The sequence below is a fragment of the Anomaloglossus baeobatrachus genome, chromosome 4 (assembly GCF_048569485.1).
Source record: "Anomaloglossus baeobatrachus isolate aAnoBae1 chromosome 4, aAnoBae1.hap1, whole genome shotgun sequence".
Lineage (NCBI taxonomy): Eukaryota > Metazoa > Chordata > Amphibia > Anura > Aromobatidae > Anomaloglossus > Anomaloglossus baeobatrachus.
The window spans coordinates 10,937,276-11,009,364 of record NC_134356.1 but is presented as its reverse complement, the minus strand read 5'-3'; the positions used below and the strand labels follow the sequence as shown (position 1 = coordinate 11,009,364).

The 72,089-nt window shown below is 42.9% G+C and overlaps 2 protein-coding genes and 1 long non-coding RNA gene across 4 annotated transcripts; 1 reads left to right on the top strand and 2 right to left on the bottom strand.

Moving 5' to 3' along the window:
* The first annotated feature begins 13,736 nt into the window (after positions 1 to 13,736).
* LOC142302537 (sodium- and chloride-dependent betaine transporter-like) lies at positions 13,737 to 45,494 on the top strand. 2 transcript variants are annotated; one of them, XM_075343633.1, is made up of 15 exons: positions 13,737 to 13,805; positions 24,514 to 24,705; positions 24,979 to 25,113; positions 26,961 to 27,101; positions 28,867 to 28,948; positions 30,082 to 30,196; positions 30,558 to 30,692; positions 32,467 to 32,570; positions 32,741 to 32,865; positions 33,270 to 33,382; positions 35,887 to 36,024; positions 40,701 to 40,803; positions 41,834 to 41,934; positions 42,390 to 42,560; positions 43,736 to 45,494. In XM_075343633.1, the coding sequence occupies exons 1-15, from the start codon at positions 13,766 to 13,768 to the stop codon at positions 43,883 to 43,885; spliced, it is 1,845 nt and encodes a 614-aa protein (XP_075199748.1). In that variant the 5' UTR covers positions 13,737 to 13,765; the 3' UTR covers positions 43,886 to 45,494. The 2 variants fall into 2 exon arrangements, with proteins under 2 accessions (XP_075199748.1, XP_075199747.1); XM_075343632.1 differs by having other exon boundaries at positions 30,082 to 30,214.
* Positions 45,495 to 58,099: 12,605 nt separating this feature from the next.
* LOC142302536 (uncharacterized) lies at positions 58,100 to 60,603 on the bottom strand. The gene is made up of 2 exons (XR_012752958.1): positions 60,314 to 60,603; positions 58,100 to 58,413 (listed from the first exon to the last, which is right to left on the bottom strand). It is a non-coding gene; the product is annotated as an uncharacterized LOC142302536 (long non-coding RNA).
* Positions 60,604 to 66,184: 5,581 nt separating this feature from the next.
* LOC142302535 (E3 ubiquitin/ISG15 ligase TRIM25-like) lies at positions 66,185 to 68,821 on the bottom strand. Its single transcript, XM_075343631.1, has one exon. The coding sequence runs from the start codon at positions 68,783 to 68,785 to the stop codon at positions 66,983 to 66,985; it is 1,803 nt and encodes a 600-aa protein (XP_075199746.1). The 5' UTR covers positions 68,786 to 68,821; the 3' UTR covers positions 66,185 to 66,982.
* Positions 68,822 to 72,089: the final 3,268 nt, after the last annotated feature.

Below are 72,089 nucleotides of genomic sequence, written 5' to 3'. Positions count from 1 at the left end.
CACAGAGCCTAAATCAGTACAGAACGAAGACCACACTGCTACATAATCACAAAGCCTAAATCAGTACAGCACCCATACCAGACTGCTACATAAATACAGACCCAAAATCAGTACAGAACCTAGACCAGGCTGCCAGATAAATACAAACCCAAAATCAGTACCCTTATGCATATATATAACACCAACCCAACCCCTAAATGAATGCAGATTGCAGAAGAACCCCCCCAAATAAATAGAGACCCAAGACGAGGCTTTTGAAAAAAAATAGAATTACTATCGCCCAAAATTATTGCAGACCCCAGAGTTCCATCGGGGGGATAATAAATCAATCTCCTTTGTGATACTGGAGGTCATTAAGCCTGGTCCTAGGGGGGGTGATTTGGATAAAAAGATCCTGCAAAGGGAATCTCGCTGGATCTATTATCTTAAAACACAAGCCCCGTTGGGGCTAAATGACAGGTTGACATTTTCTCCCTTCCTCTAAAGGTTCCTTTCTGTGTCTACATTTACAATTTGGTCTAGTTAATTTCAAATTTGATGCTGTTTATTTGTCAAGGAGAATAAATTATAATTGACATGATCCCCTTGGAAACCTTTCCGTCATTGCCCTGTAAAAGGGGGTACACGGCTTATAAATACCTGTATCATCAGGTTATAAATTCTTTGGTAATTATAGTCTGTTTCTTAAATCAATCTTGAAATTGATCCTTTGTGATGAGGAATATGTTTATTCTTTCTGGTCAGCATAGGGTTAAGTTTCTAAATAGGAGTGATGAGTGCTCAGTGGTTGCCCCCCCCCCTTTCATATAGATCGCTGGCTTTTGTCTAATGATGGGTTTGACCAGTGAGTGGGTACAATGGGAGCCTTATGGAAACCTTTAATTCATTCCAACTAGTGTGTGTATATATAGATAAACAGATGGTGTGTATACCTATGGAGGGATGCTTCCCTCCGGTATCGGCCCCCTTAATACAATATAATATAGTAGATTGTGACCTCTACCAGGATCCTTATGATGATGGGGGCAATTGATATGGATGGTAGCTATCTGGCATTGTTTCTGGTTTCCCTTCGTATGATCGCTCCTATGGTGAGCGCGCTGCTGTTATTGTGTAACAGAGCGCGCATGCGTGGTGGAGCTCCTGAGTTCCGGTGTCTGGTTTGTGCCCCCGGGGATGGCGCAGTAATCATTGGACGGCGTCTCCATGGTGGTTCATGTGGGCGGAGTGGGAAATTAGTCGGCTACCGCCCCTTGACTTACAGCCTGCATAGTTACTAAGCTTGAACGAGCGCACGCAGGCGCAATGACTAATTAAGGACCTCTTGTGACCGGAACAGGAGTGACATGCGCAGTGTGATTTTTGGAGACAGAGTAGCCAAAGAATCTGATTGGTTGCCGGGTCCATGTGACTTTGATTGGCGCCGGTTTTTAAACCCCGGACATCCTGTGATCTGGGCGCACAGCCATGGATCACCTTTCCATCTACATCTGATATTCATGATTCTTAGCCTCCTGATGATCCTTGTATCCTGGAAGGGGAAACGCGTCGAGGCGATATGAGAGCATGCAATTAAAGGGAAGTAACTATTTTTTCTCCCTTGGGTGTATCTTGTTCACCTTTATATGCTTGGCATATCAAATGCCTATTTGATTTTCTTTGGACACTGCACTGTTTGTATATACTTTGCCTTGATTGGGGTTGTGTAGTGTCTACTGAGAGAATATATTCATGTTTTTGATGAGTGTTTCCATGCATTATGGCCACAGTACATCAGGACAGGGGAGGGAGTAAAATCACAAACTGATGGTATGGTGCACATTGTGTTCAGTCGTGATTCCCCTCTTTCTGGTCCTGTATAGTTGTTTTCAATGACCTGGAAGCAATTTGTAGTCTGACATATATAGGAAATTATCATTTACTTTTTTAGAAGCATTTTACAGTCTGAGATATATTGAAAATTACTAATATCTTGTATGCATGACTACCATTGTGTGGCCACTAAGAGTGTATTTATATTTAATTCACTAATCAGTTAGGGTTTAGTGAGGGACAGCCAACGTGGAACGGGGGCGCCCAAAACAGTTACGGTGTCAAACCCTCCGTTGGCAGGTAGGAGCAAGGTCCCCCTAGGGAGTTGTAGGGACCCCATATATTTTAGCTCCTCCTCTCATGTGACCCTACGTGTGCAATATCACGGGGTGTTTTTTTCATTTTTAATATATATCAATAAAGATAATCATTTTTAATTGGAATTTGAGGTTATTCCGTTTATATATGCAGACCCCAGACCAAATAAAGCAATAAATACCACAAACTAGACTCTCCCCTGAATAGAGACCCCAAATATTTAAATACAGACTTCTCAGATGATAGAGACCCCTTACATAAACACAGAGCAAACACTAGACCACCTAAAACAATACAGACACTAAATGAGTCTAAATAATTACAAACGCCAGAAAAGACCCACAAACTAAATACAGGCATCAGACTAGACCCCAAAATAAGTTCAGACCCCAGACTAGAGCTCCTAAACATATACAAACCCCAGACCAGACCCCCTAAATAAGTATAAACCCCACACCAGACCCTTAAATAGAAAGACTCGAGACCAGACCCCTTAACTAAAGACCACAGACCAGAGCCCCCAAGTAGTTATAGGCCCCAGACCAGACCCCCTATATAGTTATACACCCCAGACCAGACTCCCCAAAAAGTTATTATGCCCAGACCAAGCTCCCTAAATATTTATAGACCCCAGACCAGAACTCTAAAATAGTTATAGACCCCAGACCAGACTCCCAAAATAGTTATAAACCCCAGACCAGACCCCCCAAATAGTTATAGACCCCAGATCAGACCCCCTAAATAGTTATAGACCTCAGACCACAGCCTCTAAATAGTTATAGACCCCAGACCAGACCACCCAAAAAGTTATAGAGCCCAGATAAGACCTTGTAAATAATTATTGACCTCAGACCACACCCTCTAAATAGTTATAGACCCCAGACCAGACCACCCAAAAAAGTTAGAGCGCAGATAAGACCTGCTAAATAGTTATAGACCCCAGACCAGGCCCTTAAATAAAAAAATAAATAGAGAACCAAAACCAGACCCCTTAACTACAGACCACAGAGTAGAGCCCCCAAGTACTTATAGACCCCCAGACGAGACCCCCAAGTAGTTATAGACCCCAGACCAGAGCCCCCAAGTAGCTATAGACCCCAGACAAGACGCCCAAGTGGTTATACACACCAGACCCCCCAAACGTTAGTGCCAAGACCAAACCCCCTAAATAGTTATAGACCCAAGACCAGACCCTCTAAATAGTTATACATCCCAGACCCCCCCAAAAGGTATTGTGCCCAGACCAAACCCCATAAATAGTTATAGACCCCAGACCAGACCCCTAAAATAGGTATAGACCGCAGACCAGACCCCCTAAATAGTTATAGACCCCAGACCAGACCCCCTAAAATAGTTATAGACCCCAAACCAGACCCCCTAAATAGTTATAGACCTCAGACCAGACCCGTAAATAGAGACCTGAGACCAGAGCCCTTAACTATAGACCACAGACCAGAGCCCCCAAGTAGTTATAGGCCCCATGCCAGACCCCCTAAATATGTATAGACCCCAGCCCAATCCTTTCAATCTACAATCCTACACCCCAGACCACACTGTGCAGGTCCTCCCCTCCGATCACCTCTGCAGACCACATCTTTACACTGGCCGCCATGTCAGAGCATTTTCTGAGGTGACACTAGAAAGTTGGGCGGCCTACAGGGGCGGTGAGAGGTATTTAGTAAGGAAAATGTGCCTGGCTGGAAGACATGACAGCTTCTTCTGGAAACCTTGGAACCTCTGAGATATTTTGGATTTGTACAATTTCCACAGCAGATAATTGAAAAATATAAGTCTGTTGCCCATAGCAACCAATCATGGTTCATATATGTGAAAGTGAAAGCAACAATCTGGCCGGTTGCTATGGGAGACATGGCCCCTTTTTCTCTGTTTCCCCCTGAACACTGGGCAGCCAATCAGGTCTATTCTGTTATATTTTCAGTACTGCAAAGTAAATGAAAGCTGACCTCACATTGGCCGCTCTGAGGCCTCATGATTTCGGACCATGGGGTTGATGTTACGGGTTTATTTATATTCAACATTTATTTTCTCATCATTTTAATACTGTTCATATAAAAACAATCTAATCAATATCCTCGTTTAATATTAAGCAGTAATTACTGACGGTTTCTGGGTGACTCGGGAAAGCAAACACTATAAAGGAATGATCTGTCATGAGGCCGACGACAACTGACACAAAATAAAGGCGTAAGAGTAATCACTAGGAAATATAAAATGGCCGCCGTTACAGCTCCCACATGGATTTCATAAAACATCTCAATAATCCTATATCAGAGGCAAATTTAGGTTTTCCTGCACCCGGAGCAAAAATTTAGTTTGGCGTCCTCTCCTATACAAAGCTTAAGCGGTTTGAGTAGTCGTCGTGCGGCCATTCTTGTGCCGACAATTCGCTCTTCATCATTCTCTCAATGTTCAGTAAAATACTAAAGCTATTGCTTCATTAACAAAAGCAGGAAGAGAAGATAGTCTGAACATGATCACAAGTATAAAAATCCCATAGGAGTGATCATCTGGTGACCACTGGAACCAGATCCGAATCCTGACAGTGAGTATAATACACGCTGTTAGGATTCAGCTCTAGCGCTGAATTTTATAATTAATGTTCCTAACATAAATACAGGTGGTATCACATTATCTGACAAGTGATTACACATGTGTACAGGATCAGAACCAATAATAGTACAGGAACACATCACCAGAACCACCATCAGTACAGAAACACATCACCAGAACCACATTGAGTACAAGAATACATTTATTTATTATGTATTGCTTATATTGTGCCATCATATTCCTTAGCGCTTTACAGACATTATCATTATTGTCCTCATTAGGGCTCACAATCTAAATGCCTTATTGGGATGTCTTTGGAGTGTGGGAGGAAACCAGAATACTCCAAGGAAACGCGGACAAACAGATGCGGTCCTTGGTGGGATTTGAACCCAGCACCCAAGTGGTGGAAAGTAACAGTACTAAACACTTTCCACACTGCTTTCTAATCAATCACCACAACCACCAACAATACAGAAATAGAGCTTCATAACTATCATCATTAGAAATACATACATCACTAGAAATACATCACTAGCGGCACCATCAGTGCAGGAACACATCACCAGAACCACCATTAGTACATGAATACAGCACCAGAATTACCATCAGTACAGGAATATATCACCAGAACCACCAACAAAGCAAAAATAATTAATCAAAACCATCATCACTAGAAGCACCATATGTGCATCACTGCAGCACCAGAGCCATCATTACTACATGAATACAGCACTAGAACCATCATCAGAGCAAGAATACAGCACCACAACTACCATCAGAACAGGAATACATCACCAGAACAACTAGTAAAACAGAAATAATTAATCAGAATCAATGAGAACCATTATCAGTATAGAAATACATCACTAGAAGCAACATCTGTGCATGAGCACAGCACCAGAGCCATCATTACTACATGAATACAGCACCAGAACCACCATTAGAAGAGGAATACATCACCAGAACAACCAGTAAAACAGAAATAATTAATCAGAACCATTATCAGTACAGAAATGCATCACTAGAAGTAACATCTGTGCATGAAACAGCGCCAGATCCATCATTACTACATGAATACTGCACTAGAACAATCATCAGGACATGAATACAGCACCAGAACCACCATCAGAACAGTAATATATCACTAGTTTTACCAACAGTGCATCAATAGATCACCAGAGCCATCATTGGTACATGCATACATCACCTAAACAATATTTTTTTTCTAAGAATCTGAAAATTTTTAAGCCACTAAAATATTTTTAAAAAAAAAACTCTACAAGCTTGATATCACCGTAATTGTGCTGACCCAGAGAATCATGTTACCAAGTAATTTTTACCGCAGAATTTATGTCTGAAAAACAATGGTGGAATTATGTTTTTGTTCCGCAATTTCAAAAAGCAAATCCTCGTTCAACCAAAAAGAATTAAATAATTTTGGCTTTTGGTAGAAGAAAAGAATAAAATGAAAAATGAAAAAAACAAAACAAAAAAAAAGGAAATTGTCTGCGATCTTAAGGGGTTCATTTTTATAGGAAATCAGTGTTTTTAAGCTTTTTTTTTCATATTTTCTGTTTTACAAGACACTATCTTGAAGAGGCGATCCTCTGATTTCCACTGATGGGCAGCCTGTCAGACACTGCTCCTGGAAGGGTCTAATAGGCTTTCATACTTGAGAGACCATTTTTCAGCCTTGGCACCCTGTGATCACACTGTGGGGGTTTAAAGTCCTTCTGTTCCCCTTGGATGCCATTAGAGCAGGAGGCTGGCAGGGATGACGGGTGCGGTCTTGTAATACCTCGCAGTGCCCAGGTACTAATATGACAGCAGCAGACGACCGCACCCCGAGCCTTTCTCATCTCTCAGACCTCATGCTTTTATCCCCTAAACAAACTGTCTATTCAGGTGCGCTCAATTCATGTGGGATCGTCGTCCACCCCGCCTGGTTGAGGGTGTGTGGAGCCTGGCACTGCCATCTGCTTGGCATCAAATAATCATCAAGATGTAAACTAAAAACAGGGCGAGTGGAGCCGCACATTGGTGACAAAACCTCCTGTCCCTTCACTAATGACTACAAGATGTCTTATATCCATCAATCCTAAAGTTTAAAGCCAAAGTCTCTGCCTTTTCGGCTGCTATGCTCACCTTTAACTACTTGCAATTTTACTTTTCACCTCTTTGTTTTTCTAAGAAGTTCCATTGTAACAGCTCCCCCTAGTAGTAATATAATTGTGGACAACCTCTTTAAATGATGTATACTGTAGAAAATGATTGTAGATTATAGACTTTTCTTCCCCATCCGGCCCAGACCTCTATGACAACTTCTGTAGAAAATGATTGTAGATTGTAGACTTTTCTTCTCCATCCAGCCCAGACCTCTAGAACAACTTCTGTAGAAAATGATTGTAGATTGTAGATTTTTCTTCTCCATCCGGCCCAGACCTCTATGACAACTACTGTAGAAAATGATTGTAGATTGTTGACTTTTGATCTCCATCCAGCCCAGACCTCTATGACAACTACTGTAGAAAATAATTGTAGATTGTAAACTTTTCTTCTCCATACAACCCAGACGTTTATGACAACTACTGTAGAAAATGATTGTAGATTGTAGACTTTTCTTCTCCATACAACCCAGACCTCTATGACAACTTCTGTAGAAAATGATTGTAGATTGTAGACTCTTCTTCTCCATCCGGCCCAGACCTTTATGACAACTACTGTAGAAAATGATTGTAGATTGTAGACTTTTCTTCTCCATCCGGCCAAGACCTCTATGACAACTACTGTAGAAAATGATTGTAGATTGTAGACTTTTCTTCTCCATCCGGCCCAGACCTCTATGACAACTACTGTAGAAAATGATTGTATATTGTAGACTTTTCTTCTCCATCTGACCCAGACCTCTATGACAACTTCTGACAACTGCAGAGTCCTGCTGAGAAGTCTTCAATCATTTATTTCTGCAACCAGGCCCTATGGAAATACAAAGATAGACCGCAAAATTAATTTAGATACCCAACTAGGCCTTTAAAAACCCCAAACAACCCTTGTTCATCTAATCTAATTTTTGGATTAGAGGAAATGTTTTCCCTTCCTCAGTTCCTCTTGGGGCAGATATTTTACAAGGACCTGAGTATTTCTGCAAATTGTGTATATTTTGCAGCTTACCCCCCACTCCCCTGTCCTTGGTACTACAGAGACATCTAGTGGCAGCAGTGAATATTGCATATTCACATATAGAAAAAGACAGAATATATTCACAAGAATACACAGATACAGCACCACAGATCAGAGGACACACATAATTCCATATTTGCTAAACTTGCAAAGAATGTTTCCAAATAGCTCAATGACAAAAAAGAACGGTATCCAAACCGCGTGGCAAGAACTATTCAGGTAACAGTCTGTGTTGGGGCATTAATAATAGTGTTGTTGGTACTCATTGCTATAAGCTTCTGCCACCATTGCTTGAACTTATCTGCTTCTTGGAGGATCACACATGGATCCAATTGTCTTTGAAATGCTCCAGTAGATCCTCCACAATACAGGGCAGACTGAGACGCCGTGGAGATACTTTTATGTTTTGTAACCACCATGTTTAAAGTACCACTACGCAGTGCTGTGTTGTAATCCTCGCCAGGCACAGAGATCGCAGGGTTATAATGGGAACGTTTGTGGTCGGGATATTTCAACATCACTAATTGCGACTTCTCCTGAGATGTAATAAAACGTGTTAATTATTAAATTTTATCGCCTGAAAACAAAATTAAAAAGTGCTTTAAAAAATTATAATAGTAATGACAAAGGCTAAATAAATAGGAAATTTTCTTGCTGTTTTTATACTGATTTCATTTGCATCAAGAGCTGCATTTATAATTCTGCCATTTGCTTTAGGAAACAGACCGGAGGTGAACTCCACCTTGCGACAGCCGAGGTCTAATTCTTACTTGCCAATTCTTCTGAATCTCTGAATCAGTCAGACCCCATCGATTCTGTCCAAAAACTTGTAGAGGGGGGAGGGACGAGGTGTAAAATCCAGATATCATGGCTCTCCTCCAGGACCCATGAGCACCTTTGTACCCCTTAGATTATTATACATACTGTTGCATTAGGCAGTTTTGCTTGGGTTCGTGTCTGTAAAGATATCAGCTAAGGATCCTGGGTGTCATGGTCGTCTCTCTGCGATTGGAGTTAAGTGACAGATTCTGGATCGGAGTCTCACTTTTACTTGTGAGCCTCTGCTCTTTAAATGTATTTTTTTTCCTTTGGGAATGAGAGGGTTAATGTCAGTATTCCCTTCCAGCCAGCAGTCCCATTACTATCTAGGGTGTTTCCAGTTTGGACCACTCCCAGTCCCTTTATATATCCTCTGCTACCAGCAGAGGGTGCTGGTTATTCTCATTTATTTGGAAGTTTGGTCTGGAGGTGGAAGGAGCTGGTTGAGCCCTCTCATGAAGTTGCTTTGTTGGCTGCAGTCTTGGTGCTTACTGCAGCAGTTTGGCTAGTTTCACACATCCGGTTTTTGCCGCCAGGCACAATCTGGTATGTGCCTAATGCAACGGATCCGGCACAGATTGTGTAAAACTGATGCGACGGATCCAGTAAAAAACGGATCCGTTGTAGCAGTTTGTACTGAGAATCCAGCTGTGGCCGCGGGTAACCTGTCGCTGACAGTGTGTCTCACTTCAGTTGCTCCATGGAGCTCACAGAGAGCGTCAGTGTTCTACGGCCGATCCTGTCTGCTTCCGATGTAGCAGAGCTGAAAGCGTCGTGGGACCTAGTGTGGATTACGTCGGACCTGGAGGGGTATTTGGGGATTTTAATATAGTGGTGAAAGAGGGTGGTTTTTTGTCTTTTATTTCAAATAAAGGATTTTTGTGGTGTTTGTGTTTATTTACTTTCACTTCAGAATAATCATGGAAGGTGTCTCCTAGATGCCTGCCATGATTAACCTAGGACTTAGTGGCAGCTATGGGCGGCAATTAACTCCTTATTACCCCAATTGCCACAGCACCAGGGCAATTCGAGATGAGCCGTGTAGAATCCTGGGACTGTCGTATCTAATGGATGCGGCAATTCCGGGCAGCTGCTGGCTGATATTTTTAGGCTGGGGGGCTCCCCATTCTGAGAATACCAGCCTTCAGCCGTGTGGCTTTACTTTGGCTGGTATCAAAATTGGGGGGGTACTGCACGCCATTTTTTTTAAATTATTTATTTTTTTTACTGCAAGATTTAGACCCGCCCACCGGCAGCTGTGATTGGTTGCAGTGATACAGCTGTCACTCAGCGTGTGGGCGGGTCTGACTGCAACCAATCATAGGCACTGGTGGGCAGGGGAAGCAGTGAATACAAGATGGAATAATGAGCGGCCGGCATTTTCAAAGCAGGAGAAGCCGCCAGAGCAGTGTGACAGGTGTGCATCGCAACGCCAAGCCGGTGATCGGTGAGTATGAGGGAGGGGGTGAGATGGGGAGGGGAGACCGACAGAAAGAGAGAGAGAGACCGGCAGAGAGAGACAGATATTTTCTAACCAGAAAATAATTTACGCATCTGAGCATACTCAGTTAAAAAAACGGATCCGTCAATGGAATGCGTTTTTGCCGCATTATATTGGATCCGGCGCCCATAGGCTTTCATTTTACAACACGCCACATGGCGCTGATGCGGTTTTTGCCAGTGACTAAAAACGTTCCCTTCTGCGTCCTTTCCGGCAGCCGGACCCGGAAATTTGGCAGGATGAAACGCAAGGGCATCAGGCAAAATCCGGCGCTAATACAATTCAATGTGGATAAAAACGCATCTGCCGCCGGATCAATTTTATTCGGTATTTGCCAGATTGTGCCTAACGGCAAAAGCTGGACGTGTGAAAGTAGCTTTAGCTATTGTTTTCCCCTGTTTGTCTTCCTCCCCTGGACTAGTGATCCTTACCTACCCACTCCTTAGCCAGGACTATTGTAGGGTCTCTCAGGGCTTCAGGTTCCGGCTCGGTGACAGGTGAAGAACCTGTAAAGGGGCTGGCTAGGAGTGCAGGGTACAGTGGTAGGTAAGTGAATGAGGTGTCCATCTTGCACTAGCGCTAGGGCCCACCTTTGTTAAAGTGTCACCGATGTACCCCTTGTTTGTCGTGGTGTTACCCCTTTTAAATTGTGTGTCTGGCCTCAGGTCAGACTTTCCCCAGTCTGCACCATGACACTGAGTCACAAAGTAATATGTTTACTGATCACCCCTTTAACATGCACCATGTATAACACTGATGTCTCTGATGGACCCGCTCAGGCACTGAGACCCCATTCTTCTGTTACCGCTGGAAAATGTAACCTCTATGCGTGGACTAATTGGGATTAGTATACGCTGCCCCCTACTGGATGGAATAAGGCACAGCAGCAAAATGTCACTCATCTTCACGCTTCGTCAAAGATGCAAGAGACATAAAAAGATATGAAAATTCTAGATCATCTAAGGTGACATAAAATACAATTAGATTAGTGGAATGTAACCGGTTTCACAAGTTTTGGAATAAGATCAAATCCCGTTGAAGATTAAGGAATTGCCTAATGTGATCTTCTGGATCCTGCACCTGGCGTTTATGCCGATTCTTTATTGAGTGCATCACCGGGTTTGCCTATGTACACGGAATGGCCACTTTATTAAAGACACCGGTCCTCGGAGGTCAACCTTTATCTAATTTAGACCCCTGACCCCCAAGTGCAGCATAAAATCAAGTGACCACTGCGAATCCACACCAGAAGGTGGCAAATCAAATGACTGGAACAAGGTATGGCCACGTCCATATATCGAGAGGGTTCTGATCTCCAAACACATCTAGTGACAGGGAATTCTGTGGATAGAAAATCAGAGCAGAATGTGATTAATCGTTCTGATAAAATGGATCAGGGGAGCATATGAAGGATGGTGGTGAAAAAAAAAATCTGAAAATGTGATGAATTGTTCTGATAAAAAAGGATCAGAGGAGGATGTGAAGACATATTCTGCAGAAAAAAATCAGGGGAGGTTGGGATGAATCGTTCTGATAATAAAGATCAGAGGAAGATATGAAGCAATATTCTGTGGAAACAAATCATGGTAGGTTGTGATGAATTGTTCTGATAAAAAAGATCAGACGAAGATATGAAGCAATATTCTGTGGAAACAAATAAGGGTAGGTTGTGATGAATTGTTCTGATTAAAAAAAGATCAGAGGAGGATATGAAGCAATATTCTGTGGAAAAATCAGGGTAGGTTGTGATGAATTGTTCTGATTAAAAAAAGATCAGAGGCGGATATGAAGCAATATTCTGTGGAAACAAATCAGGGTAGGTTGTGATGAATTGTTCAGATAAAAAAAGATCAGAGGAGGATATGAACACATATTTTGTTGAAAAAAAAATCAGAGGAGGTTGTGATGAATTGTTCTGATAAAAAGGATAATAATATATATTCACTTATATAGCGCTATTAATTCCGCAGCGCTTTACATACATCAGCAACTGTCCCCATTGGGGCTCACAATCTAGAGTCCCTATCTGTATGTCTGGAGTGTGGGAGGAAACCGGAGACAACCCATGCAAACGCAGGGAGAACTTACAAACTCCTTGCAGATGGTGTCCTTTGTGGGATTTCAACCCAGGACCCAAGAGTGGAATGCTACTCACTGAGCCACCCATAAGGGGAGGATATGAAGCAATATTTTACAGAAACAGATCAAGGGATGTTGTGATCAATTATTCTGATAAAACGGATCAGAGGAAAAAAAATCAGGGGAGATTGTGATGAATCAATGTAATAAAAGGAATCAGAGGAGGATGTGAAGAATCATTCAGATGAAAAAAATCAAAAGGGTGTGAATAAATGTTTTGAAAAAAAAAAAAGGATCAGAGGAAGATCTGAAGTATCGTCCTGATAAAAGGATTAGATATTGATGTGAAGAACCGTTCTGACAAAAGTTATCAAAGGAAGATGTTAATAATTACTCTGATGAAAGGAGTAGAGGAGTAAGTGAAGAATCATTCTTATGAAAGGTTCAGAGGAGAAGGTGAAGAATCTTTCTGATAAAAGGAATAGCAGAAGAAATTAAAATGTATTCTGTTGAATAAGTGTTCTCATCAAAGGATCAGTAGAGAATAAAAGAAATTGTTTTGATGAATAGATCAGAAGAGGATGCAAAAATCTTTCTGATAAAAAGACGAGAGGAAGATTTAAAGAAGCGTTGTGATAAAAGGATCAGAAGAGAATGTGAAGAATTGTTGTAATAAGAGGATCAGAAAAGGATGTGAAAAATTGTTGTGATAAAAGGATCAGAAGAGGATGTGAAGAATCATTGTGATACAAGGATCAGAAGAGAATGTGAAGAAACGTTGTGATAAAAGGACTAGAAGAGGATGTGAAGAATTGTTGTGATGAAAGGATCAGACGAGGATGTGAAGAATCATTGTGATAAAAGGATCAGAAGAGAATGTGAAGAATCGTTGTGATAAAAGGATCATTAGAGGATGTGAAGAATCGTTGTGATGAAAGGATCAGAAAAGGATGTGAAGAATCGTTGTGATAAAAGGATTAGAAGAGGATGTGAAGAATCGTTGTGATAAAAAGATCAGAAGAGGATGTGAAGAATCGTTGTGATAAAACGATCAGAAGAGTCATTCTGATTAAATGGATAGGAGGAGGATATGAACAATCCTTCTGATGGAATTAGAGGTGGATGTTGTGTTTTTTCTGAAGCCCGGGCTGAATATGACGCATCGTTCCTGAGCAGGAGTGGGGGGATGAGAGCGGCGAACGGATCCAGCGCCATTACTGGCTCCAATAATGTGGCCCTATAGGGAAGTGGCCATATTGTGCCACGTGTGGCCATAGTGCAGACATAATAGTGACAGCAGGACACAGGGTGGCAGCCATATACCAGGCACAGAGCCCCCCAGAGGGCACCAGGTCCAATACCAGCCATAATCCTCCATGTTTCTCCTCCTCCTCCTCCTCGCTGCCACTGTCTCCTGTGCCCCGGGGAGGAGGAGGATGGATTTGCCACCTAACAAGTTCTCAGAAGAGCTTTGATGCAGCGGAGATGGCGGCTCCATCCGGGCAGGTGCCGGGCGACGCTCCAGGTAAGAGTCATCTATATGTATATAGTATATTATATACAGTACAGGCCCCATAAGGGACAGTCAGGGCCAGTCCTCACTGATATCACTGAGGTATATACAGTCTACACGTTATAGCAGTATACAGAAAGCACAGAACGGCACCATGCAGTGTCTCCATAGTGGCACCATATGGAAAGCATAACAGTACCATATGGAGCCTACAGTGAAATACCATACAACATAGTACTATATAGGGCCTATATAATAGTGCCATACAGACAGCACATAACAGTACTATATAGTGCCTATATAATAGTACCATACAGGGAGCACATGACAGTACTATATAGTGCCTATATAATAGTGCCATACAGACAGCACATGACAGTACTATATAGTGCCTATATAATAGTGCCATACAGGGAGCACATAACAGTACTATATAGTGTGTATATAATAGTGCCATGCAGACAGCACATAACAGTACTATATAGTACCTATATAATAGTGCCATACAGACAGCACATAACAGTACTATATAGTGCCTATATAATAGTGCCATACAGAGGGCACATAACAGTACTATATAGTGCCTATATAATAGTGCCATACAGACAGCACATAACAGTACTATATAGTGTGTATATAATAGTGCCATACAGACAGCACATAACAGTACTATATAGTGCCTATATAATAGTGCCATACAGACAGCACATAACAGTACTATATAGTGTGTATATAATAGTGCCATACAGGGAGCACATAACAGTACTATATAGTGCCTATATAATAGTGCCATACAGACAGCACATAACAGTACTATATAACACCTATATAATAGTGCCATACAGACAGCACATAACAGTACTATATAGTGCCTATATAATAGTGCCATACAGACAGCACATGACAGTACTATATAGTGCCTATATAATAGTGCCATACAGGGAGCACATAACAGTACTATATAGTGTGTATATAATAGTGCCATGCAGACAGCACATAACAGTACTATATAGTGCCTATATAATAGTGCCATACAGACAGCACATAACAGTACTATATAGTGCCTATATAATAGTGCCATACAGACAGCACATAGCAGTACTATATAGTGCCTATATAATAGTGCCATACAGACAGCACATAACAGTACTATATAGTGCCTATATAATAGTGCCATACAGGGAGCACATAACAGTACTATATAGTGCCTATATAATAGTGCCATACAGACAGCACATAACAGTACTATATAGTGCCTATATAATAGTGCCATACAGACAGCACATAACAGTACTATATAGTGCCTATATAATAGTACCATAGAGACAGCACATAACAGTACTATATAGTGCCTATATAATAGTGCCATACAGACAGCCGATAACAGTACTATATAGTGCCTATATAATAGTGCCATACAAAGGGCACATAACAGTACTATATAGTGCCTATATAATAGTGCCATACAGAGGGCACATAACAGTACTATATAGTGCCTATATAATAGTGCCATACAGACAGCACATAACAGTACTATATAGTGCCTATATAATAGTACCATAGAGACAGCACATAACAGTACTATATAGTGCCTATATAATAGTGCCATACAGACAGCACATAACAGTACTATATAGTGCCTCTATAATAGTGCCATACAGGGAGCACATAACAGTACTATATAACACCTATATAATAGTGCTATACAGATAGCACATAACAGTACTATATAGTGCCTATATAATAGTGCCATACAGAGGGCACATAACAGTACTATATAGTGCCTATATAATAGTGCCATACAGACAGCACATAACAGTACTATATAGTGCCTATATAATAGTGCCATACAGAGGGCACATAACAGTACTATATAGTGCCTATATAATAGTGCCATACAGACAGCACATAACAGTACTATATAACACCTATATAATAGTACCATACAGAGAGCACATAACAGTACTATATAGTACCTATATAATAGTGCCATACAGGGAGCACATAACAGTACTATATAGTGCCTATATAATAGTGCCATACAGAGGGCACATAACAGTACTATATAACACCTATATAATAGTACCATACAGAGGGCACATAACAGTACTATATAGTGCCTATATAATAGTGCCATACAGGGAGCACATGACAGTACTATATAGTGCCTATATAATAGTGCCATACAGACAGCACATAACAGTACTATATAGTGCCTATATAATAGTGCCATACAGACAGCACATAACAGTACTACTGTATATAGTGCCTATATAATAGTGCCATACAGAGGGCACATAACAGTACTATATAGTGCCTATATAATAGTGCCATACAGGGAGCACATAACAGTACTATATTGTGCCTATATAATAGTGCCATACAGACAGCACATAACAGTACTATATAACACCTATATAATAGTACCATACAGAGAGCACATAACAGTACTATATAGTACCTATATAATAGTGCCATACAGGGAGCACATAACAGTACTATATAGTGCCTATATAATAGTGCCATACAGAGGGCACATAACAGTACTATATAGTGCCTATATAATAGTGCCATACAGACAGCACATAACAGTACTATATAGTGCCTATATAATAGTGCCATACAGAGGGCACATAACAGTACTATATAGTGCCTATATAATAGTGCCATACAGACAGCACATAACAGTACTACTGTATATAGTGCCTATATAATAGTGCCATACAGAGGGCACATACCAGTACTATATAGTGCCTATATAATAGTGCCATACAGGGAGCACATAACAGTACTATATAGTGCCTATATAATAGTGCAATACAGACAGCACATAACAGTACTATATAACACCTATATAATAGTACCATACAGAGAGCACATAACAGTACTATATAGTGCCTATATAATAGTGCCATACAGACAGCACATAACAGTACTACTGTATATAGTGCCTATATAATATTGCCATACAGAGGGCACATAACAGTACTATATAACACCTATATAATAGTACCATACAGAGGGCACATAACAGTACTATATAGTGCCTATATAATAGTGCCATACAGGGAGCACATGACAGTACTATATAGTGCCTATATAATAGTGCCATACAGACAGCACATAACAGTACTATATAGTGCCTATATAATAGTGCCATACAGAGGGCACATAACAGTACTATATAGTGCCTATATAATAGTGCCATACAGACAGCACATAACAGTACTACTGTATATAGTGCCTATATAATAGTGCCATACAGAGGGCACATAACAGTACTATATAGTGCCTATATAATAGTGCCATACAGGGAGCACATAACAGTACTATAAAGTGCCTATATAATAGTGCCATACAGACAGCACATAACAGTACTATATAACACCTATATAATAGTGCCATACAGACAGCACATAACAGTACTATATAGTGCCTATATAATAGTGCCATACAGAGGGCACATAACAGTACTATATAGTGCCTATATAATAGTGCCATACAGACAGCACATAACAGTACTATATAGTGCCTATATAATAGTGCCATACAGAGGGCACATAACAGTACTATATAGTGCCTATATAATAGTGCCATACAGACAGCACATAACAGTACTACTGTATATAGTGCCTATATAATAGTGCCATACAGAGGGCACATAACAGTACTATATAGTGCCTATATAATAGTGCCATACAGGGAGCACATAACAGTACTATAAAGTGCCTATATAATAGTGCCATACAGACAGCACATAACAGTACTATATAACACCTATATAATAGTGCCATACAGACAGCACATAACAGTACTATATAGTGCCTATATAATAGTGCCATACAGAGGGCACATAACAGTACTATATAGTGCCTATATAATAGTGCCATACAGACAGCACATAACAGTACTATATAGTGCCTATATAATAGTGCCATACAGAGGGCACATAACAGTACTATATAGTGCCTATATAATAGTGCCATACAGACAGCACATAACAGTACTATATAGTGCCTATATAATAGTACCATAGAGACAGCACATAACAGTACTATATAGTGCCTCTATAATAGTGCCATACAGGGAGCACATAACAGTACTATATAACACCTATATAATAGTGCTATACAGACAGCACATAACAGTACTATATAGTGCCTCTATAATAGTGCCATACAGGGAGCACATAACAGTACTATATAACACCTATATAATAGTGCCATACAGACAGCACATAACAGTACTATATAGTGCCTATATAATAGTGCCATACAGAGGGCACATAACAGTACTATATAGTGCCTATATAATAGTGCCATACAGACAGCACATAACAGTACTACTGTATATAGTGCCTATATAATAGTGCCATACAGAGGGCACATACCAGTACTATACAAGCACAAGCAACTACAGACCAGTCTCCAATCTCTCCTTCATCTCTAAACTCTTGGAGCGCCTGGTCTACTCTCGTCTCACCCGCTACCTCTCCTCTCACTCTCTTCTAGATCCTTTACAGTCTGGCTTCCGCCCTTTACACTCAACAGAAACTGCCCTTGTCAAAGTGACCAATGACCTATTGACAGCAAAACGTAACGGTGACCACTCTCTGCTTATTCTTCTTGACCTCTCTGCCACCTTCGACACTGTTGACCACCATCTCCTTCTCTCTATGCTCCACTCTATCGGCCTAAAGGACACTGTTCTTTCCTGGTTCTCCTCCTATCTTTCTGGCCGCTCATTCAGTGTATCATTTGCTGGCTCCACATCTTCTCCTCTTCCTCTCACTGTTGGGGTCCCTCAAGGTTCAGTCCTTGGCCCTCTTCTTTTCTCCCTCTACACTGCCCCAATTGGTCAGACCATCAGCAGATTTGGCTTTCAGTACCATCTTTATGCTGATGACACACCGCTATACACCTCAACCCCTGAGCTCACCCCCGCTATACTACAGAACAGAAGTGACTGCCTGACTGCAGTTTGCAATGTCATGTCTGCTCTCTATCTGAAACTTAACCTTTCCAAAACTGAACTTCTTCTTTTCCCTCCATCTTCCAACTTTCCTCAACCTGACATCTCCCTCTCTGTGTGTGGCACAACGATAAGTCCTAGGCTGCAGGCCCGCTGCCTGGGGGTTATACTTGACACTGATCTCTCCTTCACCTCCCACATACAATCTCTTGCCCGCTCCTGCCGCTTGCACCTTAAGAACATCTCTAGAATCCGCCCCTTTCTCACAATGGAAACGACAAAAACCCTCACCGTGGCCCTGATCCACTCTCGCTTGGACTACTGTAACTCTCTATTAATTGGTCTCCCCCTAACTAGACTCTCTCCTCTACAGTCCATCCTTAATGCAGCACCAGGGTCACCTATCTGGCCAACCGCTACTCGGATGCCTCTGCTCTGTGCCAGTCACTGCACTGGCTGCCCATATATCACAGGATCCAATTCAAACTGCTTGTTCTCACCCACAAAGCTCTCCACAGTGCGGCACCCTCTACATCTCCACCCTCCTCTCTGTCTATCAGTCCACCCGTTCTCTACGCTCTGCAAGCGACTTTCGACTAACATCCACACTAATTCGAACCTCCCACTCCCGGATCCAAGACTTCTTCCGAGCTGCACCAACCCTCTGGAACGCTCTACCCCAAGAAGTTAGGACAAATCACAACTTACTCAGCTTCAGACGCACCCTAAAGACGCATCTTTTTAGGGCGGCCTATCACACTCCCTAATCAGATTCGATTCACATAGTCCCTCTACAACCTCTCACAACATAGCTCCACATCAAACTCCATGGCACCCAAAGGCATCTCAAGGCTCGGGCCCACTGGTCCAGGAAACCATTATCCAGCCCCATTTCCGTGAGATGGTTGGATTGTCATTGTAAATAAGCACGTGAACCTTGCCTCTCCCCCATCTCATTGTAGATTGTAAGCTCTCACGAGCAGGGTTGTATTTTTTTCCCCTCTAAATATTGTATTTCTATAACTGTTACTTGTTTGTATATGATCCTCCTGAATTGTAAAGCGCTACGGAATATGTTGGCGCTATAGAAATAAAGATTATTATTATTATTATTATTATATAGTGCCTATATAATAGTGCCATACAGGGAGCACATAACAGTACTATATAGTGCCTATATAATAGTGCAATACAGACAGCACATAACAGTACTATATAACACCTATATAATAGTACCATACAGAGAGCACATAACAGTACTATATAGTGCCTATATAATAGTGCCATACAGACAGCACATAACAGTACTACTGTATATAGTGCCTATATAATATTGCCATACAGAGGGCACATAACAGTACTATATAACACCTATATAATAGTACCATACAGAGGGCACATAACAGTACTATATAGTGCCTATATAATAGTGCCATACAGGGAGCACATGACAGTACTATATAGTGCCTATATAATAGTGCCATACAGACAGCACATAACAGTACTATATAGTGCCTATATAATAGTGCCATACAGAGGGCACATAACAGTACTATATAGTGCCTATATAATAGTGCCATACAGACAGCACATAACAGTACTACTGTATATAGTGCCTATATAATAGTGCCATACAGAGGGCACATAACAGTACTATATAGTGCCTATATAATAGTGCCATACAGGGAGCACATAACAGTACTATAAAGTGCCTATATAATAGTGCCATACAGACAGCACATAACAGTACTATATAACACCTATATAATAGTGCCATACAGACAGCACATAACAGTACTATATAGTGCCTATATAATAGTGCCATACAGAGGGCACATAACAGTACTATATAGTGCCTATATAATAGTGCCATACAGACAGCACATAACAGTACTATATAGTGCCTATATAATAGTGCCATACAGAGGGCACATAACAGTACTATATAGTGCCTATATAATAGTGCCATACAGACAGCACATAACAGTACTACTGTATATAGTGCCTATATAATAGTGCCATACAGAGGGCACATAACAGTACTATATAGTGCCTATATAATAGTGCCATACAGGGAGCACATAACAGTACTATATAGTGCCTATATAATAGTGCCATACAGACAGCACATAACAGTACTATATAACACCTATATAATAGTACCATACAGAGAGCACATAACAGTACTATATAGTACCTATATAATAGTGCCATACAGGGAGCACATAACAGTACTATATAGTGCCTATATAATAGTGCCATACAGAGAGCACATAACAGTACTATATAGTACCTATATAATAGTGCCATACAGACAGCACATAACAGTACTATATAGTGCCTATATAATAGTGCCATACAGAGAGCACATAACAGTACTATATAGTACCTATATAATAGTGCCATACAGACAGCACATAACAGTACTATATAGTGCCTATATAATAGTGCCATACAGACAGCACATAACAGTACTATATAACACCTATATAATAGTACCATACAGAGAGCACATAACAGTACTATATAGTGCCTATATAATAGTGCCATACAGGGAGCACATAACAGTACTATATAGTGCCTATATAATAGTGCCATACAGACAGCACATAACAGTACTATATAACACCTATATAATAGTGCCATACAGGGAGCACATAACAGTACTATATAACACCTATATAATAGTACCATACAGAGAGCACATAACAGTACTATATAGTACCTATATAATAGTGCCATACAGACAGCACATAACAGTACTATATAGTGCCTATATAATAGTGCCATACAGACAGCACATAACAGTACTATATAACACCTATATAATAGTACCATACAGAGAGCACATAACAGTACTATATAGTACCTATATAATAGTGCCATACAGACAGCACATAACAGTACTATATAGTGCCTATATAATAGTGCCATACAGACAGCACATAACAGTACTATATAGTGCCTATATAATAGTGCCATACAGGGAGCACATAACAGTACTATATAGTGCCTATATAATAGTGCCATACAGAGGGCACATAACAGTACTATATAGTGCCTATATAATAGTGCCATACAGACAGCACATAACAGTACTATATAGTGCCTCTATAATAGTGCCATACAGGGAGCACATAACAGTACTATATAGTGCCTCTATAATAGTGCCATACAGACAGCACATAACAGTACTATATAGTGCCTATATAATAGTGCCATACAGACAGCACATAACAGTACTATATAACACCTATATAATAGTACCATAGAGACAGCACATAACAGTACTATATAGTACCTATATAATGGTGCCATACAGAGGGCACATAACAGTACTATATAGTGCCTATATAATAGTGCCATACAGACAGCACATAACAGTACTACTGTATATAGTGCCTATATAATAGTGCCATACAGAGGGCACATAACAGTACTATATAGTGCCTATATAATAGTGCCATACAGAGGGCACATAACAGTACTATATAGTGCCTATATAATAGTGCCATACAGACAGCACATAACAGTACTATATAACACCTATATAATAGTACCATACAGAGGGCACATAACAGTACTATATAGTGCCTATATAATAGTGCCATACAGAGAGCACATAACAGTACTATATAGTGCCTATATAATAGTGCCATACAGACAGCACATAACAGTACTATATAGTGCCTATATAATAGTGCCATACAGAGGGCACATAACAGTACTATATAGTGCCTATATAATAGTGCCATACAGGGAGCACATAACAGTACTATATAGTGCCTATATAATAGTGCCATACAGACAGCACATAACAGTACTATATAGTGCCTATATAATAGTGCCATACAGACAGCACATGACAGTACTATATAGTGCCTATACAATAGTGCCATACAGACAGCACATGACAGTACTATATAGTGCCTATATAATAGTGCCATACAGACAGCACATAACAGTACTATATAGTGCCTATATAATAGTGCCATACAGACAGCACACAGTACTATATAGTGCCTATATAATAGTGCTATACAGACAGCACATAACAGTACTATATAGTGCCTATATAATAGTGCCATACAGACAGCACACAGTACTATATAGTGCCTATATAATAGTGCCATACAGACAGCACATAACAGTACTATATAGTGCCTATATAATAGTGCCATACAGACAGCACACAGTACTATATAGTGCCTATATAATAGTGCTATACAGACAGCACATAACAGTACTATATAGTGCCTATATAATAGCGCCATACAGAGAGCACATAACAGTACTATATAGTGCCTATATAATAGTGCCATACATACAGCACATAACAGTACTATATAGTGCCTATATAATAGTGCCATACAGAGAGCACATAACAGTACTATATACTGCCTATATAATAGTGCCATACATACAGCACATAACAGTACTATATAGTGCCTATATAATAGTGCCATACAGACAGCACACAGTACTATATAGTGCCTATATAATAGTGCCATACAGAGAGCACATAACAGTACTATATACTGCCTATATAATAGTGCCATACATACAGCACATAACAGTACTATATAGTGCCTATATAATAGTGCCATACAGACAGCACACAGTACTATATAGTGCCTATATAATAGTGCCATACAGACAGCACATAACAGTACTATATAGTGCCTATATAATAGTGCCATACAGACAGCACACAGTACTATATAGTGCCTATATAATAGTGCTATACAGACAGCACATAACAGTACTATATAGTGCCTATATAATAGCGCCATACAGAGAGCACATAACAGTACTATATACTGCCTATATAATAGTGCCATACAGACAGCACATAACAGTACTATATACTGCCTATATAATAGTGCCATACATACAGCACATAACAGTACTATATAGTGCCTATATAATAGTGCCATACAGACAGCACACAGTACTATATAGTGCCTATATAATAGTGCCATACAGACAGCACATAACAGTACTATATAGTGCCTATATAATAGTGCCATACAGACAGCACACAGTACTATATAGTGCCTATATAATAGTGCTATACAGACAGCACATAACAGTACTATATAGTGCCTATATAATAGCGCCATACAGAGAGCACATAACAGTACTATATAGTGCCTATATAATAGTGCCATACATACAGCACATAACAGTACTATATAGTGCCTATATAATAGTGCCATACAGAGAGCACATAACAGTACTATATACTGCCTATATAATAGTGCCATACATACAGCACATAACAGTACTATATAGTGCCTATATAATAGTGCCATACAGACAGCACACAGTACTATATAGTGCCTATATAATAGTGCCATACAGAGAGCACATAACAGTACTATATACTGCCTATATAATAGTGCCATACATACAGCACATAACAGTACTATATAGTGCCTATATAATAGTGCCATACAGACAGCACACAGTACTATATAGTGCCTATATAATAGTGCCATACAGACAGCACATAACAGTACTATATAGTGCCTATATAATAGTGCCATACAGACAGCACACAGTACTATATAGTGCCTATATAATAGTGCTATACAGACAGCACATAACAGTACTATATAGTGCCTATATAATAGTGCCATACAGACAGCACACAGTACTATATAGTGCCTATATAATAGTGCTATACAGACAGCACATAACAGTACTATATTTATGCTTGACGCCCGGTTTGTGTCTTCTTCCTCAGGATCTTCGGTCGGTGACTCGGCCACCAGTGATCGGCAGACGTTGCCTCCTTCCCATGAAGCCCCTCAGCTGGAGCTGTATGAGCGGGGGCAATGGGGCAGCAGAGCGGAGTTTATTCTCTCTGTCGTGGGGGGGATTGTGGGTCTGGGAAATATCTGGAGATTCCGTTATTTATGTTACAAAAATGGTGGAGGTGAGAAAAATGAGCTTTGTGTGCATGCGTGCGTGTGAAAAATGTACAAATATAACCCCCAAAAATCAACTACAGCCGCATCCAGAGCTGAACTCATAATTCTGCAGTCCACCACTTGGAATCCATGTTCTGTACAGACAGTTCTCCACCAGGGGGCAGCAGATACTTGTGTAAATTGTGCACCTGGCATTGAAGTGCAGCTCTGGATGTGAAGATTAGTGATTATATAGTACATTAGATCCTTTCTTATTATCCGACCCTCTTTCTCTCCAGGTGCATTCTTTATCCCGTACCTCATATTTCTGGTTACATGTGGGGTCCCCATCTTCTTCCTTGAGATTGCACTGGGGCAGTATACCACTCAGGGACCGGTCACCGCGTGGATTAAGATGTGTCCCTTGTTTTCCGGTAAGTCCTGAAGAAAATGATCTTTCAGTGTTGATGAGGCGCATGCGCGCTGTAATGCATCGTGGGAGATGTAGTGCATCATAAACCACACAATGCTTCCTGTGCAGCTTTGGTTGTGACCGGAGGGTGATGTCAGGAGTCAGTGTTTATATGTGAAGTGAACCTCATGCTCCAATTCTTTAGACTCGTTGTCCTTCCCATTGAACCACTTAGTGCGGATTAGATCTTGGAACCAGTTGCAGTCAGACTGGTTTTACTGGTGCACGATTTCCTAGGTATTATCTGCTGCCATCTCATCCGGCTAAAAGAACATTGGGGTGGAAGAATTGGAGTTGTGCCAGAGAACCTTCTTATGACCCAAAAAGATACTGTGGAATCATTGAACAGTCAGGGAAAAAGTGGTCGCGCATGCGCAAAATCAAAGCTATCAGCCAATGGAGAGAATTGCGCATGCGCCGTCACCTCTTTACTGGCAAATCTCTATTCTCTAAGTGTAGGTCATGCTAAGGCACATTCACTGCTGGTACCTGTATCTATCTTAAGAAAGGGGCCCTATTGAACAGTTAGTGAAGTGGCCGCCCTTTGTGCACAATCCAAGATATCAGTTAATGGAGAAATTCGTGCATGCGCCGTCACCTCTTTACTGGCAAATCTCCATTCTCTAAGTGTAGGTCCTATTATGTCACATTCACTGCTAGGACCTGCATCTATCTTAAGAATAGTCAGTGAAGTGTCCGCACATGCACAAAATCCGAGATGTCAGTCAATAAAGAGAATTGCGCATGCACCATCACCTCTTTACTAGCAAAGCTCCATTCTCTAAGTGTAGGTCAAATTATGGCACATTCACTGCTGGTACCTAAATCTATCTTAAGAATAGGCCCCTTTGAACAGTCAGTCAAGTGGCCGCGCATGCACAAAATCCTAGACATCAGTAAATGCAGAGAATTGCGCATGCGCCATCACCTCTTTACTGGCAAAGCTCCATTCTCTAAGTGTAGGCAATATTATGGCACATTCACTGCTGGGACCTACATCTAGTTTAAGAACAGTCAGTGAAGTGGCCGCGCATGCGCAAAATCCAAGATATCAGTCAGTAGAGAGAATCACACATGCGCCGTCACCTTTTTACTAGCAAAGCTCCATTCTCTAAGTGTAGCTTATGCTAAGGCACATTCACTGGTGGGACCCGCATCTATCTTAAGAACGGGGTCCACTAAGCAATCAGTGAAGTGGCCGCGCATGCGCAAAATGAGGTACATCAGTCAATGGAGAATTGCACATGCGCTGTCACCTCTTTACTGACTGGCAAATCTGCATTATCTAAGTGCAGGTCATATTATGGTACATTCACTGCTGTGACCCACATCTATCTTATGAACGGGGTCCACTGAACAGTTAGTGAAGTGGCCGCGCATGCGCAAAATCCAAGACATCAGTCAATGGAGAGAATTGCACATGCGCCATTACCTCTTTACTAGCAAAGCTCAATTCTCTAAATGTAGGTCATATTAAGGCACATTCACTGCTGGTACCTGTTTATATCTTAAGAACGGGGTCCTCTGAACAGTCAGTGAAGTCACCGTGCATGCGCAAAATCCGAAACATCAGTCAATGGAGAGAATTGCACATGCGCCATCACCTCTTTACTGGCAAATCTCCATTCTCTAAGTGTAGGTCATATTATGGCACATTCACTGCTGGGACTCACGTTTGGGAGTATAAACACAAGAAGGACGTTATGTGAATACAATAATTGCCGGATCCAGAATCCGATACAAACTGCAGATACCGATCCGTCTTTGGAGACTTTTTGTGCTGATTCTCTTCCTGCTCTTCTCTTGCAGGCATCGGCTATGGCACCATGGTTATGTCATTCCTGGTCAATATCTATTATATCGTCATACTGGCTTGGTCATTTTTTTACCTTTTCAACTCCTTTGACTCCCGGTTGCCCTGGGCTAGCTGCAACAACACCTGGAACACAGGTATCTATTGAGTACCCTGCGGTCACTGGCCGCCGGTACTGTTAGCAGGGATATATCGTTCTTGAGTAGTTTCCCTTAAAGGATGATTGCAGACAAATTCATCTTGGACTGTTACATCACCCAGACCTCAACCTGTCTCCCCCAACTCAATGTCACGCAGGAGTGTACAGATATTCAGCATCCAGGGCAATACAAGGGTAACAGTGGGAATGGAATAGAAGAAAGGGAGATGGCAGGGGGAACATCTCCTACAACTCACCTGAGTCTGTACCCTAAGCTTCCTAACATCCCTATACAGGTCCGTCCCCTTGGCGGTGTCACGTGCCCAGGCCCTTTCGTGCCTTGAATTTACCCTAGCTAGTGAGTAGGCAGGCGAGAACACTAGTCTTGCCACTGCAATAATATAACCAAGGTAATAGGGATACTGATAGAGGGAAAATAGTCACGAAAAGAAAAACACTTCAAGCTCTTTTATTGTAGCTAAACACTACAGCTGCAATAGTCACAACTCCTCAGCTTCTTCCAGAGACAGGCTCCTTCCAAAGTGGTCAGCATAAGAATGAAAATCTATAACCGGCGTCAGATGGTAAGACATGTGACTTTTTATTGCAAAGGGGATTGGTCACAAAAGAGCTGCACCTCAGAGTAAGGCTACAAAGTCCTTAACCCCCTAGAGCAGTAAAAGAAAGACTTAAAGACATTGTGACCTTCTGGTCCAAGACTTGCCAGAGGTCTCCCCAGAGCCGGTCATACTCACGACACTCAAGGTCAAGTGGTTATTCTTCACACGATCCAGACCCTCTCCTAAGCATATTTCTCTGTCTCACATCCTCCTGTTGAGGACCCTACCCTCCATCAAAGGTCACAATTCTTCTATCCCTTGGCCCTATTATTAGTGACCCCAGCTTCACTGTTCCCAGACTTTGCTCTTATGCGGTCCAACCCTCTATGGCCAAACTCCTATCTGAAGGTCCTTGCTTTTCTCTATGAAGCCGTGTCCCCAAATTACTCCTATATCTCTAGTATGTATCACAGTTCTTACTGGACCCAGTAATAGGAGCTCTGCTCACCCCGTTCTGGTTCCAGTGGAGCAGCTGAACCATAGTCTCCCTTATTGAGGCCAAAGCTCATGTAGTCATCCACCTTCATCCAGTGTGGTCATACGGCACATTGACCCACCACACACATCTCCCAGGTCCTTCTGGACCTTCTGCCCAGGTTCCTTCTGCACCTGACAGCCAACTGACGGGGTGTCACACGTAGCGATGTGTGCTGCCTCAGGAACGATGAACAACCTACGTCCACAACGACCAACGAGATTTTGAAAATGAACGACGTGTCAACGATCCACGATAAGGTGAGTATTTTTGATCGTTAACACTCGCTCCTAGCTGTTACACGCAACGATGTCGCTAACGACGCCGGATGTGCGTCACGAATTCCGTGGCCTCAACGACATATCGTTAGATATGTTGTTGCGTGTAACGGGGCCTTAACCCATCGCTTCTGCTCTCCTCTGGGGGTCTCTGCTGGAGGCCATTATTTGGCTGCCGCAGTCAGGGGGCTACAGAACGGCTCGTCATCACATCATCTGCCAGACCGACAGGGGACCGGCATGGAGGAAGACTTTTTTATTACTTTTCCTATAATATCAATAGGATTTGCTAACCTAAAGCGTTACATATTGGCCAACTCTTGATGCCGCTAGAGGCTCGGTGCGGTCTCATGGTATTTATGGGAATATTGTAATCGATTTTCTTCTCAGAAAATTGCATGGAGTTCATCCACAAGGACGAAAACTGGAGCCGAACCACGAACCACACAAGCCCCGAAGTGGAATTTTGGGAGTAAGTCCATCAGTTTCTGTATAAGCAGCTCAGCACGGCTCACCCACCCCAGTGCCACCGGCTCACCCACCCTAGTGCCACCGGCTCACCCACTCTAGTGCCACTGGCTCACCCACTCTAGTGCCACCGGCTCACCCACCCCAGTGCCACCAGCTCACCCACCCCAGTGCCACCAGCTCACCCACCCCAGTGCCGACCGGCTCACCCACTCTAGTGCCACCGGCTCACCCACCCTAGTGCCACCGGCTCACCCATCCTAGTGCCACTGGCTCACCCACCCTAGTTTCACTGGCTCACCCTCCCTAGTGCCCACCGGCTCACCCACCCCAGTGCCACCGGCTCACCCACCCCAGTGCCCACCGGCTCACCCACCCAAGTGCCCACCTTCTCACACACCCCAGTGCCCACCGGCTCACCCATCCTAGTGCCACTGGCTCACCCACCCTAGTTTCACTGGCTCACCCTCCCTAGTGCCCACCGGCTCACCCACACCAGTGCCACCGGCTCACCCACCCCAGTGCCCACCGGCTCACCCACCCAGGTGCCCACCTTCTCACACACCCCAGTGCCCACCGGCTCACCCATCCTAGTGCCACTGGCTCACCCACCCTAGTTTCACTGGCTCACCCACCCCAGTGCCCACTAGCTCACCCACCCGTGTGCCCACCAACTCACCCACTTTGGTGCCCACCAGCTCACCCACCCCAGTGCCCAGCGGCTCACCACCCTGGTGCCCACCGGCTCACCCACCCAGGTGCCCACCAGCTCTCCTACCTTGGTGCCCACCAGTTCACCCACCCCAGTGCCCACCGGCTCACCCACCCTAGTGCCTATCGGCTCACCCACCCCGGTGCCCACTAGACTGATATATCTCAAGTGTAGACATCCCTCCCTGTTATCTGTCTTCCCACAGCCCCCTCGTGTGGTCCCACGTCCTCGCGGGCACCATTCCCATCTGTGACAGATTCTCACTGTAGTCACCTGTATGTACATTATATCTATACTATATCTATATTATATGTAAATTATATCTATTGCATCCATTGTTTTACATTTATTTTTTATATATATAGCGCTAACATATTCCGCAGCGCTTTACATACATTTGATGTTTCATTCTTCGATCTCGTCAGGAGACGGGCGCTGGGCCTCACCGCTGGCATTGATGACCTTGGATCCATTCAGTGGCAGCTCGCGCTGTGTCTTCTACTGGCCTGGATCATATGTTACTTCTGTATCTGGAAAGGGGTAAAAACCACAGGAAAGGTGAGCGCGAAAAAAGTGGGGGTGACAGGAGCCGAGCTGCAGTACCGGCAGCGGCCACTACACGGCGCTGTGCTCACACCCGGCCGGCGCAGGCGCTGACAGCAGCAGATGTCTGCATTCTCCCGTCTTATCAATAAGTCATCAATATCTTGAGCTCGGAAAACTCTTACATTAGAATCTTAGAATTGATTTTCAAATAAAAATGGGAATATTCGGTCAGAAAACGAAGAAACGTGACCGCGAGAGGAGCAAAACGTTCAGGGCCATTAGTACACGGCGCAAATAAGATTTTCCAGCAATTACAATATAGACTTCTTCCAATGTATCCCTTTTTTATCCACAGGTCGTGTATTTCACTTCAACATTTCCCTATGTGATGCTCATCATCCTGCTGATCCGCGGAGTCACCCTCCCCGGGGCCTCCAATGGCGTCCTCTTCTACCTAAGACCAGATACTGCAAGACTAAAGGACCCACAGGTGAGGAAAGACCAAACCAGGGAGGCCGGAGCCTGCGGAGTGTAAGGATCCAGATACTGCGCATGTCATACAGAATAACAGATTACATAGGGGCAGTATTATAGTAGTTATATTCTTGTACATAGGGGCAGTATTATAGTAGTTATATTCTTGTACATAGGGGCAGTATTATAGTAGTTATATTCTTGTACACAGGGGGCAGTATTATAGTAGTTATATTCTTGTACATAGGGGCAGTATTATAGTAGTTATATTCTTGTACATAGGAGCAGTATTATAGTAGTTATATTCTTGTACACAGGGGGCAGTATTATAGTAGTTATATTCTTGTACATAGGGGCAGTATTATAGTAGTTATATTCTTGTATATAGGAGCAGTATTATAGTAGTTATATTCTTGTACATAGGGGCAGTATTATAGTAGTTATATTCTTGTATATAGGAGCAGTATTATAGTAGTTATATTCTTGTACATAGGGGCAGTATTATAGTAGTTATATTCTTGTACATAGGGGCAGTATTATAGTAGTTATATTCTTGTATATAGGAGCAGTATTATAGTAGTTATATTCTTGTACATAGGGGCAGTATTATAGTAGTTATATTCTTGTACATAGGGGCAGTATTATAGTAGTTATATTCTTGTACATAGGGGCAGTATTATAGTAGTTATATTCTTGTACATAGGGGCAGTATTATAGTAGTTATATTCTTGTACACAGGGGGCAGTATTATAGTAGTTATATTCTTGTATATAGGGGCAGTATTATAGTAGTTATATTCTTGTACATAGGAGCAGCATTATAGTAGTTATATTCTTGAACATAGGGGCAGTATTATAGTAGTTATATTCTTGTACATAGGAGCAGCATTATAGTAGTTATATTCTTGAACATAGGGGCAGTATTATAGTAGTTATATTCTTGTATATAGGGAGCAGTATTATAGTAGTTATATTCTTGTACATAGGGGGCAGTATTATAGTAGTTATATTCTTGTATATAGGGAGCAGTATTATAGTAGTTATATTCTTGTACATAGGGAGCAGTATTATAGTAGTTATATTCTTGTACATAGGGAGCAGTATTATAGTAGTTATATTCTTGTTTATAGGGAGCAGTATTATAGTAGTTATATTCTTGTACATAGGGAGCAGTATTATAGTAGTTATATTCTTGTACATAGGGGCAGTATTATAGTAGTTATATTCTTGTACATAGGAGCAGCATTATAGTAGTTATATTCTTGAACATAGGGGCAGTATTATAGTAGTTATATTCTTGTATATAGGGAGCAGTATTATAGTAGTTATATTCTTGTACATAGGGGGCAGTATTATAGTAGTTATATTCTTGTATATAGGGAGCAGTATTATAGTAGTTATATTCTTGTACATAGGGAGCAGTATTATAGTAGTTATATTCTTGTACATAGGGAGCAGTATTATAGTAGTTATATTCTTGTACATAGGGGCAGTATTATAGTAGTTATATTCTTGTACATAGGAGCAGTATTATAGTAGTTATATTCTTGAACATAGGGGGCAGTATTATAGTAGTTATATTCTTGTACATAGGGGCAGTATTATAGTAGTTATATTCTTGTACATAGGAGCAGTATTATAGTAGTTATATTCTTGTACATAGGGGGCAGTATTATAGTAGTTATATTCTTGTACATAGGGGGCAGTATTATAGTAGTTATATTCTTGTACATAGGGGGCAGTATTATAGTAGTTATATTCTTGTATTCATCCTTTATTTTTCCTCTGTAGGTTTGGATAGACGCTGGGACACAGATATTCTATTCCTTCGCTATCACTATGGGGTTCACCATTGGTATTGGTAGTTATAACTCCTATAATTACAACTGCTATAGGTATGTATACGGTGTTGATCTGACCACGGGGTAGATGCTTTGAGGGCCGTTGGGGGAGAGGACATAAATCTTCATGTCATTTCTGCATTATGAAAAGTTATTAGAATTTGGCAATAACCTGAGTGGTAAAGTCCATCCCTGTTTTCTCCTTGTTGCCTCTGTTACTGCAGGGACTGCGTGCTTTTGTGCTTACTGGACAGCTTCACCAGCTTCTTGGGAGGATTTGCTATCTTCTCTGTTTTGGGGTTCATGGCGCAGGAGCAGGGGGTCCCAATATCTGAAGTTGCTGAATCTGGTAAGAAGGGATTCAACTTTGGTGGGAAATGAACTGAAATGGCCACCTGCTATATAAGAGACTGCCTCTCACAGAGCACAGCTTTGTTTTGGGCACTTTATGGAGCAGAATGAATAAGAAGACAATATCTATATAGAAAATTAAGGAAATCCATATAATGCTCCAGTCATACATTAGGGCTTATACTTTAGTTTCATCTAGAGCTGCAATCGAAATTCTGCTGTTGAACCATAACTGGAGTCTGACTTGGGACTTAAAAAGACAGCAGTATTATGAATGCAGCTCCGAATGTGATTGGAGTTCAAAACGTAATGAATGCATTATGTCCTCTTATTGTATAAGTTGCCTGCCCCGTGGACAGCGGTCGGTGTGTACGTGTGCAGTAATTATATGATTTCTTACAGGACCTGGTCTGGCTTTTATTGTTTATCCCAAGGCCGTGACGATGATGCCGGTGTCCCAGCTCTGGTCCATTCTCTTCTTTATCATGGTGATTCTCCTCGGGCTGGACAGTCAGGTAATTTGGTGTCCCGATTATTAAGAGACTACCTGTCTACATTTCAGAGACTGAAGTTGGGCTCTCCACTGCCTCCCTATTTCACAGACAAGTGAGACTTCCTGCTCCTCAGCTAAGAGATATTAATTTGTGTGTGGAAACTGGGAATGTGCAGCTTGTAAACACAGGGAAGATGGTGGTATCTTCTTACTGGATGTAGTTAGGTAACAAGATATGTAAGATGGATTCCTGTGTGCATTGGAAGAGCAGGAGAAGAAGGCTAGAAACAGTAACTGCCATCCGGTCATAGCTCTCTCTTAGTATGTCCTATCTGTGACTTTCTGCCTGTATACAACATGTAGTGAGAGGCTCCAATACCACTTTTTGCTAATTTAACCTTTTAGAAGCAGCTATGGCCTCATCTTACAGACAAACCCATTAGAAGCAGCTATGGCCTCTTCTTGTAGACAAACCTTTTAGAAGCAGCTATGGCCTCATATTGCAGACAAACCTTTTCGAAGCAGCTATGGCCTCATCTTGCAGACAAACCCATTAGAAGCAGCTATGGTCTCATTTTACAGACAAACCCATTAGAAGCAGCTATGGCCTCATCTTACAGACAAACCCATTAGAAGCAGCTATGACCTCATCTTGCAGACAAACCCATTAGAAGCAGCAATGGCCTCATATTGCAGACAAACCCATTAGAAGCAGCTATGGCCTCTTCTTGCAGACAAACCCATTAGAAGCAACTATGGCCTCATCTTGCAGACAGACCCATTAGAAGCAGCTATGGTCTCATCTTGCAGGCAAACCCATTAGAAGCAGCTATGGGCTCATCTTGCAGGCAAACCCATTAGAAGCAGCTATGGGCTCATCTTGCAGACAAACCCATTAGAAGCAGCTATGGCCTCATCTTGCAGACAAACCCATTAGAAGCAGCTATGGTCTCATCTTAAGACAAACCCATTAGAAGCAGCTATGGCCTCATATTACAGACAAACCTTTTAGAAGCAGCTATGGCCTCATCTTGAAGACAAACCTTTTAGAAGCACCTATGGCCTCTTCTTGCAGACAAACCTTTTAGAAGCAGCTATGGCCTCATCTTGCAGACAAACCCATTAGAAGCAGCTATGGCCTCTTCTTCCAGTCAAACCTTTTAGAAGCAGCTATGGCCTCATCTTGCAGACAAACCCATTAGAAGCAGCTATGGCCTCTTCTTCCAGACAAACCTTTTAGAAGCAGCTATGGCCTCATATTACAGACAAACCTTTTAGAAGCAGCTATGACCTCTTCTTGCAGACAAACCTTTTAGAAGCAGCTATGGCCTCTTCTTGCAGACAAACCTTTTAGAAACAGCCATGGCCTCATCTTGCAGACAAACCTTTTAGAAGCAGCTATGGCCTCATCTTGCAGACAAACCTTTTAGAAGCAGCTATGACCTCTTCTTGCAGACAAACCTTTTAGAAACAGCTATGGCCTCATCTTGCAGACAAACGTTTTAGAAGCAGCTATGGCCTCATCTTGCAGACAAACCCATTAGAAGCAGCTATGGCCTCTTCTTCCAGACAAACCTTTTAGAAGCAGCTATGGCCTCATATTACAGACAAACCTTTTAGAAGCAGCTATGACCTCTTCTTGCAGACAAACCTTTTAGAAGCAGCTATGGCCTCTTCTTGCAGACAAACCTTTTAGAAACAGCTATGGCCTCATCTTGCAGACAAACCTTTTAGAAGCAGCTATGGCGTCTTCTTGCAGACAAACCTTTTAGAAACAGCTATGGCCTCATCTTGCAGACAAACCTTTTAGAAGCAGCTATGGACTCATATTACAGACAAACCTTTTAGAAGCAGCTATGGCCTCATATTACAGACAAACCTTTTAGAAGCAGCTATGGCCTCTTCTTGCAGACAAACCTTTTAGAAACAGCTATGGCCTCATCTTGCAGACAAACCTTTTAGAAGCAGCTATGGACTCTTCTTGCAGACAAACCTTTTAGAAGCAGCTATGGCCTCTTCTTGCAGACAAACCTTTTAGAAGCAGCTATGGCCTCATATTACAGACAAACCTTTTAGAAGCAGCTATGGCCTCATCTTGCAGACAAACCTTTTAGAAGCAGCTATGGCCTCTTCTTGCAGACAAACCTTTTAGAAGCAGCTATGGTCTCATCTTGCAGACAAACCTTTTAGAAGCTCTATGTTCCTCTTTTATGAGAGATACAATATACAGAATAATATGTTAATTGTTGGGTGATAAATAACAACATTCAGTTGGAGGTGAAGTGTATAATCCTGGTTGGAGTTTCACTTTACGCAAAATTATTAGAAAAATAGATGAATCACTTCTCTTTTTGCATTCCACATACTTACGAATCAACAAAATGGGGAAATCCACACTCAACAATTAAACTTTGATGCTTTTCCTAAGGACATGAAAATAATTTAGCATTGCGGGAGGTGATTGTAAAGACTTCCTCTGTGTTTTATATACGGTACATTTATATTGATATTTTTCTCTTTTTGCAGTTCATTTACGTCGAGGCTCTCTGTTTATCCATCATTGATCTTTACCCCACAGTCCTGCGCAAGGGCTACAGAAGAGAGATACTTATCCTGATTATATCTGTTGTCTGTTTCCTGTTTGGTCTGCCTATTGTTACTCAGGTGATTAAGATATCAAAGCCACTCGGCACACTGATTCCCTTGTCTTGAAACGTTTCAGGTGTTTCAGGTTTCCTCTCATGCTGCACCTATTCTCTGGAAAGTTTACATTCTCAGGTTTCCTCTCATGCTGCACCTATTCTCTGGAAAGTTTACATTCTCAGGTTTCCTCTCATGCTGCACCTATTCTATGGAAAGTTTGGATCCTCAGGTTTCCTCTCATGCTGCACCTTTTCTCTGGAAAGTTTAGATTCTCAGGTTTCCTCTCATGCCGCACCTATTTTCTAGAGCCTTTATATTCTCAGGGTTCCTCTCATGCTGCACCTATTCTTTAGAAAGTTTAGATTCTCAGGTTTCCTCTCATGCTGCACCTATTCTCTCGAAAGTTTAGATTCTCAGGTTTCCTCTCATGCTGCACCTATTCTATGGAGGGTTTAGATTCTCAGGTTTCCTCTCATGCTGCACCTATTCTCTGGAAAGTTTACATTCTCAGGTTTCCTCTCATGCTGCACCTATTCTCTGGAAAGTGTAGATTCTCAGGTTTCCTCTCATGCTGCAACTATTTTCTAGAAAGTTTAGATTCTCAGGTTTCCTCTCATGCTGCACCTATTCTATGGAAAGTTTAGATTCTCAGGTTTCCTCTCATGCTGCACCTATTCTATGGAAATTTTAGATTCTCAGGTTTCCTCTCACGCAGCACCTATGCTCTGGAGGGTTAAGATTCTCAGGTTTCCTCTCATGCTGCACCTATTCTGTGGAAAGATTAGATTCTCAGGTTTCCTCTCATGCTGCACCTATTCTATGGAAATTTTAGATTCTCAGGTTTCCTCTCACGCAGCACCTATTCTCTGGAAAGCCTAGATTCTCAGGTTTCCTTTCATGCTGCACCTATTCTGTGGAAAGATTAGATTCTCAGGTTTCCTCTCATGCTGCACCTATTCTCTGGAGGGTTAAGATTCTCAGGTTTCCTCTCATGCTTCACCTATTCTCTAGAAAGTTTAGATTCTCAGGTTTCCTCTCATGCTGCACCTATTCTCTGGAAAGCCTAGATTCTCAGGTTTCCTCTCATGCTGCACCTATTCTCTAGAAAGTTTAGATTCTCAGGTTTCCTCTCATGCTGCACCTATTCTCTGGAAAGCCTAGATTCTCAGGTTTCCTCCCATGCTTCACCTATTTTCTAGAAAGTTTAGATTCTCAGGTTTCCTCTCATGCTGCACCTATTCTATGGAAATTTTAGATTCTCAGGTTTCCTCTCACGCAGCACCTATGCTCTGGAGGGTTAAGATTCTCAGGTTTCCTCTCATGCTGCACCTATTCTGTGGAAAGATTAGATTCTCAGGTTTCCTCTCATGCTGCACCTATTCTCTGGAAAGCCTAGATTCTCAGGTTTCCTTTCATGCTGCACCTATTCTGTGGAAAGATTAGATTCTCAGGTTTCCTCTCATGCTGCACCTATTCTCTGGAGGGTTAAGATTCTCAGGTTTCCTCTCATGCTTCACCTATTCTCTAGAAAGTTTAGATTCTCAGGTTTCCTCTCATGCTGCACCTATTCTCTGGAAAGCCTAGATTCTCAGGTTTCCTCTCATGCTGCACCTATTCTCTAGAAAGTTTAGATTCTCAGGTTTCCTCTCATGCTGCACCTATTCTCTGGAAAGCCTAGATTCTCAGGTTTCCTCCCATGCTTCACCTATTTTCTAGAAAGTTTAGATTCTCAGGTTTCCTCTCATGCTGCACCTATTCTATGGAAATTTTAGATTCTCAGGTTTCCTCTCACGCAGCACCTATGCTCTGGAGGGTTAAGATTCTCAGGTTTCCTCTCATGCTGCACCTATTCTGTGGAAAGATTAGAGTCTCAGGTTTCCTCTCATGCTGCACCTATTCTATGGAAATTTTAGATTCTCAGGTTTCCTCTCACGCAGCACCTATTCTCTGGAAAGCCTAGATTCTCAGGTTTCCTTTCATGCTGCACCTATTCTGTGGAAAGATTAGATTCTCAGGTTTCCTCTCATGCTGCACCTATTCTCTGGAGGGTTAAGATTCTCAGGTTTCCTCTCATGCTTCACCTATTCTCTAGAAAGTTTAGATTCTCAGGTTTCCTCTCATGCTGCACCTATTCTCTAGAAAGTTTAGATTCTCAGGTTTCCTCTCATGCTGCACCTATTCTCTGGAAAGCCTAGATTCTCAGGTTTCCTCCCATGCTTCACCTATTTTCTAGAAAGTTTAGATTCTCAGGTTTCCTCTCATGCTGCACCTATTCTATGGAAATTTTAGATTCTCAGGTTTCCTCTCACGCAGCACCTATGCTCTGGAGGGTTAAGATTCTCAGGTTTCCTCTCATGCTGCACCTATTCTGTGGAAAGATTAGATTCTCAGGTTTCCTCTCATGCTGCACCTATTCTATCGAAAGTGTAGATTCTCAGGTTTCCTCTCATGCTGCACCTATTCTATGGAAAGCCTAGATTCTCAGGTTTCCTTTGATGCTGCACCTATTCTGTGGAAAGATTAGATTCTCAGGTTTCCTCTCATGCTGCACCTATTCTATCGAAAGTTTAGATTCTCAGGTTTCCTCTCATGCTGCACCTATTCTCTGGAAAGCCTAGATTCTCAGGTTTCCTCTCATGCTGCACCTATTCTCTAGAAAGTTTAGATTCTCAGGTTTCCTCTCATGCTGCACCTATTCTCTAGAAAGTTTAGATTCTCAGGTTTCCTCTCATGCTGCACCTATTCTATGGAAAGTTTAGATTCTCAGGTTTCCTCTCACGCAGCACCTATTCTCTGGAGGGTTAAGATTCTCAGGTTTCCTCTCATGCTGCACCTATTCTATTGAAAGTTTAGATTCTCAGGTTTCCTCTCATGCTGCACCTATTCTTTGGAAAGTTTGGATTCTCAGGTTTCCTCTCACGCAGCACCTATTCTCTGGAGGGTTAAGATTCTCAGGTTTCCTCTCATGCTGCACCTATTCTCTGGAAAGTTTAGATTCTCAGGTTTCCTCTCATGCTGCACCTATTCTCTGGAGGGTTAAGATTCTCAGGTTTCCTCTCATGCTGCACCTATTCTCTGGAAAGTTTAGATTCTCAGGTTTCCTCTCATGCTGCACCTATTCTATGGAGGGTTTAGATTCTCAGGTTTCCTCTCATGCTGCACCTATTCTCTGGAAAGTTTACATTCTCAGGTTTCCTCTCATGCTGCACCTATTCTCTGGAAAGTTTAGATTCTCAGGTTTCCTCTCATGCTGCACCTATTCTATTGAAAGTTTAGATTCTCAGGTTTCCTCTCATGCTGCACCTATTCTTTGGAAAGTTTGGATTCTCAGGTTTCCTCTCACGCAGCACCTATTCTCTGGAGGGTTAAGATTCTCAGGTTTCCTCTCATGCTGCACCTATTCTCTGGAAAGTTTAGATTCTCAGGTTTCCTCTCATGCTGCACCTATTCTATTGAAAGTTTAGATTCTCAGGTTTCCTCTCACGCAGCACCTATTCTATGGAAAGTTTAGATTCTCAGGTTTCCTCTCATGCTGCACCTATTCTATTGAAAGTTTAGATTCTCAGGTTTCCTCTCATGCTGCACCTATTCTCTGGAAAGTTTAGATTCTCAGGTTTCCTCTCATGCTGCACCTATTCTCTGGAAAGTTTAGATTCTCAGGTTTCCTCTCATGCTGCACCTATTCTATTGAAAGTTTGGATTCTCAGGTTTCCTCTCATGCTACACCTATTCTCTGGAGGGTTAAAATTCTCAGGTTTCCTCTCATGCTGCACCTATTCTCTGGAAAGTTTAGATTCTCAGGTTTCCTCTCATGCTGCACCTATTCTCTGGAAAGTTTAGATTCTCAGGTTTCCTCTCATGCTGCACCTATTCTCTGGAGGGTTAAGATTCTCAGGTTTCCTCTCATGCTGCACCTATTCTATTGAAAGTTTAGATTCTCATGTTTCCTCTCATGCTGCACCTATTCTTTGGAAAGTGTAGATTCTCAGGTTTCCTCTCATGCTGCACCTATTTTATTGAAAGTTTAGATTCTCATGTTTCCTCTCATGCTGCACCTATTCTCTGGAAAGTTTAGATTCTCAGGTTTCCTCTCATGCTGCACCTATTCTATTGAAAGTTTGGATTCTCAGGTTTCCTCTCATGCTACACCTATTCTCTGGAGGGTTAAGATTCTCAGGTTTCCTCTCATGCTGCACCTATTCTCTGGAAAGTTTAGATTCTCAGGTTTCCTCTCATGCTGCACCTATTCTCTGGAAAGTTTAGATTCTCAGGTTTCCTCTCATGCTGCACCTATTCTCTGGAGGGTTAAGATTCTCAGGTTTCCTCTCATGCTGCACCTATTCTATTGAAAGTTTAGATTCTCATGTTTCCTCTCATGCTGCACCTATTCTTTGGAAAGTGTAGATTCTCAGGTTTCCTCTCATGCTGCACCTATTTTATTGAAAGTTTAGATTCTCATGTTTCCTCTCATGCTGCACCTATTCTCTGGAAAGTTTAGATTCTCAGGTTTCCTCTCATGCTGCACCTATTCTATGGAAATAAAATTTGACAAAAACAGAATGAGGTGAAAAAATCATGTCTTATTAGTGAAATGATTAATTGGGGGCATAGTCTTGTGTGGCCTACAAGGTATTGGAAGTAAACAAGCACCGGCCTCCAGTCCCTATCCGTGATATATAACCCTCTATGTTTTGCAGGGAGGGATATACATATTCCAGCTCTATGACTACTTTGCTTCCAGTGGTATCTGCCTCCTCTTTTTTGGGATAGCTGAGTGTGTCTGTATAGGATGGGTGTATGGTGAGTATCAATACTACACATGTATAGGTACGGTGAGGACAATGCCAGCCAAGGATAACCAGAGGGAGATGGGGGTACAGAGAGCAGGATGCCAAATGTAAGAGCAATTCCTGGGTATCCAGATTAGTTATAGGATCTATCCTCATAGTACCTGGAACAACAGTGTCACGGGTGTGTCACGGTGCACAGACAGCCCTGTGGTGTCCGGCTGTAGAAGGTCGCTGGGTTTCTGCTCCTTGATATTCTATCCTTTCCTCTGTGGTGTGAATGGAATTTTTGTGTCTTTTCTGTTTGGGTTTACTCTTTCTTCTTTAGGACCCTGTGGAGGTCTCTTCCTTTCAGCTGCTAATCATTATCCCTCACCCTCTGTGTCTCTTCGCCTTGGTATTTGGCTGGTGATAGAGTTCCTTTCTATACGATCCTGATTGCAAGCAGCAATAAAACTTTAGGATGAACATCTCAGCTGCAACTGAAGTAACGCCTCAGCCTCCTCCAGAGACTGTCTCCTTCCAAGTGGACAGCATAGGTATGAGCTATAGCGCTATAGCCGGCATAGGAAGGAGTGGATACTTATATCAGAAGGAAGCAGCTTCAGCTGAGATTACAACTACCTGTTAGATCACTGCAGGATAGAAAGGAACCTTAACTCCTTCACTTCTGGATGGAATTAAATATGCCCCAAATCAGGGTAAATGGCGAGCAGGCACTAAAGTAGATCTGTGATCCACAATGTAATGTGACCTTCTGATCCCAGATCCCCCTTTTTTACCATTTCACCAAACTAATAATTCTTGTTTTACTATGTTATGTCTATTATATGGTAAAATGAATGGTGTCATTCAAAATTTACAACTCGTCCCCCAAAAATCAAGCTCTAAAGCAGTAATCATACGGCTACGAGGAGGAAAAACTAAAAAGTTATTGCGGAAAAAATTATAGTGTAAAAATGGAAACTGCATTAATGGAATCAATGCACAAAAGGATATTGTGAGTTGTATCCGTGAATTGATTTCTTATTTTATCTTCTCAGGAGCAAATCGTTTCTATGACAACATCAAAGATATGATCGGGTACCGCCCGTGGCCCCTGATGAAGATATGTTGGGTGGCTGTGACCCCGGCTGTGTGTGTGGTAAGAGGCAACAGTCTTGTAACTTGCCCTTAGGACTCCACCAATGTACTTAGGATGATAGACAGGAACTACATGTACAGCGGTATTATTTGGGAGCACAGTATGGAATCATTATTTAGTGGCATGTGTTTTGCCTGTTCAGCTGGTAAAACTCTGTGTATTGTATGGAAGTATTATTGAAACCAATAGTGCGGCCAGTGCTCCTCATAGTTATTGTGGTCAGGGGCCTCCTTAGACCCTGTCCTGGCCCTAATGTGGGCACATCTGGCCATTTTCTCAGGTACACTAGAGGTCTCAGCCTTCCGAACACACAATGGTGTTCATCACATGTTATTCCAACAAGAAAACATAATATACTGAGGTTAGAGAGCCAGGATTAAGGGAGGTGTCAATATGTCAGAAAGCACCGCCCCCGAGGAGCCACTTTTCTGATTTCTGATTGTTTTTCTCTCCAGGCAGCATTCCTCTTCTCATTAATCAGATCTATTCCGCTGAAGTACAATAACCACTATGTGTACCCACCGTGGGGTTACGCCATCGGATGGCTTATGGCCATCTCTTCCATGATCTGTATTCCTCTATATGCCATCTATATAGTCCTGAGGACAGAAGGATCCTTGAAGGAGGTAAAGTGTTACCATAAAGACATTGTTGTGACTATACTTACTATAAAGCAAACTCTGCCTATTACTCGACCCATTGTATTAAATGTGGTAAGCAAATGAGACAACCAGAGATAGATAGATAGATAACGGCCTTTAGCTTAATCCTGAGCCATAGCGACTTGATGGATGAACGCTTGGTAGAAAAATCAATCTTGTGGAGCCTAGATAGGTGCACCTGGGTCTTCTCCGTCTAGATAGGTCCACCAGTGTCTTCTCTGCAAAGATAGGTCCACCAGGGTCTTCTTTGGCTAGATAGGTCCACCAGGGTCTTCATTGCCTAGATAGGTCCACCAGGGTCTTTTCTGCCTAGATAGGTCCATCAGGGTCTTTTCTGCCTAGTTAGGTCCATCAGGGTCTTCTCTGCCTAGATAGGTCCACCAGGGTCTTCTCTGCCTAGATAGGTCCAACAGTGTCTTCTCTGCCTAGATAGGTCCAACAGTGTCTTCTCTGCCTAGATAGGTCCAACAGTGTCTACTTTGCCTAGATAGGTCCACCAGTGTCTTCTTTGCCTAGATATGTCCACCAGGGTCTTCTCTGCCTAGATAGGTCCGCCAGTGTCTTCTCCGCCTAGATATGTCCACCAGGGTCTTCTCTGCCTAGATAGGTCCGCCAGTGTCTTCTCCACCTAGATAGGTCCACCAGGGTCTTCTCTGCCTAGATAGGTCCACCAGGGTCTTCTCTGCCCAGATAGGTCCGCCAGTGTCTTCTCCACCTAGATAGGTCCACCAGGGTCTTCTCTGCCTAGATAGGTCCACCAGGGTCTTCTCTGCCCAGATAGGTCCGCCAGTGTCTTCTCCACCTAGATATGTCCACCAGTGTCTTCTCCACCTAGATAGGTCCACCAGGGTCTTCTCTGCCTAGATAGGTCCACCAGGGTCTTCTCTGCCTAGATAGGTCCACCAGGGTCTTCTCTACAATTCTCTTTGTATCAAGCCATTGGGTTGCTGGTCTTCCTTTCTATTCTTCTGACCATTATGTCCTCCAGTGATTGCTCTCTTTGTATGATGTGTCCACAGTAGACAAGTTGTAGCTCGGTGATCCTTGCTTTGAGTGACATGTCTGGCTTGATTTGTTCCTAAATTGATTAATGTGTTTCTTTTGCCAGACTCTAATTTCCTGCACTTATTTTTCTGCAGAGATTACGTAAAGTTGTTACCCCAGCAGAAGACCTTCCTCAGCCTAAAGTGAGTGTCCATACTCCCAATACCTGGTCCATATGTATGAAACGGACACCAAAGACCCCGGAAATAAGCTGTATAGCTCCTTCACAGAGCACCTGCCATTAATGTCTGGATTTGGAGGAATTCATCATCTTGCAGGGCAGGATAATACAGGATTATATTACCAGATCTCCAGAGGAACATCACTTCGGGAGTTCTCTTAAGATTTGTATATAAGGAAATCTACTCAGGACTGACTTCATGGAACGCTTGAAAGGTTCTCCAGAAATATATTACCGATGACCTTTCCGCAAAGGTCATTAATGTATAGTGGCTGTGAGTGGTCCTGCCACGACAGTCCATTGAAATGAATAAGGCTCGGCTTGCAGTTCCATTCATTGCCACTACGTGGTGTATGGAGCTGAGCGGTCTCCAGAGCCCTGCGGCTCCTGATTGACTGGTGAGCGTTACTGGGAGCCGGACCACCACCGATTTGATATTCATGACTCAATCCCTGAGCTCTGGATTAGATCAATTCTGCTCCTGCCCTAATGAGAAATGTATTATGAAATTATTCAGCAATGCATGTTTCACCTATTTGGGTGCATTGCGTCATCATCATTGTACCGTTTGTTGGGACCCTAACCTTATATACCACTACCCAGGGTGAAATCCTACAACATAAAGGCCAGGATCAATCTCCAATTAAAAAACGTCTTAGGCCTTTTAGTCCAGGTAGAGGCATATAAGGTTAGAGTCCCAACAAAGGGATACGCCTTGTCGCTGGCTGTTGAGCTCTCATGAATTGGTAAATATTTTGCTTTTAATACCGTATTTTTAACTTTTTTCTATAGCAATAATACAATTCTAATGTCATATATTCTATGTTTGCTTATTATAGCATTTCAGAGTGCAGCTCTATAAGTGTTGGGTTATATTGAATAGTTGTCTTGGCTTGCATCTGTTCACACTTGTCTTGTTCCTGGAGGTGCGGGTCAGTTTTTTGATATTTGTAGTTCATTGCAATTGATTGTCACCTATGAATTCAGAGGTTCAGTGAGAAAAACATCATAAGATCTAGAAGGTCCTTGAGCCCTAAAGTGGTGTAAAATTCTGTTCCTGAGATTCTTACCTATTTAAGGTGTGTTGAACAGTGAGGGGATCACAGGGGCGGTGGTCTCGAGCACCTTGCTGTATGGATTGCCCCTCAGCCAATGATCAAGGAGCACCTCCAATGTCTTGAGCTGCGCCATCAGGCTCTAAATCTTTGAGGAGCACGCGGAGTAAAGCAGCCATTGCTTTGTCATGTGGGTCTCTTTTACCAGTTCCCATACAGAGCTCAGCAATCGAGCAAAGTTTTTACACATTTTTTTTTAAACCTATGGATATAGCTATGGTTAGAGTAATGTATGAAGGTAGATTTGACCATTCCTGTTTACAAAACAATTCCAGTTCAGTTAAGTTTGATGGTCGCCGAGCATGGACAGCCGCTTCACATCATCCCACAGATGTTCAATGATATTCAGGTCTGGGGACTGGGATGGCCATTCCAGAACATTGTAATTGTTCCTCTGCATGAATGCCTGAGTAGATTTGGAGCGATGTTTTGGATCATTGTCTTGCTGAAATATCCATCCCCTGCGTAACTTCAACTTCGTCACTGATTCTTGCACATCATTGTCAAGAATCTGCTGATACTGAGTTGAATCCATGTGACCCTCAACTTTAACAAGATTCCCGGTGCCGGCATTGGCCACACAGCCCCAAAGCATGATGGAACCTCCACCAAATGTTACTGTGGGTAGCAAGTGCTTTTCTTGGAATGCCGTGTTTTTTTGCCTCCATGCATAACGCCTTTTTGTATGACCAAACAACTCAATCTTTGTTTCATCAGTCCACAGGACCTTCTTCCAAAATGTAACTGGCTTGTCCAAATGTGCTTTTGCATACCTCAGGCGACTCTGTTTGTGGCGTGCTTGCAGAAACGGCTTCTTTTGCATCACTCTCCCATACAGCTTCTCCTTGTGCAACGTGCGCTGTATTGTTGACCGATGCACAGTGACACCATCTGCAGCAAGATGATGCTGCAGGTCTTTGGAGGTGGTCTGTGGATTGTCCTTGACTGTTCTCACCATTCTTCTTCTCTGCCTTTCTGATATTTTTCTTGGCCTGCCACTTCTGGGCTTAACAAGAACAGTACCTGTGTTCTTCCATTTCCTTACTATGTTCCTCACAGTGGAAACTGACAGTTTAAATCTCTGAGACAACTTTTTGTACCTTCCCCTGAACAACTATGTTGAATAATCTTTGTTTTCAGATCATTTGAGAGTTGTTTTGAGGAGCCCATGATGCCACTCTTCATAGGAGATTCAAATAGGAGAACAACTTGCAAGTGGCCACCTTAAATACCTTTTCTCATGATTGGATCCACCTGCCTATGAAGTTCAAAGCTCAATGAGGTTACAAAAACAATTTAGTGTTTCACTAAGTCAGTAAAAAGTAGTTAGGAGTGTTCAAAACAAGAAATAGATAAGGGTGCCCATACTTTTGCACCGGTCAAATTTAGTTTAAATGCAGATTGCACATTTTCTGTTAGTACAATAAACCTCATTTCAATTCAGAAATATTACTCAGTCCATCAGTTATTAGATATATGACACTGAAATAGCAAAAACCCAAATTGTTATAAAGAAAAAAGGTTAACATTAATAGGGGTGCCCAAACTTTTTCATATGACTGTATCAGCTGTAGCCACACCCACTGATGCCTCCAGCTTATTGGCTAAATGTTCACCAATCAGATTTTCATTTCTGTGATGTCACTGGGCAGATTTCTTCTATGATGACGGCTCCTCACAGCTGCTCTCACCTGAAATACTTAAATAACCAAACCATAACGCAGCATGAAGGGGCTCGGAGAAGGCGGCAGTGAAGGTGTGTAAGTGTCTGATGGGGTCACACAGCTCATAAAAGGACAACTGCCCGGCCTCATAATCCAGACAGATCCGGACTCCATCACTGGAGATCTGCTGAGGTAACGGGATCACTTTACTGTCATGTATCACTGAACAAATATTATCGTACACCCCATATAAACAACAGGACTTGTTATTATCGCCAATGCCTGACTGACGACCCCTCCTGGCTATACTGGGGTAACATATCTCCTCCCTGACCCACTGATCTCCACATCCCAGTAATGTCGTCCTGAGGTAAATCCCCTCCTGCTCATCACCTGAGGAGACTGGAATTTCTCTGTTGTTTCTGGAAGATTCTGTCTTATTTCTGTCCAGGTCGCAGTTTTCAGATCATCTGATATAAGGAGATTATTAGCAGCCAGGTTTACATCCAGTAATATGTCTGTACATAGACGGTCACATTTACACCTCTAATTATATCAGATAATGTGTGTGATATGTGTGAGATCAGCTCCACACCCCGATCACCTCCATCATGTCCTCATCCTCCTCAGGATCACACAAGTCCCTGGTGTCTGGATCCTGTAAGATGGTCAGTGAATCAGAAATGTTACACAGCTCCTCAATGTACCTCATCTTCCTGGACAGCTCGTCCTTCTTTATTTCCAACCTACAGATCACAAAGGACAATGACATACCTCCTAACCGTTCCGGATTCAGCGAACCTGTTCCGATTTGCGGGCTCTACCCCGCAGTCCCGCTGTTCACTGCTTTTGTTCTGGCTCCTCCTCTCAGTTCAGTGAATAAATTAACTCAAGACAAACAATAAATTCATTTCTTGTCTGCTCTGGCTAGAACTCATGAGGTTGTGATGAACGCTTTGTCCATAGGCAACAGCTCTGTCACTGAGCTACTGTAAGATAGGGAAGGATTTGGTAATTTTGACCCGTATTGCAGGCAGAGAAGTCAGAAGCAGATTATTCAGATACATAGAGATATAGCTAGATATATGCTGCATCCCTTGTGTAGGTGAAGGAAAAAGTCAGATTCTTATGTTCCTATAAAACTACTATGAAGAAATGAGAAAAAAAAATGCTAAAAGTATAACTTGATTTCACCACCCCCCTTTGGAATCAATCCAGCAGCTTTTAAACATGTTACAGCAGCACAAGCAGATGAGCCACAGACTCTGCTGACATCAGAGAGAGGATTTTATAAAGATGAAGCTGCAATGCAGCCTCTGACTCTACAGCCAATTACACTGGACATTGAGCTTCATTGTACAGAGCAGCATCTCTATGTCCTGTATTCTAGAGGAAGAATAAAAGATTTATTTTCTTCAAATAAAATTATTAAAGATAATAAAAAAAATAGAACAATGTAATTTTTATTGTACTTTTTTTAAATTATACAGTAAATATCACAAATCACCAAATAACATGCACATATTTGGTGTCCTTGTAATCGTAAAGACCTGAACAACACAGCAATCAGAATATTTATGGGGATCGGTTAATGGCAAAAAAAATGGTGCAATTGATTATTTTTCTCTATTAAAACGCATAAAAAATGCAACCCTGAGGCCATGTTCACACGTAGCATAAATGCTGCTTTTTTCTGCAGGTATCCGCACCACACAACGCAATAACAATTTTCTCTGATTATTGCGTGTTTGCTGCGTTTTTTATGCGTTTTCCCAGATATTTGATAAGCTTTGATTCTGTATTTAAAAATACAACTGCATTTTTTTCAGGCTCCACAAAGAATCCTATAGAAAAAAAAAAGCACCGAAAGCTCAGAGTTCAGCAGTGTTTTTAAACGCACAGGGCGGAGATTTCATGACGTCTGTTTCGGACGTGTACCACCCCAGCAGTGGTCAAACCGCTCGGATCCGGGTGCCACTCATCGTGGCTCGAGGGTCTCCGGACCCGGGGGCTCAGGGTCACGCCAAAACATGATGGGGTTATTTACAGGGGAATTAGATAGTTCGTGACGCCCCCTGTGGTGTTCGGTAATAGGGAGTACCGCCGCTGCCGTTGGGAGTAGCGGGGGTAATGGGGTGGGGCAGCCAGATGACGTTATCCTCCACGGGTAGGGAAAGGCCCCGGGGCCCTGGATGGTGGGATGGGTTGCAGGGGGAGCGCAGACTCGCTGGTAGCAGGGGTTAATCAGGTACTCACTCAGAAGGAAAGCAGACGCTGACAATGTGGTAAACCAAGTCTCTGGGTGCCGCTGCCCTCTTGGGGGAGCTTGTCCGGGTTCCGTCCCCTGCAGTACGGCCTGATGGTCTGGAGCCTGCTTGCAGGCACAGAATTTAGAAGTGTCCCAAGTGGCCCGTAAGCTTGGAGCTGTCTGGGCCTCACTCCCTACTATGGGTAGTAGAGGAGCTTGTTCTCAGGAGCTCACGCTTGGGATTTCAGTGGGCTGCTTTGGTTGGAAAGCCCTATCCCCCTCATTGCGCTAATGCCCCCGATCTCTGAGCTTCGTGGGAACAGTCCATAAAGGCCCTGTGCTCCCCAGGTTAATTGCCGGGTTGCTTGAAGCCTCTCCCCGACCTAGGATCCAGTACCCCGACGTGCTTTCGGCCCCAAACCGGGTATTGGACTGCAGTTGCCGGTCGTCCTCCTCGACTAGCCAGACACCCAGTCACTATGTCCCGCGACCGGGTCTCCAACTCCTCCGGGTCCAGACCACCGCCTGCAACCCAATCTGCTTTTTCCCCTGGGATCTCCAATTCCCTGCTTCCCCGAGCTCCTCACTGCTCGAGGGCTACCACTCAACTGATTTGTCACCACCCACCTCTCTGCCTGACCCCTAGGTGGGCGGCCCTATTCCAGCTTAGCAGCCCACTAGTGTGCCTGGCAGGGTGTGGTGCGAGGTGTGATTGGGATTTTGGATGCTGATGGAGGCAGTGCTGCAAGTTGGGAACCTAGACCCATGGGTGGGTCGAGTCCTGCACTGGGAGATAAAGAGCGTGCAGTACCCTGTGATGACCTGACTAGTACAGGGGCGTCACACGTCTCATCCACTTTGCTTGGACATTTAGTCCATGTTCACATGTAGCGTAAATGCCAGCTTTTTCTGCACATATATTCTACTGCATTTAACTGTCCAAGTAAAATGAATGTGATTTCATGAAAGACGCCGCTGAACTCTGTGGTTTTGGTGCTTTATTTTTCTCTAGTGTCTTCTATGTGTAGTTTCAAGAAACGCAAGAAAAAAAATGCAGATTTTTTTTATAAGTGCAGAAACCAAGATTTTCTGTGTTAGAAAAACACTTAAAATGTGGTTTCACATCTGCACCAACAACGCATGAAATAAAGGAGGAAAAGCATAAATAATGCAGCAAAAATGCAATAATCAGAGAAGTTTGTTATTGTGTATTGTGTAGTTTGGTGCAGACAGCGACAGAAAACAAAAAACAAAGGATTTATGCAATGTGTGACCATGGCCTTCCAGACACAAAAAAGCAACATGTCCTATAGTGAAACGACATAAAGATGAGAAAGTTCTGTCTGATACGATTATGAATGAATGAACAGTCCGGGGGATCTACTGAAAATCCCTCACTGCCAAATGGGTGTGGCTAGGGGTGTGGTCAACATTTGCCTCGTCGCACTGCGCGTCCCGCATACATTATCCCTCTTTCTGTTCTTCAAAAGTTATTACATATGACATGACAATGACACGTCCTCTTCTTTTCTTGCCTGGAGATGATATCACTCAGGACCTTCTTCCCCGTGTTGTCCACCCGTCTCCTGATGTCAGTAAACATGGCAGTGACTAGCTCGGCTTCTCCCACTGCTTTTTCTTCAGACTTTCTCCTCCTCTTCTCCGGACTTTGGACTCTTTCCTCAGGCTTCTTTCTGTTTGTGATCAGGTTCTGGAGAACAGTTCTCCGTTTCTTCTTTTTATCAGAGGCCTCATCCAGCATCTCCACCCGGTGTCCTCTGTATTCTCCGGGCAAAATGTATGACATACAGATTAAAAACATCGTCCTCATGGCAGTAATATTTCAGCACCTCTATATGGACAGAACATTTCCGGTTCTCCAGAAAAATATTTTCTTATAACTGCAACCTTAAGCCCCTTAAGCCTGTGTATAGGTCTGACACAGACACCCTACTACCCCCTCACCAAGCAGATCGCCTCTGTGCACTCACCCGTACCTGACACTTGCCCGGCCTATGACTATGGTCGTTATCACACTACACATATTTGTAGGATTCTGGTTTTAATCTTGATTAATAAATAGGAATGATCGAATACCTCAAATATTCGGCTACGCCTATATTCGACTAATAGATCGCCGCTATTCGACTATTTGCGAATATTCGATGCGCAATGTAAGTCTATGGGAAACTCGAATAGTTGGTGAATAGCAACTATTCAGGCTTCCCATAGACTTCCATTGCGCATCGAATATTCGCATAGCGGCGACCTATTCGCCGAACATTTGCGAAGCCGAATATTGCCGAATATTTGTGATATTCGATCATCCCTATTAATAAAGTATTTTGTTTTAGAGGTGTTTGATTAACTGGTCTTTAGTACATATTTCCTGTTTAGTTTAATCTTATATGGTCTTTAATGATATATTTGTGGCGCCCTGGACAAGCCAGGATGTCACAAGTACTGCAACAACACACCCCACACCCCGGTTAGGCACATCAGCCGCACACACAAATCCTTGTTGCCTCCCTCCAAGGGCTGATGTCCACACCAAGTGGGGTGGAGCCAGGCGGTTGGCCCCACCCACTGAGGAGTTCACAGTCCTGGAGGCGGGAAAGGAAGTCAGTGCAGTTAGAGAGTGAAGAAGTAGGTGGTAGTGGAGGAGCTGAAGCAGTCTGACCGTGTCCGGGTACGTGGCCCGGGCGCTTACAGCAAGGTTGTCAGACGGTGGTGACCGTCTGCAGGAGAGGCAGATTGACGCACAACCGTAAGGACCGGGGACGGGCGGTGGCCCGCCGGTACCGGATCGGGGAGCGAAGAGAAGCCAGCACCATCCGGAAGGGCCTACGGACCCCGACCAGGCTAGGAGTCGCCGTTAAACCGGTCAAATCCGTCAGCGACGGGAACCTCCGGGGTTTCCCAGCAGTAAAAGACCCGACTGAAGGCAACCGTCCAAACCGTGAGGGAGATAAAGCTACCGCCAGAGCTAGAGCTCCCAGGGCCAGAGCCTGCGGGCAAAGAGGGGCTCCCTTAGCCAACACACCGCTGGGGAACGGGTTACCGGTGGAAAGCCATCGGGGCCGAGAACATAACACCGGTGCAGGGAGAGACAGTTACCGCCAACCTACCGGGAGTGACCGTCGCAGCCGTCTGTGGGACTCGTCCATCCAGCCGTTTGTTTTACCGGAGACTCCGTGTGCGTTACAGGCTGCGCTGCCCCGCGACCCTCCACCTGGCCGAGCCCCGCAAACCACCAAACAGACAATAACTCCGGGCCCCGGGACTACCAAAATCCCCCTACCCACGGAGGGGAGAGAAACATCCCAGCTGCTCCCTGTCATCGCTCCCGGGATCCCCGTACAGAGTAGCAGTGGTGCCCCAACCTCACCACACACCGTGGGTGGCGTCACAAACCGACATCCCAAACACCAACAAATCACCCCTTTCACTCACGGGCGAGGAGCGCCGCTCGAGTCCCCGGATCCGGCCCACCGCTCGAGCCACCGAGCAGCAGCAGCGCCGGACCCGAGTGTGGTGAGCGCAGCGGCGTCCCCTCCCCGCCCGCGATATATTCATTATCGATGTTGGCTTCCAACAACCCCATAGTCCTTCATATTGTATAATGCACCCTTCATAGTCCTCCATATATTATAATGCACCCCCATATACCTCTATATGATATATTGCAACCCATAGTCCTCCATATATTATACTGCACCCCATAGACTTACATATATTAAAATGCACCCAGTTGTACTCTATATATTATCATGCATCTCATAGTCCTCCATATAGTATAATGCACCCCTCATAGTCCTCCATACTGTATAATGTACACCCCATAGTCCTCCATATATTTGAATTCACCACCATAGCCCTCCATATACTATAAGGTATCCCATAGTCCTCCATTTATTATAATGCACACCATTGTCCTCCATATATTAAAATGCGTCTCCCATACTCCTCCATATACTATAATGCACCCCATTGTCTTCCATATATTATAATGCATCCCCCATAGTCCTATTATAATGCACCCCATAGTCCTCCATATAGAATAATGCATCCCAGAATCATCCATATAGTGTGATGGCCACTAGTGTACTCATTGATTAAAAAATATATACTCACCTCCCATCATTCCCCCACTGTTCCGGTGTGTGTGATGAGCATTTTGCAGCTCTGCTTATCTCAGCACAGCGGGCGAGCAATTGTGATGTCATCATGTCCGCTGTGCTGAGACGTCATACTCTGAGGGAGAATGATGGAGGAGGGAATGTCAGCGCAGCACTCTCTCTTTCATTGTTGCTTTCGGCTGTATCAGCATCCAGGATGGTGCAGTTGACTGGTTGGGGCCTGATGCTTGGGTTGGTACTGGCACCAGGCCTCCTCGACTCACGGGCCCCATAGCGGCTGCTTGGTCTGACGCCATTGGTGGTATGCCACTGGGTGCAGCAGCAAGTGAAGGTGGTAGAATAGCCATTGAGATGCCAGGAGCTGAAAGTGTCGGATCTGTGACACATTATGTGAGTCCACTATAAACATCCATGAAGTGAGTGAAGACTGCCACACTGTGTACGGTGTGTCTGGTAACTGCAACAGAAGGAGGGTTCAGGTGGTGGCGCAAGATGGCACACCACAAATCACTAAGGAAAATCTTCCAGAGCCTCATTACTCGCATAGGAGAATTACAACTAGAGATGAGTGAACCTGTTCTATAAAAGGTTTGCTAATTTCATAAAAATTGCCGACATGTGGCATTTCGTGAATGTTAAACAGTAGGGAAGGCGCTGCCACCGGTGCTGCTAGACAGTGAGCTTAGCTAGGGGTTTAATGATAGGTAGTTGAGATAGATAGGAGAGCGATAGTGTAGAATAGGGACGAGCAGTGTAGGAAAAGCTGTGTGCTACTAATCGGCATTTAATGATAGAAATAGGGATAGGTTGTAGTCTATGCTTGCTAAACAGTTGCCAATGAAGGATCTACATAGGGATTTCTACTTATTACTGCCTGCTCCCAATTAGCCAGTCAATCACATTTCTAGGTATTGTTAGCACTGCCTGCTATCAAATTGGTAAAAAGGTCTTGGCAGTTTTCATAGCCTGCTCAACATTATGCAGTCAATCACATTTGTGCATATTGTTAATTACTGATAAAAAGAAGACAGTCTTAGCAGCATCCGCATACAAAGGAAAACTTTACCCCAAACCCATTAAAAATAAAAACAGTTAAAACAGCAGTGTAGACAGAGGTCTGCACATTTCCAGCGGAAAACCGCTCTTAATCCCGACATATCTCTACATGATAGAAGGCATTAAAAAGGTGAGATAACTCTCACAGCTAAAATTAACCCTGACATCGCCAGGGAATAAAGCTGACATGAACAAACACTAGTTGGATTCAATTGCCTAATGGAAACAAAAAAAAATGTATTTACATACAAAACAAAACCTCTTTCCATAAAAGTGTTTGTAGACAGAAATGCATTTACCTGTGTATGTGCACAATATATGTCAGCAATATATATCCATAACAATAATAAACACACGGAAAAATATAAATGCAGTACAAACGCGCAAATGTAAAAAGCGCATCTAATTCAATGAATCCAAAAATCCACAAAGCTCAAATAACTAAAAACCAAAAAGTCCATGAACGGTTTATAATAGTGGATAAACCCATTCGAAGCCATGGACAAAACATTGGGCAATAATCTTCAATAACATCAGATGATAAATTAGTGGCCAAATTTTAGTCCAGGAAAGCTCATAGTCAAAGTGTCTTCAGTATCATTAGGTAGGTACTATACTAGGTAAGTCAGGAGTCCTCCTTCCGTCAGCAGGTTCCTCTCAGGCTGTCCACCTGTCTCATGATGTTAATCGCCTTCTCCAGATTCTGGATTTTCTCATCAGTCTTCTTTCTCTTTGTGATCAGTTTCTGGAGAACATTTCTCAGTTTCCTCCTCTTCTTCTCAGAGGGCTCATCCAGCGTCTCCACCCGGTGTCCCCCATGTTCTCCGGCCAAATAGCAGGACACACACATACAGACAGCATCCTCAATGCAATAATATTTCAGCATCTCTTTATGGACAGAACATTTCTGGTTCTCCAGAAAAGTGCTGGGATCAGTCAGGACGTGTTCTGCTGCCTTACTGTGAACGCTCAGGTGATTATCACACAGAGACGTCCAGCAGTGTAAACAGGATCTAACAGCCGGTACAGGAGATACACAGTAACTGCAGCGGATCCTGGTGATCTCCTCCTGATGTGGCTGACGAGACCGGAGATTCTCCACTATGTTACACAGATTTATGTTCCTCTTCAGTGTCGGCCGCTCCGGAAACTCTTCTCTACATTCAGGGCAGGTGTAAACTCCAGACCTGTCCCGTGTATTCAGTGTCTGATGAATACAGGTCCGGCAGAAGTTGTGTCCACATCCCAGGGTTACGGGTTCTGTAAACAGGGTCAGACAGATGGAACATTCCAGCACTTTTCTTAAACCAACAGACGCCATAGTTTACAGCAGATGGACGAAATGAAAGGGAAAGTCTGTAATTCTCTGAAAAGACAAATATCAGAAAAGAATGGGTGTCATTAACTTGTATCAAAGAAAACAGGTTTTGCACCGTGTTAGCCAGTGGAAAAAAAGATTGATCGCTCTTTCGAGACTTCTTAGGTCTCTTCATCAGACATGGTATAACAAATTATCTAAAGAAACACAAATATATCCACACACAGAGCAGAGGCGGTATAATAAATGGACATTTAAATAAACCAACACTGAGAATAGAGAGAATCCTTAATTAGCTTAATTAGTGGTGTGAAGGTTTTATTGTCCCAATATCTATGTAAGATTATTGACCTGGTGCCCTAGGCATCTCTGGAGCAGATTGCTCAGATTTCGTAGTCAGATCTAACTAGAGATGAGCGATCCTGCCAAGGATTGGATTGGTTCAGGTTTACCGAGCCCATCTGAGATCGCCGATTGGATCGTCAACCCTAGCCAATCCGATCGTCGATCCTAGCTGAACCAATTAAATTCAACGGGAGGCAAAAGTGATGTGTTGTAAAAATGGTGTAGGGGGAACATAAAAAATTGGGTTCCCTAGCTAATGTATTATTTCGTTTGTGAACCCGACCCCACCCATACCTAGTGCCGGTCCACATAATACATATATAGCCTGGGTCTCAGCTTCCCATACACGGTAAGTTTTTTAACTGCATGAGAGGACACACATTAGCTAGGGACCCCAAAGTAAGAGAATACCGTGACAGGGTTTTGGGGCTCTTTTGCATTGATCAATTCAATAGCTAAATTTCTCTTTATTCATATGTTCATGGCAGTTATGCAGATTACATTGTCCCATTTTCATTTTCACATATAGCTATTGTATTTTTCATGCCAGTATTCACACAGCAGTTTCTGCTTTACATGTATCCCCCCTTACATAGTCATGAGCCAGGTAAAGCGCCGGTATTGTTGTATCTAATGCATGCGATAATTCTGGGTGGCTGTGGGCTGCTATTTTTAGGCTGGAGGGGTCCAATAACCATGTGCCTCCCCAGGCTGAGAATAACAGCCCCCAGCTAGCTGGTTTATCTTGGCTGGGTATCAAAAGTGTTTTGTTTTTTCAGAGAGACACAGACAGATAGAGATGGACAGAGAGACAGAGACAAACAGACAGGGACAAACAGATAGAGATATACAGATAGACACAGAGAGAGATACAGACAGACAGAGACAGATACACAGACAGAGAGACAGAGAAAGAAAGACACAGACAGATGGAGAGTAAGAAACAGACACAGAGAGAGACAGACAGAGAGAGACAAGAGACAGGTAGACAGAGAAAGACAGAGACAGTTAGAGAGACAGATAGACAGAGACAAACAGACAGAGAAAGACAGAGACAGACAGAGATAGACAGAGACAGAGACAGAGATAGACAGAGAGACACAGACAGAGAGACAGATAGAGACATACTGACAGACACACAGTGAGACAAAAACAGACAGAGACACAGAGACGGACAGAAAGAGGGAGAGACAGAGACACAGACAGACAGAGCGATAGAGATAGACAGATGCAGACAGATAGACAGAGACAGACAGAGAGACAGACAAGAGCTAGACAGACAAAGACAGAGACACAGACAGACATAGAGACAGAGAGAGAGAGACAGACAGAGAGACATACAGACAGAGACAAAGAAAGACAGAGGCGGAGAGACAGAGACAGATAAACAAAGAGAGGGAACGACAGACAGACAGAGAGTGAGACAGACAGACAGAAAAAGAGAGATACAGAAACAGACAGACAGAGACAGACGGCCACAAACAGAGAGAAAGACAGGGAGAGTGGGAGAGAGACAGAGAGACACTTAGTTACTATTCCGGCCAACGCCGGGTGCTACAGCTCGTCCTTTCATATGTTTATAAAGGCTTAATATGAATTTGCATTTCTCAAGGCGACCTATGGTGGATGATCAACAAAAGTGCATGTTAGCCATTGAATATAGAAAACTGCTCTCATCAGGAGACGTCAGGGCAGTTGTAGGTAGAACGATGTAATGTGAAATATTCACCAAAATAAACAATTGCATCTTCCCCTCTATTTAGTTTTGCATCTTCTAAAGCATTAGCTCCTCTTATGTCTCTTCCTCCCATAACTCTCTTTATTCTTTCATTCTGTCACTAGCGTCTCCCCCGTTAGATTCCGGATCCGCGGACGATCCTTTGTGAGATCCTACAGAGGCTGCAACTTTTCACAAAGTAAGACGCACGCAGCTCTATTACCGAGATTGTACTGTGTCACTAAAGCCTCTAGATCCTCACACTCACCAATAATAATAGCTATATACTATACACTGACTGCCCGCTCAATCTTGTCCACTTGACCTCTTAATTGCGCTTTCTCTCTATACATTCCAATTCCTTTTCCTCTGTAATTCCCTTCATTTTTAACAACATACACAAAATATTTGCTAACTTCCCTTTCTTTTCCACTATTGAAGCATAAGGCGACTTCCCCTAAACATGAGATTTAGAATATAATCTCTACGTCACTTTCTTCTCTGGTTTTACCCTTTAGATCTTATGAGAGCTTCAATCAGCAGGCGCTCCCCTAACTTTACCGCCAATAATTTAACAAACAAATAAACATTAAACAAATAGACAATCAGGCTTGAGCGTAACAAAGCATAAAATATAATGCAGGTATAAACTCTAATTAAAGGGTCTTATTCTTACCGATTAATCGCGTCCGCTCACTGATGTAGTTCTGGCTTCTGGGTAGGATGTTGTTGTTTTCCAGGATCCACCGGGGCCAGGTGTTGGTGGTATTTTCCCAAGAGATATAGAGAGAGGCCAATTTGTCCCTCAGTATATACCAAAAGGACCCTCAATCACTCCCACGTAAAGCCCACGACTCCACCCTCGCTCCGGTGTCTTCTGTGGTACAATGTCCAATCATTTTCCGCTCATCTTCGTCTTGCAGATGACATTCTTGTGCTTCCGGTTAAAATCCTTGTGACAAAAAGATCCTGAGATATAAATGCAGGGGCCTAGAAGTCAAGATCAATGGTTTGTATTCCAATTACACAAGGGTCTGTTCCTCAATATACATCTGAATAGCCACAAATAGGATTTCCAAGTCCTGGACAATGGTTTATACATTTCAATAGGCCACAAACGGGACAATCTATGCAGGAACACCACAGGAGCTGAGGATCTTCCAGGAGTATTCACTGTCTTATAGGGTAACATACTAGCCTATATATTTGGACATTATCCATACATCTTTTCCCTAAAGGGTATGTGTTCTACTTATAGCAATATCATTAATTCCATTTTCTAAATATGATACCATTTTAATGCATCTAATGGCCGATCTTTATGTGAATGTTTATCATTTACCATATCATTGTCATTGAAATCATTTGTAATTATTCACTGATTTAGTATGCTCACCTCGATGGGAGACATTACCTTGAGAAATACAAAAATTTGTTTCCTGAGGCGTTTGCTTTAACATATTTTCTATGAGATTAATATTGACCACGGTATGTCCTATTTAATATATTGACTACTAACATATAATAAGGATTATTAATAGGGATGATCGAATATCTCAAATATTCGGCTTTGCGAATATTTTCCGAATAGGTCGCCGCTATGCGAATATTCGATGCGCAATGTAAGTCTATGGGAAGCCCGAATAGTTCCGAATAGTTGTTATTCGGGTTTCCCATAGACTTACATTGCGCATCGAATATTCTCGAATAGTCGAATAGCGGAGATCTATTCGGAAAATATTCGTGAAGCCGAATATTTGATATATGCGATCATCCCTAGTCATTAACCCTTCACGAGTATGACTGTATTACTTTTATTATCTATAACCCTATGCACATAGCACAGTGAGTATGTTTTATTTCTTCTCTTATTTCTATGTGACATACTAACATTCAACATATGGAGATGTTTTTCCATCTTGAATACTATTGCAAGTGTCAGAAGCTTCCCTGGTGACTCACATACCTCATTTCATTTGAAAGGTATACAAAGGATTGGTACTTTATTACTATTACTATTCCACGTCCATTACTTCTTGGTTCACACTAACATTACTATCATTTTTTGCATAGAAAATCATATATTTTGACGTTGTGATACTGAAATTCCAATAGCCACCTGAGCTCACACATGTACACCTTTTTCAACCCCTGGCTATCCTCTACCTTATGTACATAGCCTTTTGAGCAGGTGATTCCTTTTGCCTTTAAAGTTTAAATATTTCTCTTTTATCACCCTAGATTTATCAACAAGTAATTCATTAAGGCATTCGTTAATATGTTTTGTGCACAAAGAAGAATCATTAGATAGTGCACATAGGTATGTTTTACTTATGTTTGTTCCTTCGTTCTCTTCAATAAACTTGTTCATGTCTCAACAGATCTCACTTGACATTTGGAGGAGATGCGTTTAAGGTAAGATTGGTCATACGTGAGGCTGATTATTGTGCGCATTTATGATAAATATGCACTGTAACATCATGTATGTCGACTATGCAGATGGAATACTGCATTTATGTTTGATTTTGTTTTGTTCCACTATATGATTTGTTATGTCACAATTGTGATTCATTTTTCTGTATTCTTTTTTCTGTACCTTTGTAAACAGACCCCTGGTCCTTGAAAAAGACCCTGTTACATTGGGCAGAATTGTTGGACTATGTTAGGACTATGTTTTCATGCTTTTGATACAAGTGTTGAACAATTTGTTTTGAAGCATCACTACGAACTCTTCTACAATTTTCTTTTGAGTGTGCCGGAGTTATTTTTGCATATTGAGCATCTTCCCGGAGGCTGAAGCCGCAAGGTTCAATTCACATGAAGACGTGACCTTTATTGTGTTTATAGAACAAAGGTGAAATAATCACAGATCACACAATGGCAGGCCTACCCCACAGGTTATTGCAGCTCCTCACTGTACATGGTCGCAGGTGATCGTGTCAAGGGGCACGGAACTGCCGAGCAGGGCAGCCGGCGGCCTTGAGCCATCTCCGGGCAGGGGCCAGGGCATGACGGGGTACGTGGACCCTAGGCCAGGAAGTAGCTTCACGCATCCTGGTAATTTACCCGACGAGGGCGAAGACTTCACGATTCGTCCTCCATCCGCTCCAAAATCAGGGTACTAGCGCAACGAGGTGGATAGGACTTTCCCAATGTACAGTCCAGAAAATCCCAAGCATGAACCCTAAATAGGAGAGAAAAGGCGCAATAGGGTCTTACCCGATATATTGGGCAAAATCATATAGAAGTGGTGCACTCACCTGATCGGGTTGTGCCAGTCACAACTCCTTTAACAGCAAAGCGTGAGCGCCTGAGCGGTCCAGCAGCAGCCCTGTTGCACAAGTGAAACGTCAAAAGGGAAAAAACTGGAGAAAAAACAGTTTTTTTGCCGTGCTTAGAGACCACAGACATTGATGTCAAAACAGATGATTCTGGCGCTGGGGCGGTACATTAGCTGAGGACGGCCACTGGTGTGGGCTGTGCACTCATAGTGGCTGTGGTTGCCGTAGATGGCAGGACTGGGTCACCCAAATGACTGCGGAGGCAAAAGAGTGACAGCCAGGAGGCCTGTAGCTATGGAAGGAGGCCCCAAGAGAACGGGACTTTTGGTACCAGCTAGCGGCTGCCGAAGACTGGTCCTTCCCACTTCAGGAGACGGTCATGGCGACAACCCCCAGACAGACTTGCAGCCGAGGGGAGAGGACCCGACAGCTGCAGGCATCGTAGGCGACAAGTGAGCTAGGAGAGAGAGGTGCCGAAACAGGAGGTGTGCCCGTATCCTGGTTGCTACTGACCGCATTGGCCGTGAGTGAGCCCCCTGTTAAAAGGCCCATACCCTGACACACTGTGGCTAAAAAGTCCCTAGCCTAGCATCCCGCGGGAGTTAAATGTGTGGCCCGGGTCATTGAGGGGAAGAAGAAATGGGAGGCACTGCGGCATGAATGGTCCTTGCAGAAGGACAGTCCCTCCGGCAACGCTGACCCTGCGGACTTGCCACCCTAGCAAGAGGATGGATGGCAGCTTCCCCAGCACTATGTTGAAGTAATAGGTCGGGACTCCGGAGGCGGTGGATCCCTCGGCAGAGGTGAACGTTGCCCAGGGAACCCACTTGATATGTCAAAGTGGCTGAGTTCAAAGCCACCTTGGTATGAGATCAATGGTTGTGTCCGGTTGTGTGAAGGTGACTCAAAATCATCTCCATACTGCCCCCTATTTGTGTTTCTTGCACCGACACATACGGGACTGTTCCACATTCCATGAGGCGTGGGTCACAAGACTTGTCTCTACTAGGTTGGCCCTGAGTGGGATAGGTTTTTGTGATTGTTTCCCCCTCCCCCAGTTGTTTTGCACGTTATGACCCCTCTGCCGGGTAGCAGAACTGAGGGTGGTGAAGCAGTTACTCGCCCTCTGCAATGGACTTTGTCCCTGCTCAAGGACATATGGCCGTATCACCCCATAGACATTGCACCTCTGCCCCATGGACTCCACTCCTACCCGATGCTCCTGGGCAATGTAGTACAACATGCGTCAACATAAACAATGGTCCAATAGTACAGGGACACTCTCATTACCCAAAATCAATATCAATGGAAAAAATCTACATATTTTTTTCCCAAAAGGAGTACAAAAGTCCAGAAAAATACATTTATAAATTTTTATTGAGAAAAAAATCAAACCACACACATATATATAAAAGAGATGAATGCAGCAAAAAAATCAAGGACATAGCAGCATCATAATATTGCACATAATAATATCCAAAATAGGACATAAAAGTGACCTGTGCATCAATATATCATCACCTAATTTGTTTATAATAAATAGTTATTCTGAACCATAAGGAAAAAAGTGTCTGAGTGCATCAAATTGCACATACTCCTTATGTAACAAAACAGTAATGTTATACTGATACTATATGGACCACAATAGATGTAAATGTGCACGATTAGTCACCATACATAAATTATGTGCTACCACCCCGTGGCTAGAAGAGCTGTGACTGCAGTACCGATCTCATTCAATAAAAAAGAAAAAAGTTCAGCTGTTCACCGCTGTCTGTCCAGCCCCAGCGCACAGAAGGCTTGGCTGCCAATTGCTTAATAAAGGAAAAAAGAAGAAGTCCAGCGCAGTCCTCAGCGTGTATGTAGGTTTAAAAATAGTAGACGTTTATTCATATAAATCCATTAAAAATTGTAGAATACAAAGCGGTCAGCAGGATATAAAGAGGTTTACAGGGACCCCATTGAACTACACGTTTCGACACATAGTCTTAAGCGGGCTTTACACGCTACGACATCGCTAATGCGGAGTCGTTGGGGTCACGGAATTCGTGACGCACATCCGGCCGCATTAGCGATGCCGTTGCGTGTGACATCGATTAGCGATTTTGCATCGTTGCAAAACAGTGAAAAATCGCTAATCGGCGACACGGGGGTCCATTCCCAATTATCGTTACTTCAGCAGTAACGAGGTTGTTCCTCGTTCCTGCGGCAGCACACATCGCTGCGTGTGACGCCGCAGGAGCGAGGAAGCTCCCCTTACCTGCCTCCCGGCCGCTATGCGGAAGGAAGGAGGTGGGCGGGATGTTACGTCCCGCTCATCTCCGCCCCTCCGCTGCGATTGGGCGGCGGTTCAGTGACGTTTCAGTGACGTCGCTGTGACGCCGCATGGACCGCCCCCTTAGAAAGGAGGCGGTTCGCCCGTCACAGCGACGTCGCCGGACAGGTAAGTATGTGTGACGGCTGTGGGCGATGTTGTGCGGCACGGGCAGCGATATGCCCGTGTCGCGCAACAGATGGGGGCGGGTACCCACACTAGCGATATCGGGACCGATATCGCAGTGTGTAAAGTAGCCTTTAGTCATGTTCAAATGAGGAAAGAGTGTCGGTTTCCTAAATGGTGTGGCTCACACCCACCCTAATTGCATACACATGTCGATTTTTTTACATGGATTCCCAGTAAATAGTTGCATGGGGAATAGTTGCAATGCGGGTATATAAAGAGATGGAGGATGGGGGGGAGGTGGGGAGGGGGGAGAGAAACAGAAAAGAATAGGAAGAGATGGGAGACGAGGGGGAGGGAGGGGAAAACGGGAGGAGAGAGAGGGGAAAAGGAAGAGGGGGGGGGGTGTGTGGGAATAGAAATGAATACGTGAATTAAAATAGGTGAAAATAGAATTACATGGTAACAAACATGTATATTCTTAAAGCCTGCGGATGCACAAATATTGTATCCTAGTAAATATAGTATAATATATGCAAAAGTGTTTTTAGGAAATTGTTGTCATATCAATATTATTATTACAGATATAAATTATATATTTGTAATATGTACATCCGCAATTCTGATCCATATTCACATGTTAATTGTATACAGATAAATGTCAATAATAGAAGATTAAATATTATCATGCAAAATTTGTTGTAAAATATTAATTTGTAAATAGTGATGCCAGAGAAGGATATATGTAACAGAACAAATAAATATTTAGTTCTAGATGACATCTCTTTATATACCCGCATTGCAACTATTCACACCATTTAGGAAACCGACACTCTTTCCTCATTTGAACATGACTAAGACTATGTGTCGAAACGCGTAGTTCGATGGGGTCCCTGTAAACCTCTTTATATCCTGCTCACCGCTTTGTATTCTACCATTTTTAATGGATTTATATGAATAAACGTCTACTATTTTTAAACCTACACTCTGAGCACTGCGCTGGATCTCATTCAATAGGTGGATCTTATTACAAAGTGAACTGCAATAACAACGTGCAATACATTGATCCACCATATGCCGTCCAACACATACTGTCAGCCTTGGCAAACCACAAGACAAACCTGTAGAAGCCGGGTAGCGAAAGGTACGTCGGGGAAAGGACGGCGGCAGCACTTTGACATACTTACACCCAGGTAACTGTTTGGCTTAGAGTTGCAGTCTCCATATCTATGTGATCCTCTTGTGGTTTGCCGAGGCTGACAGCATGTGTTGGACCGCATATGATGGATCAATGTATTGCACGTTGTTATTGCAGTTCACTTTGTAATAAGATCCACCTATTGAATGAGATCGGTACTGCAGTCACAGCTCTTCTAGCCACTGGGTGGTAGCACATAATTTATTTAAGGTGACTAATCGTGCACATTTACATCTATTGTGGTCCGTATATTATCAGTATAACATTCCTGTTTTGTTACATAAGGAGTATGTGCAATTTGATGCACTCAGACACTTTTTTCCTTATGGTTCAGAATAACTATTTATTATAAACATATTAGGTGATGATATATTGATGCACAGGTCACTTTTATGTCCTATTTTGGATATTATTATGTGCAATATTATGATGCTGCTATGTCCTTTATATTTTGCTGCATTCATCTCTTTTATATATATGTGTGGTTTGAGTTTTGTCTCAATAAAAAATTATAAATTTATTATTCTGGACTTTTGTACTGCTTTTGGGAAAAAAATATATTGATTTTTACCATTGATATTAATGTAGTACAACAGTAGACTGGCAACCGCAGAGAGGGAAGGGAAAGGAAGGAATGCCGGCCCATGGAGAGTGGGTCCATGAGTAGGCAGAGCATGGACAATGCTGCCTATGGCAGAAAAGAACTGTTGCCTACTGGTGATGGCTTGTTTGAAAGGTGTACTCTCGTTCGGTACCCACATGAAAAATTCTGACCTGTGGCCATAACGCATGTGGACTCTAAAGTAACAGTTTTTATTCAATCAGAATTCTACATATGTGAAAATGAAAGTTTTATGGTCGGGAACGACCATATTTAAGTGAGTTAGGTGTGTAGAAGGTGGACTTGCCCCTGTACTGATTTTGCTATGTATTTGTATTGTATGTGTTAATATGTAATGCTGCTAGTTAGGTCCAGATGCAGTAGTGTGGGACTGTTGCCCCATGTGTCAACTAGTGGTTGGCTGGGATAACAGCAGAGTGGAAAAGAAAGGGTTAAGGGGGAATTAACAGATGTGGGAAGGAAAAGAGTAGGAAGGTCTTGAGAGAGGACAGTAGAGTATAGAGTTCAAGTGAGAGAAGATGTGGCCTTGGTGCTAGGGCTGGTGAGGGAACCCTGAGCTTACCGTAAAAGGTCTGGAGCCTACGGCTCACTCCTGCAGGCTTAAAGAGTCATCCGGCTAGAGAGCCATTGGGATCCAGCTTCGGACACAGGTGTGAGGAAGAGGTGGAAAGGAGACACAGACCCCGGAGCTTGAGGATGAGGTCCAACATAGCTCCAGGGAGAACAGGTCGAGGAGCAGTACCCCACACTGAGCAAAAGAAAGTGAAAGAAGGTCATGACTGTCATATTGGTGTGAAGGAGAAAAGTGAATGATCCTGGTTGGCCCAGTGAACTCCAGTGTTGCCTGTGCCATTAGCTTTCTATGACGACCACTGTCAGGGGGTGATGGACACCGGCTTGAAGAAATCATTAAATGTCATGCACCCAACCACAAGTCACATCCGCTCACGGAGTCTCCTTGGCGAAGGAGTGTGAGCGTGAATTCCCCGACATCCACCTCCTTTACAAGAAAGAAGCAGCACCTGTAAGCTAGACTGCACCTAAAAAATAATGATTTTACGTGTGACAGATATTAGACATATTGATGGGAATGCCTCTAGAGGTTATACACACTGGAGAGGATATAAAGTGATCATTGGGAACAGGGAGGTTTTGTTGTAGAAAATCCAGAAAAGATGGTGATTTGAATAAAATGAAAATTTATTTAGAATAAAGGCACAATTAAGAGATAAAATATAAAAATCACATACGAGAGCCCTATGAATACGAGAGACGGATCTGCCCTGGTGCAGTATTTAAATGGAAACTCTGGCTCTGCGCACCCTCAGACCAAAGAGGGTTTAACATCAGTAATCTCTCTCTCTCTCGTCCCCGGATCCCACTCCCCATTGACATATTTAGGTCCGGACTCCGGATCGGATCCGGACTTCTTTATCAACCCGCCACTGATCCGCCGGACCCGGATAATTAAATTCATAAGCAAAACGTGAACAATTATTTGTTTTCAAGGATAATTCTGTCGTAAGAGGCTTTGAGGGCGTCTTGTTTCTGTGACTACGTCTTATCTGCTGTATAGATCAGAATCTTAAACAATTACAATATCTGCAGGATCAGCATTGATTTAATGTAGCTGAAACAAAACGTGATTTTATAAAGCTGCTATATAGCTGACATGTCAGAAGTAATGGAACATAGTGCAATTTATGGATTATATTTAGCTGTAATGATTATTTTCTTTATCTTTTTTTTTATTTCAGTGTTCAGCCTTTAACTGAATCACAATAGCAGATAACCAAGGACAATAAAGCGTAAACTGTACAGCATGTAATAGAGAAGACGGCGGATGGACTGCCCCTTTAAATTTTAAATTTACAAAAAAAAACAAATTAAAAATTATAAGAGTCACCTGGAACAAAACAGTTATCAGCTGTAGCCACACCCACTGATGCCTGCAGCTTATTGGCCGAATGTTCACCAATCAGATTTTTATTTCTGTGATGTCACTGGGCAGATTTCATCTATGTTGACGACTCCTCACAGCGGCTCCCACCTGAAATACTTAAATAACCAGTCCATACACATAACGCAGCATGAAGGGGCTCGGAGAAGGCGGCAGTGAAGGTGTGTAAGTGTCTGATGGGGTCACACAGCTCATAAAAGGACAGCTGCCCGGCCTCATAATCCAGACAGATCCTGACTCCATCACTGGAGATCTGGTGAGGTAACGGGATCACTTTACTGTCATGTATCACTGAACAAAGATTATTGTGCACCCCATATAAACACCAGGACTTGTTATTATTTCCAATGCCTGACTGAGGCCCCCTCCTGGCTATACTGGGGTAACACATCCCCACCCTCCACTCACATGGTCCTTCAAATATAAGCCATGATACTGATGGACTGCTTTTCTCCACATCCCAGTAATGTCGTCCTGAGGTAAATCCCCTCCTGCTCATCACCTGAGGATGATACTGGAATCTTTTTGCGGTTTCTGGACGATTCTGCTTTTCATCGGCCCAGGTGACAGTTTTCAGGTTATCGGCTATAAGAAGATTATTATGAACTGTGTTTACATCCAGTAATATGTCTGCAGGATCCTGTACAAAGAAGGTCACATTTATATCTCTTATCATAGCAGATAGTGTGTGTGATATGTGTGAGATCAGCTCCGCACCCCGATCACCTCCATCATGTCCCCCTGTGACCTCATCACCTCCATCGTGTCCTCCTGTGTCCTCATCACCTCCATCATGTCCCCCAGTGTCCTCATCACCTCCATCATGTCCCCCTGTGTCCTCATCACCTCCATCATGTCCTCCTGTGTCCTCATCACCTCCATCATGTCCTCCTGTGTCCTCATCACCTCCATCATGTCCTCCTGTGGCCTCATCACCTCCATCCTCCTCAGGATCACACAAGGTTCCCGTGTCAGTTTCCTGTAAGAAGGTCAGCGGATCAGACATGTAACACAGCTCCTCCATGTGCTTAATCTTCCTGGACATCTCGTCCTTCTTTCTTTCCAACTGACGAATCACAGAGGACAATGACATTGATGTGTCCTCTTTCCGTCTGGAGATCTCACTCAGGACCTTCTTCTCCAGGTCGTCCACCCGTCTCCTAATGTCAATAAACATGGCAGTGACTCCCTCAGCTTCTCCAACTGCTTTTTCTTGAGACTTTCTCTTCCCTGTCTCCAGACTTTGGATTCTTTCCTCAGTTTTCTTTCTCATTGTGATCACTTTCTGGAGAATATTTCTCAGTTTCATCTTCTTCTTCTCAGACGCCTCATCCAGCATCTCCACTCGGTGTCCTCGGTGTTCTCCGGCCAAACTGCAGGACACACAGATACAAGAAGCGTCCTCAGTGCAGTAATATTCCAGGATCTTCTTATGGACAGAACATTTCCTTTTCTCCAGAGAAGTGCTGGGATCAGTTAGGACGTGTTCTGATCCTTTGCTGTGAACTCTCAGGTGTTTATCACACAGAGAAGCCTCACAGTGTAGACAGGATCTAACAGCAGGTGCAGGAGTGTCCACACAGTAAGTGCAGCGGATCCCGGTGATCTCCTGATGTGGCTGAGTAGACCGGAAATTCTCCACTACGTTATGTAATGTTACATTTCTCTTCAGTCGAGGCCGCTTAAGAAACTCTTCTCTACATTCAGGACAGGTGTAAACTCCAGACCCGTCCTCTGTATTCAGCGTCTGATCAATACATTCACGGCAGAAGTTGTGTCCACATCCCAGGGTTACAGGATCTGTAAACAGGTTCAGACAGACGGAACATTCCAGCTCTTTTCTTAAACCAGCAGACGCCATAGTTGACAGCAGATGGAAGAAATGAAAGTGAAAGTCTGTATATCTCAGAATAGAAAAATCTCAGAAAAGAATGGGCGTGATTAACATGCATCAAAGAAAATAAGGGAGGATCTTTGAATATTGTTTTTAACCGGTCATGCTTGTGTAGAACATAGTGAAGTTTCTTAGCCGTTTTTCTCAGTACCTCAAGCTGCGGATTGTAACTGGCGTCTAGGGATCCTTGTGGCTCTAATGATCTGATCATCAATGGAGATGCTTTCCAAGATTCATAAGCAGGTTACTCAGGGAGGACAATCTTCTCAGGGGTGGGAACACTCACAAAAAAAAATGTCAGGGTGGGTATAAAATGTCCTTAAGCCACTGGTACGGAAGAAAGACAGTTGGATACAGGATACCATGGACCTTTTAAAAAAAAGCTATCTACAATAGGTGCCCTACCCAAGAGTACCATCTTAGCCACCATGGATGTGGAATCCCTATACTCCAACATCCCACATGAAGATGGACTAACCGCCTGCCGATTGTTTCTTGAAGCTAATGGGATAATTTCCAAGTCTGCATTAAGACCAGGGCTGTGGCGTCGGTAAGCCAAACCTTCGACTCCGACTCCTCAATTTCCCTTGCACCGACTCCGACATATATTGCTTATAGTTAGGTGAAAAATGTATTATAGTACATGAACATGTGTATGTGAACATCAGACATTTAATAATTTTTATGATACAATAATCAAGATATTTGGATAGAACATAAAATATATTTATTGGATACAACTTTAGAACACAAAAAACTGTAATAAATTGTAAATATGTAATACACTATGTATTATACAGTAGATTGCATATATATCTTGTGTGTATGTGTGTGTATATATATATATATATATATATATATATATATTGTATTACATATTTACAATTTATTAGTTTTTTGTGTACTAAAGTTGTATTCCAATAAATATATTTTATGTTCTATCTAAATATCTTGATTATTGTATCATAAAAATGATTAAATGTCTGATGTTCACATTATTATTATTATTATTAATTTATAGAGCACTATTAATTCCATGGGGCTGTACATGAGAAGGGGGTTACATACAGAATACATATACAAGTTACAGTAGACAGACTGGTACAGAGGGAAGAGGGCCCTGCCCTTGCGGGCTTATATTCTATAGGATTTTGGGGAGGAGACAGTAGGTGGGGTGTAGGTCGGGCGGCAGCTCCGCACGGTGGTCGGGCGGCAGCTCCGCACGGTGGTCGGGCGGCAGCTCCGCACGGTGGTGAAGCAGTACATTGTACTACAATAAATTTTTCACTTACATATAAACATTATACTAAATGTTACTATTTAGTATGTTTTTGTTGAAAACTGTTTTTTGCCACTTACATAGTGCATTACATAGTGTTATATATACAGTATATATTGTGTGTTATATATAACACTATGTAATACACTATGTAAGTGGCAAAAAACAGTTTTCAACAAAAGCATACTAAATAACATTTGTGGGGTCCATGAATTTGTTGTAAAAAATAGAATTGCCTCCATCAGATCCTCCTTTGCAGATGACCTCAAATCTGACCTAATAATGTTAAGGCTGGAGAACAACCTCTCTACAGTAACTTGGGTTGGAGGCAAAGCCGTAACCACATGGGCAACATCCAGTGGCGTAACTAGACTTTGATGGGCCCTGTTGCAAAATTTGGAACGGGGCCCCCCTCCATGTACACCGACACTTAGGGTACGGGATAATGATGCTGACATTTGGCTTTTACTCACAGCACCCAGGTTTCCCATGATCTAAAATCCCTCTATCAGCACCCAGCTTTCCCATGATCTGATATCCATCTTGTCCTCGGCACCCAGCTTTCCCATGCTCTGTCATACATCTTTCCCTCAGCACCCAGCTTTCCCATATCAGAGCATGGGAAAGCTGGGTGCTGAGAGATGTATAGCAGAGCATGGGAAAGCTGGGTGCTGAGAGAAGATGTATAGCAGAGCATGGGAAAGCTGGGTGCTGAGAGAAGATGTATAGCAGAGCATGGGAAAGCTGGGTGCTGAGAGATGTATAGCAGAGCATGGGAAAGCTGGGTACTGAGGGACAGAGCCTTTTTCCCTCAGCACAAAACATTACCATCCCATACTTGTATCTTTGTCCCCCCTCGTATATAGTTCTCCAAATACTATAATGGCCTCCACATAGCCTTCCATATAGTATAAAGGGTCCCACATAACCCTTCATATATTAGAATGCACTTCCATAGTACTCCATGTATTATAATGCATTTCCCATAGTTCTCCATATATTATACCGCACCACATAGTCCTCCATGTTTTATAATGCACCCCCACAGACCATGTGTAAGGTAGCCTCCATAGTCCTCCATATATTATAATGTAGCCCCCATAGTCCTATATGTATTATAATGCAGCCCCATGAATCATCATATTCTATTATGCAGCCCCATACTCCTCCATGTATAATGCACCCCTATAGTCCATGTATAAGATGTCCTTCATGTTTATTATGCAGTCCCATAGACCTCCATGTATCATGCAGCCAGCCCCCCAGGCCTCCATGTGTCATGCAGCCAGCCCCACCAGGTGTCATGCAGCCAGCCCCCCAGGGCCTCTATGTGTCATGCAGCCAGCCCCATCAGGGCCTCCATGTGTCATGCAGCCAGACCCACCAGTGCCTCCATGTGTCATGCAGCCAGCCCCATCAGGGCCTCCATGTGTAATGCAGCCAGCTTCCCCTGGGCCTATATGTGTCATGCAGCCAGCTTCCCCAGGACCTCCATGTGTCATGCAGCCAACCCCCCCAGGCCTCCATGTGTCATGCAGCCAACCCCCCCAGGGCCTCTACGTGTCATGCAGCCAGCCCCCCCAGGGCCTCTACGTGTCATGCAGCCAGCCCCCCCAGGGCCTCCATGTGTCATGAAGCCAGCCCCCCCCAGGACCTTCATGTGTCATGCAGCCAGCTCTCCCAGGGCCTCTACGTGTCATGCAGCCAGCTCTCCCAGGGCCTCCACGTGTCATAATATTAAGAAGAGGAAAAAATGGAGCTTACAAGGCTATTGCAAAAATATCCAAATTTTTATTATACAAAATTCATATTATATTAAAATCGTTACGATCAGTATAGAAAAGGTACATATACGGTGCTTACATAGAGAAAAAGGTGAATTACCACACATAAATGGGAGAGCAAAGGTGATAACACCCCAAATAAGCATGAAGGGACAAAGGGTCATAAATGAATATAGATGGCTGGCTAGTGACTATGGCATCTCTGTCT

What these genes read in the sequence shown, in the direction of transcription:
- LOC142302537 (XM_075343632.1), top strand. Translation starts at nt 13,766, where the DNA reads ATGGCGGCTCCATCCGGGCAGGTGCCGGGCGACGCTCCAG. An exon ending in CAACAACACCTGGAACACAG is followed by an intron (nt 27,102 to 28,866) that starts GTATCTATTGAG and finishes TTTTCTTCTCAG; the next exon opens with AAAATTGCATGGAGTTCATC. An exon ending in TGACCCCGGCTGTGTGTGTG is followed by an intron (nt 41,935 to 42,389) that starts GTAAGAGGCAAC and finishes TTTTCTCTCCAG; the next exon opens with GCAGCATTCCTCTTCTCATT.
- LOC142302535 (XM_075343631.1), bottom strand. Translation starts at nt 68,785, where the DNA reads ATGGCGTCTGCTGGTTTAAGAAAAGAGCTGGAATGTTCCGTCTGTCTG.